Raw genomic sequence first — 72,089 nt, 5'->3', positions numbered from 1 at the left:
TGTCTCACTCTCTCTGCCAGGGTCGTTCAACGCCCGAAATGCCCAGACTTTCTTGTCTAGTGGGCCTCTCAACGCCCGGATTCGCCCAGCCTTGTCACGATCAGAATTCCCGCAACCTCTTCACGCACTATGGTACAGAATTCGGACATTGATTTTGGTGCTTCGGCATCGTCGTGGTGGGTGAAGACAGTACTCCCATCCTTGACGAGGATCGGAGCTGCACCACCAGTATTTCATCAGTTTTAAAATCCGAATTCGACCGTGTGGATTTCTGTGGGCTGTTTTATCCCTCCCTTACCCGATCCATCCATTGCCTACCCTCCGTCCTTATCATTTCACGTCTTTCCAGCCGTCCATCTCCTAGTCGTCCTACATCACATCCTGAGTTTTCATTTGTAGTTTTAATGAAAGGATGAGAAGATTATTGTCTTGCTCTCTCTCTCTCTCTAGAATTTTGAGAGTTAGTGAGGGCCAAGTGGAAGGTGAGCTGACAAGGCCTAGGTGGAAGAGGGAAACTCTTCTCTCTCTTATCCCTTTCCCAAGAAGTCATTCTCTCTCTCCCTCTACATTAGAGTTACCAAAGTATCCAAGAAATGTGAAGCATCTAGGGCTTTTGGAGGGGGCAAGAGAGTCCTACCAGCCAGGTAAGTCAATTATTTCTTTCTCTACCCTTCTCCTTCTTTCCTAATCTTGATTTCTTGTGGTATAAATCAAGATTAGTAATTCTTTCTCTCTCTAGATGACCTGCCTTGTGGGAATTGAGTGTTCTTGGCCCAAGAGCACCCCAATTCCGTATTCATTACTTGGCAGGTCCCACAAGTGTGGGGTGAAGCAATATCTTGTAAATCTTGACTAATCTTGCTTTCTTGGGATTGAAATCAAGATTAGGGGTTCTTTCCCTCTCTAGACCAACTTCCATGTGGGAGTTGGATGTTCTTGGACCAAGTATACACCTAATTCCATTCAAAAAAATTGGGAGATCTCACAAGTGTGGGGTGAAACATAATCTTGCAAATCTGGGTTGAAATTCATTTTTGACCAAGATTTGTTATAGTAGCAATTTTCTTCTGAATTTCTTCATGATTTAATTTAGATGAATTAAATAGGGAAAAAGTCTAGAAAAATACCTAAAAACCACTAAATTATATTATACACTAACCTAATTTTTTGTAACTCGTTAAAAATCATTTCAATGGAGAAATTCCACAAGATAAATTTGAATATAATTCCTAAAATTCTTGCATACCTTTTTTTAGCTTAAATACACGCAGATTTGGTCTCGTAATCTCTGTGGTAGTGTTCGCCCGTCCCGATATCGGTACCGGATGACGATATCAGGACGGATGCTGTATCAGATACCGGAGAGGCAATTTTCTGGTATCCGTTCATTCCGATATCCAGATATCTGATATCGGTGTCGGGTATCGGTTGCTACAGTGCCGATATCCGATACCGATATCTGTCTCGATGTTGAGATCTGTCTCCGTCTCAGGGGGAAGGATGACGATATCGGATATCGGGTGTGGATATTGGTTTTCGATATCCAACACCAATATATTTTTTAAAAATATATTTCATTCATTATTGAAGAGCGATTAGGCGAATCAACCTGCGGTAGAGAGTATTTTGAGCTTTTAATTTGTTTATTGGCGCTGTAATATCTACAAGTCGAACTTTTTTTTTCCATATGGGATAACAACAGGATTCTGAGATTAACAAGCTCTGACTACTTTATCCCATATGGAAGATAAAAGAAATTTCATCCTGTACTTATTAGACAAATTATTAATATCATAAATATATATTATACATAAACCGATTATAATATAAAGAAAATCTATCAATATAATATTAATTCATTAATATATATACCTTGTCTAATATATACAGCGCACGATTTAAAATATCTTCCGTATGGGATAACAGGATTCAAATTTTAATGTAAACTGCGAATCCTGTTATCCCATCTGGAAGAAAATAAAAATATTACACTGTATATATTGATCGAGGTTAATAACATATGAAAATGCAAGTCGTTAGATTTAAATAAACAAATGAATGATATAGATAAGTTAATTTTTGTCGGTCGATACTAGTACCTATATCCAGATATCGGTTCTGATATCCGGATATCGAAAACCGATATCCGGCATCCGGTATCCATCGCGTCCCTCTACCTATGGTATCCGGTACCGATATCCGTCTACCCCTCAGAGACGGATATCGTCCGATATCCGATTCTTACTCCCCTATCAGTGAGGAATATATATTTATTGCTTGATAAAGGGAACTCTTCACTCGACCTAGGTTATTAATACTTTGTATCATTAATCAATACCCTTAGTTACCAGATAATCATATAGTGATATAAATCTTGCATGAAGTATGAGTGGACCATGGTTATGGAGACTACATGCATGGTACAATAGCCTCCAAATGCATCGTCTAGAGAAAAAGATCCAGAAGAGAATAGGACTGCATCTTGTGCAGAAGACATGTAAGCACACACAACATGACATGATCAACATCAGGTGTGAAAGCATTGTGGGAAAGGAGCGACCAAATCAACGAGGTATAATGGCTTGCACAAAATATGATTTAGGGCCAAGTTCCAGTGTTAAGGCCGTACTACTATGTAGTCAGATGTGGTCATATTTCTGAATTCTACTGGAAATACGAAAAAATATTATCTCTTAGGGGCCAAACCCACTTTTTCCTATATATTGAAATGACATATGCTTCGAAGGTTAACAATGATTGAATTTGAGCAAAAGATAAAGGCTGGTCTGCTGCTAAACAACAAACTCAGCCCTTGAAATTTGGATGCATGAAAAATTGATATTAGAGCCAGGTTCATGAAAGTAGTCACTTATCATCACCAAAGTTTTCATACATTAACAGGGATGGAGTACTTGAAAGAAAGCTTGAGACAAACCTAGATAATTCTCTGCTTGAGAGAGGAAGGATGCTCAACAACAAGTATGAGGTATTAAGTTCCAAAGTAGATAAAGCAAAGACTACTGATGAGGAAGTCTTAGAACTACGAAACAGTATTCAAGAACTAGATGGGCATGATGGAACACACAAAGATGGATAATGCAGAGTTGTAGGAGGCCATATTGCATCGCGCAGAGGTTAAGAGAATGCACAATTATCCATGATTGTGATGGACCTTTGCATAGAGGTGAAGGAGCTTAAGATCCCTAGGGAGGGTGTGTTAAAGGCTTCTTGAGTGTTACCAATAGCAAGTGTTGGCACCAAATCCTCACAACAATGACACACGTAAGGAAGTTAGGTAAACAGCTTATTATATAACATTAGAAGGAACTTCCAAGGATCATGGGCCGTAGAGGACAAAATTATAGGAATAGTCAAGTACTACCTTTAAAGCAACCCTAAGCTTAGGTAGCACAAGCCATTAGAGGATAGGGAATGTACATTTTTAGAATATTGGTAAGAGTTTGTATTTGAACTGAAAGAGCACTTCATGCCATGCCACAGCTCTAGGATGGCAAAAAAGGAGCAGCACTGGCTCCAATAGACATGGAGCGTGAGGGAGTGTGAAAAGAAATTTGTGTTTCTCTTATTGGAAATCACAAGTATGTCATATTTGGCCAAGCTTTGCCAGCATTCTCAACCCCCAGGTGCAGGCCAAGATGGAGCAGCGTTGTTGTGAAGGTGTCATTGTGGGAAGGACTTCCAAACCTGAGAATATTTGGTGAGGTGGGTTGCAATACATCATATTCTTCTTGCCAGTCATATCCATACTACTTCTGCATTTGATGCCGAATCAAATTCATCACCACTAGAGAAGTACTTGTGTATCTCATTACAGACCTGTTCACTCATTTCATTTGAAACAACACAGAGCTTGGTGTTTGGATCCCAGGCCAATTTCATTACAGAAACAAAATTTTCTTTCAAGGACTCATATTTTGAAAACTTATCCTTCATTGCTATGCAAGCACACAATAGAGACTTCATCGAGCGTTGTCTAATCAACTTCCAATTAAAAGAAAAGTCCCACAAAAAAAGGTTATGTGGCCTTTCTGTAATGCCACCAAGTTATTTAACACCTCGAACTCATTATCCATTTCAAGTGTGTTACCGATTATTGACAGTTTGATAAATATGGCAAAGGGGAAAAATGATTTTTTGGAGAGTGAGGGTAACTAGGATGTGAAATCCTCTGGAAGGCCACATAACCTGTGGAAACATGTTACCAGAGCTGACTCTTTGCTTCTCGAGGAATAATTCTTATCTTTTGGATTTAGAAATCCTCTAGAAATTTTCAGGCCCTTTTTCTTTGTGATGGCACCAGCAAACATCTCCTGCATAGAGTTCCATCTAGTTGGAATGTCTTCCTTTGTCCTATTACACTTTGGTAGCTTTAGATATTTGTACATTTTTAGTCGATTTCAAGATTCTGTGGATACTTCTTGATCAAACTGATTACTTTTGTAATGCAACCGAGTAGCTGGCCCAAAGTACATGCTCTTAGACATTGAAGACCATCAAGCACCTCAATACCTTCTTCGTTGATCAGTGCAGGCAGAATACCCAAATGCTTCAATCCATCTTGCACAACAAAATTTAAAGCCTAATCAATATAGGGCATATGATATGTTGAATTAAATGTGTTACCCTTGTGCTTTAACTCATTCTTTGCACATTCTGCATTATTCGTTGCATTATCAGTTATGACAGGATATACTTGTAGAGTATTAATAAAAAAAATAAATTTCATAAATATAAAATAAATTAACGAGATCATTCATTACCTTATAAGCTATCTCAAATTCATGTAAGACTTTCACAAATATCTTGCCCATTGTCACCCCAGAATGCCGGCCAAACAGTTCCTCCAAGTTCAAGGCACACTCACCATATTGATCTAATAATTAATCAAGTGGAGAGTTATACCCAAGCTTATAACCTTATTTCCAGATGTACAAACATCAACGGTAAGAAAAAAATGTACTCAAACTCGCTTCACAGTTTTGGTTTACCATTCTTGAACATCTTGAAAGTGTTTGACACGGTGTTTACTCAAAGATCAATCCCATGTTGTCGGACATATATGATACACATCTCTTTATTGTTTCCCCACTGGCATGAGTGAATGTGCATGATATGAGAATGATGAAGAATCTAAGCTCATTTTTAACTTTGGGTCTGAATACTCTTCCCGGGACAATACCTTTTCTCTGTTAAAATGAATTCAATAATAAAAAATATTATTTCATAAAATGAAACCTCAATAATGTGTATTGACAAGATCCAATCAGAGCCTTATCCTATGGCTAGACTAACATAGGGAAATATCTATACTTATATCAGATAGGGATAGTAAACCATGATAACCTATAAGAATTTATTCCTAAAGTCACAACTTCCTTTCAAAAATTCATTTATGCATCATCTCTCTCATCTCCAATTAGTTGAGTGCTCCTCAACTTTGATTTCCAATTTTCCTCCACGGAGAGGGAGTTGGACAAACTCTGATATTTCATGCATTAATAATTTGACATTGATTTCATCTTTTTTGTAAATAACATGATATCATAATATTTCAGAATCAATGAAATTATCACTACATTTATCACATTCAGGTTAGTGCAATATAAGTCAGATTTTACGGCTTTAAATTTGTCATTATGGAAATCTGATCATTATACAATAATACTTTTATTTTTTACCCTAAATCACTTAACACAAATGTATTCAGTGAGAAAGGGGACAAACGACGGAGAGGAGAGGTAGCTAAGCTGGTTTTGAGCTTGACTTAAGGATTAAAAAATGATAGATGAGAGGAAATGGCAAAAAAATTTAGAAAACGGAAGGATGAATGCAATTGGTGAGAACGATCTGTATAAGCTCTCAAGTCCTCTTCCGAAAACTTAAAAACTTATACCAGATGAAAACATGGATTAGGGTTTGATAATGTTCAAATGAAGGTAATAAATTATATAATTCAAGGGTAAACCTAACTCGTAGCTCCAAGTGTTAACTTCTTCAAAGGGATGCTCCCAACGGTGATGCCTCCTTTCTGAGCCTGTATATTTTTCAAATAACATGGAATTGAACACAAGAACGAAGAAACCCACTTTTTTATGAAGTAAAAAATTTAGTTAATGTCTCCAATGTCTTTTTTCACAAGGTTTTCTCAATGGAAAATATACAATTAAGAGCTGAAAAATTCCCTAACTACTCGACATCTTCAAGTGGTTGTCACTAGTGAGATGCAAGGTTGGGAACAGGTGTCACTACTCCCAAAATTTCAGTCCAAATGAAGGTTGGGATAAAAAGTAATGAGAATTGAAAATGAGAATTTTTGGAAATTTTCTGATTTTTCTGTATTTTCCAGATTTTCCATATTTTCCTGAATTTTTTAGCTGTTTTATTCTCTCTGATCATTAGTAGGCCTGAGATTGTTCCATGTGTTACTATGTTCCAGATCTGTGTGCACTGTCGGATATCCTTCCATCAAGTTCAAGAGTGATGTGGCTGTTGGATGAAGTTGCGATGATCGTGATTGATCAAGATCATTGGATTTGATGGAACATTGGTGCATCACTCTAGATTAAGCCATGCATTCATTGCTTGAAACAAAGAAAAAGGAAATGAAACGAATCATCCATTAGATAGCAATCTGAGGGCATGTGAATGTCCACGTGACGAAATGCCATTTTCTCCTAAAAGATAAAATCAGAGCCACAATCGTGTGGACCAGCTTCACGCGATCAAGCAGTCCAAATTGCGACCGCAATCTAAGCTCGTAGATGCTCACCACCTGACCTGGGAAAAGAAAAAAATCCCACATGCAATGCAAGCAAGCCATTTTCGTCAATAGGAGTGAGGAGGATTTCCTTCTATCAAATTCTCTCTTGCACCACATGCATGCCCCTAGTGTGCCATGCTTACACTCTACTATGAGCGACATGTGTGCATTGCTGCCTTGTTAGCTCGCCACATTACCCGGTGGTTAAAGAGCCCCCATTTTGCTCTTTTTGGGCCTAAATTACCGTACAGATATTCTTAAAAATACAGAGATATTCCAAAAATTCTTAAAATTCAAATGCAAATATATCTTAGAATATAACAGCATTTTGCATGAAATTTTCTCCAAATGAATATTTAACAACATTTTTCATTCAAATATAATTAAGCTCCAAATAGGTTTAATTACTTAAAAATATGATTTTTGAATGGAGTGATATATTTATGGTGAAAATCACATATTTTAATAGGCAATATAATTGAATAATTTATGCCTTAAAATGCATAATGTATCAAGAAATAACTTTCAGAAATTGCATGTTATCAATAAAAGTCAGGTGATACATATAATCCACATGCTAGCTAGGGGAATGAACTTTGAATGAAGTGTAAATGATAATTCTGATCTTCCATGCATGTAGACAAGCACATTAGACAGAGGCTAGAGTCTAAATGCCTTGGTGATGGGTGTCATTCCCTCTGATTGAAGAGATTAAATAATGAGAAGTAAAGGAAAATGGAGGATCTCCCTTGATAGTTCATCATAAAACTGAAGTGAGAGAAATTAGGGAAGGAGGGGAACTTATCCACTTTATAGATTATAATTTTGCATAGGAGGATGGTTGCTATCAACTTCACTTCTCTGATACAGTCTAAAATCATTTTGTTTCAAAAATTAAATGCCATGGTCTTTTAATCTTGTCCAACTCAAGATTTAGAGAGTAAATTTCACACTAGGTTAGAATGGACAGTACCTTTGTAGTTTGGAGTCTGAAACCTACAGAAATTGCCTTTAGACTTGGCATCATGATGGATGAGCAAGGAAGAACAAAAAGGAGGAGCAATAACCTGCACCAAAAGTAGCAACTTGTGATTTGCAATGAGCGATGATGGCTAGGTTATGTTTTTTTATATTTTTACTCTCTTTCTTGAAGGTCGTGCACCCTCATATTGTGTATGACACCGACAGGTGGACAAGGGAAGAACATGATGCACAGTATACATCGCTTGAGCATGACAATGTGCATGTGCCATGCATTCATGCAATTTGTACATTTTGCGATGTTGTGTGGCTGTGTAGAATGTGGATAATATAATGATGTCTATCTCTTGGACACTGACATACTCTGTTCAGACAGGGTGTAGATTTTGTGCAGCAAGGTGTGAGCTCTTTGTAACCTTTCAAAGGGCCATGGTGGACGGTGATTAAGTTTTTTATTGAACTTTGGGAAAACCAAAAACATCAAATTTCCAAACTTGATTGCAAGCAAAATATTTAATCAAAAACTGATCTGAAAACCAAGAACATATTAAAACCAAAAATATTAAATTTGCACAGATTGTATATACAATTTCTAAGTTCCTCAAGTGACATCTTCAAGCAGTTCAAATGTTCAGCCTCTAGACAGATCCATGCAATCTTCAGTGTGCTGGATCTCCTCTTCTTTCCATAAACTCCGCCGTGGGAAATGTGATTTTCTCTCCATCAATTCCAATATAGAAGTAGCACTTAGGGAAGAGGAAGAGAAGAAACAGCGGAGGCACTCAAATTGACTCACATGGGCATCAAATGAGGTTCTAACCACTATTTATATTGTTGTGGGATTTTTTTATGAAAAATCCCTATCCTCGGGAATTACAAATAAATGTTCCCAAAACTTTTATTGGCCAAAAACCTTCAAGGCCCATAGATTAGTCTAGTTAATAACTTCAGTGGCCCAATTACCTTTATTGGCCGATCTTATTAATTAAATCTAGATGAATCAATTAATCAATATAGATTAATTAATCAAGGATCAATTTAACCCAATATTGCTCGAGTACCCAAACTGTAGAAGATACAACTTGTACATTAGAAGATACAAAGAAGTATGTTAACTCTCTCGTGGAACCTTTATTATCTTCAATTACCATATATGTATAATCCCTCATCTGCAGAAGACTATTGAATGACTTGGGGTCACTTGATTGTCAAACCCTCATAGGCCATTATGGTTAGTACTAATGTGTGGAAAAATCATTAGAGACCAACTCTGATATTTCTACAACCCTGGCCAGAGATTTAAGTGCAGCGTCTTCCTTGAGTTAATATCCTCTAATACCTAGGGTGGGTTATCCCATCTTGAAAAAAAATCACCTTCATGGACTTGTCGCTGCATCAAAGCTAGGACTATTTGGAATCCGTTGGTTAGAGACTCATAGGTCATACTCAAAATACAGTGGACCATCAATAAGGGCTCTTTGGTGTCTTAGATCGGAGGACCACATACAAAACACATAACATGAATTAGCCTAATAGATGATAGGTATAATACCATGCATGGATTCATATAGATAAATTCAGTAAACTATTTTTGTAAAGAGAACCCACAATATGTCCTTAGTGTCTTTATACTAGTGGTTACAAGACCAGCCATATCCATCTTACGAGTGAGATTAGACAGTGTTATTCTATCTCAATATTGTGATGTCCTTTGAATAGGACTGTTTAGAGCAAACATTAAAATAATAATTTTCCCTAAATTATGATCTCATCATAATTCACTTAATCATTGCATGTATTCATGGACTTCAATTATAAGCATCACGCATGCATTATAATAAATATAGTTTACATTAATGAATATTGAACGAGATGTGGAATGTGCCATTGGATTGTAGTCAACATATAATTCTAACACTTTCACATCACCATTTGATTCCCATTTTAGAGGGTTGAACATATGTGATTGAATGGCAGACATGGACCCTCTTAAGTTACAGTGGTCATCAACCATGTTAGTATTGCCCCATTAGCCACTACTTCCAGCTAGTGCTCTTGGATTCATCCATATGAGCCACTGCCTTCGTTGATTCACCCCTTGAGGGATAAAGAAAGAGCGAATAATGGGCAAGGATCAACTTTGGTTGTGCAATCTTCTTTTACAAGAGCAAGGATCAAGATTAGAATGTATCATTTTAAAGAAATACATCTTTGCATGCCTAGTGTTGGGTCGGCTTTGAGGTCGTCATATTCGTATCTCTTTTTTCCTTCAAGATGGGGCTTGACACCCATAGTCTTAGCATGTTCCATTGTCTCGGGGCCTAAACTGCACTTCTCCAAAATAGCAAAAATAGTAATCCCATATGAAAACATACTAAAAAAATAAAGACCCAAATAAATTCATTTTGAATTTAAAAGGAGACCTTCCCTGTGGGTGTCTAGGACCCTTATATTGTTGGCTTTTGGGCCTTGATTTAATTTTTGGAGAATCCTTTTACATGCAGTAAACTAAGAGTGCCTTATGTGGAACTTGTTCCACTTTTGAATTTTTCCGTGAGAGAGTGTCTTCAAGCCACTCACATGCTCAACATGTAGAAGTATCCACAAAATCAAGGGATTGTTCAATCTCCTCTTCTTCTCATCCTACTGTTTTTAAAGATCTAGTTTATCTTCTCACCATCAAGACCTTATATTCGAATCTTTGGAAGGTGAAAGAGAGAAGAAAGGGGTGTTGAAGACCACATAATATCCATCATGCATTAGAAATTATATGACCATGTGTTCCTTGGATGCATGTTTCTGGCCTGAGGCAGATGCCCAATTTTAGGAGCAGTCTAGGTGTAGCCACATTAGCACTTGCAGCTGCAGCGGCTGCTGCTTCATGTGATGTTTCAAACTCCTTTTTTCTATAAGTGTCTTCCTTTTTATACAATTGCCTTACCAAAGACCATTGAAATGCTTATATTATATTTATTATCTAGTTTTATCATTAATCATGAAATTTTCAAGAAATATAGAAAAACATGCAATGTGAATCAATTTATTTGGGTCTTTGGTAAGGCAAGAAGTAGATGAAGGTTATTGAGTGGCCAAGATAGAATTTTCTGGCCTTGGTATAAGAGGAGATTGATGCCAAAAAGAAGATGCACTAAGTGCGTGGTCAGTGTAGTTGAGATATTAGAGAAGATATTATCCGATGATATTTGTTATGCATTATTATTATTAATTGGAATGATATATTAGGGTTTCAAGGTTTAGTGTTTCTTTAGACATTCATAAGTTTTCATGGATGAAGGATTATATATATATGCTAATGGATGATGGTAAAGGCTTTATGAGATAGTTGATTAACTCATGTGTATCTTCCACGTGACGAAGGGTAGCTTGGCACCCCATGTGATAGAGACTAAACCTATTTATTATGATAAATCAATACTTCACTAATTAATCTATGTTTTGATATATTTATCACTTAATTTTCCCAATAAATATTATTGGACTATTGAATTTGTTAACTAGACTAATATGTGGACCTAGAGGGTCCCACACATGAGTTCAAGCCCACAGAATCAAACAAAATTATATTTAATTCATAGAAATCGTAGTGTGTTGGGGCATCAGGCCACCCTAGTATCACACTCAGCACTCCTTTTTTTTACTTCAAACTATTGTCATTTCTGTTGAAATTTAAATTAAAAAGTTCTATAACTCATATAATGATTAATAAATTTATTTTAATTCATATTTTTTTAGTTGTGCTTAATTAAATCCAAAAAATGAAAATATTAAAATAAGTGTATGTATGATCTATATGGAAATATAGGGGTCACATGATAACATGCACCAATTACATTATTTATTGTAATAAATGATATAAATTAAACATGAAAGGGTTATGTCAGAAGAATTGATGGGACATTATGTCTTGATAAAGGAAGTAACAAGTTTTTTAAAAGAAGGAAAAACTGATGTCGGACGTCGTCGGGGATGTAGTTCGGTCGACACCGAGTATGATGGTTCGGTGCCGACAAAAGGATGATGGTATCGAACGTCGACGGTGTCGTCGTCCGACGGATGCAACCCTAATGGGTTATGTAGCCATGACGTGATGAATGGGTGTCCTACATGTCGTATGTGCAGGCTCCGACTCGAGGGAGGCGTCGAGCTCCAAGCTAGGATTGGGTCGCCGGGTGACGGTGACGGTGGCCTCTCGAACCTCGTCAAAGCGGTGAGGCGGCTGCGGCTGAACGTATTCTATCCATAGGGCTCGCACTTAATGGACGTACTCATCTGTATTGATAAGATACTCACAGAGTCGTAGTTTTCTCTCAACTTTTCTCTCTCACCTACCTAGCCCGAGCACGGTGGAGTCCAGACGAGAGTATACTACAAAAGGTAAATAAACGAGCTTCAGAGAGGATCACGTACCTTGTCGGCGTGGCTTGTGATGCAGAACTTTGTCGACGTCAACGGCGATTCAGAACGGGTGGAGCGGAGAGACGCCGGAGAGCGATTAGCGGCTTGACGAGCAAATGATGAAGTTGTAGCTACTGGTAAAGTTCGAAGGAAGTTGAGGGTAGAAAGAATGGCCGAAAGAGCGGAAACAGTTCAGCTCAATCTCATGTCCTAGCACACCGTGTATACCGCAAGTGGCAGGGCGCGGTGCGACTTGGGACAAGTGGTGAACTTAAGCACACACTATGTCAGACAGGGCTCGAAGGCCTGGCAAGGTGTCAACTCCTTCGTCTCAGTCAGATTGCTCGATCGAACAATCGGTGATCACGGATCGATAAATTGTTAATCCGTCCATCTTGGCCAAGGCGGAAGTGCTGGGTGCAGGCCAAACGCGCACCCGGGAGACCTTTGGCGTGAGACAAAAGGCTTGCAAGGGGGGGTGCACGATCTTTATCGTAGGGGACAGAGAGAGCAGCTCCCTTCTCTGCTCTTTGACCGTCCTGTCCTGATGGAGACCAAGTTTACACGCTGGTTGATCCCAGCCGACTAAACGGGAATGCCACTGTGAATGGTCGCATGTTGACCTCCAGCTCTCTACTCGCGCAGGTCAGTAAATCAGAAGACAACCAGTCACCAGCCTCCTCCTCTATCTGTCGCAATTGAGAAATTTAGGCTCCCGCTAGGTAGGCGGAGTCACGGGGCGACTAGTCGTCAATTGGTCATTTCCCCTTACGCTTGCGTGAGGTTGGGAGGCCAAAGGATGCCTGGTGGTCAGTGTCCTCTTCACAAGCGGTTTAGGTATCAGTCGCTCAGGAGAACTGGTCCCATCTGTGTATTCTCCTATGTTGTCGATCAAACCACCGACGGCAGATTCACCACACGCGTGGTGTCGTTTGCCAACAATAGAGATTCCCAATTTTTGTTATGGAGCAGCAATGACGGGATGCAAAGGTTTGACGATGTGATGGGAACGGGGACGACGGCCTTAGGGCGAGGTCCCACGTTCTGCTTTCCTTCACAACCTTCTTCTTCCTCCACTCCTCCCCCTATGATCTTCTCTTGAACGAGGAGGGAGACCAAGATAGAAACTCTCAAATCGATTCTTCTTTTCTTCCTGGTCTGAGCACCTAGGGGAAGATGAATTGGGCCCCCTAAGTGGGTCAACAAGGGGGGAAGACTGATCCATTGGGGTCCATTAGGGGGCCTTTATAGAATGGGCCCCCCATTACACATAGATGGGAATTAAAATAAAATAAAATAGGAAAAGGGGGAAAAAGGGAGGCCCCTTTCCCACGACAACAAAACACGGACATAGGCCACATCGCAGTGCAACAAAAACAAGACGACTGCGAAGAAAACATGAGACACGACTTGGAAAAATGACGAAAATCAAAACAGGATAATCGAGCATCTCTTCACCCAGCTTTTGATGATGGTGGCCGGCGGCACAGATGACATCGTCGGTGATCCTTGATGGTGTGTGCCATCAAAAACATTCTTGGTCTCTCACGCTCTCTTTTCCTCTCCCTCTGTCACCCTCTTCCACAAAATTCTCTTCATATGTTCACATGAAACTTTGATGGCAACGAGGACATTGGTGGGGATGAATCACATTGAAGGAATTATCTAAAAAGAGGAATATATGACTGATGAAAATATATGTGGCCGGCAAGCCAATCACACATTTCATATCTCGCTCCATGTTCATTAGTAAAACATATTCCATATAGTGCACATGTGATGCTTATAATGAAGTCCATGATTGCATGGTCTAACTTAGTGAATTTTGATGAGATCATAATATGGAGATCAATAATTTCTAAGCAAGTATTATAAATATTTGATACTTGAGAAGGGCATCAAAGTATACAGAAAGAATAACACTATCTAGCCTCACTTATATGATGAGTATGGCCATTTCCATAGCCATTAGTGAGGAGAAACTTAGGATAGATAGTGGGTGCTCTTTAGTGGAAAGAGTTCACTAAATTGATCCATACAAATCATTAAATGGTATTATACTGAACTTTCAATCAGGTTGATTCATGTTACGATTGTGTAAGTGGTCCTCAGACTTGAGACACTAAAGACATCTTGTAGATGGATAGTTATACTTTGATTATGACCTATGTGTCCTTAATCATGGGATTCTTAATAGTCTTAATTGGGGTGCATCAAGTAGATCACTAAGATAATTGATTGGTCAAGATGAGATCGTACACCCTTGGTATAAGAGGTGACAGATCAAAGAAGATGTGATGAAGTCCTTGCCAAGGTAGTAAAATATCGCATAAGAGTTCTCCGATCATTTCCAAACGCAATAATACTAACTCGGATGACCATTTACGGTTTGACAATTGACCATACCCTAAGTCATCCTAGTAGCATCAAGTGGATGGGGGACTATATGTACATGGTAACCGATGACGAACAGGTTCCACGAGAAGATGAAGATTCAAGGTGTCGAGGGTCGTATGGACATGTCTAGAGGTTGCTCACCTAAGCATGTCTACTATTCTCACTCTGGGATCCAAGATATCACAGATGCAATATGTGCACATATTATTCATTTCAATATTTTGATGATGTCGTTACAATTCTATTATGAGTTTTTCATTGCACGGAATCCTCATCTTCATCTATTTCTAGATCTCTAGAACCCAAAATAAGCCCCAGTCAATTCTCAATAAGATCCTTCACCTCATGTCAATATATACATCCAACGGACCAAAAATAGTTTTTGAAATATATGTGGCATACAAGACAATCACACATTCCACATCTCGTTACATATTCATTGATACAATGTATATTCATTATAACACACGCAACATGAATACATGCAATGACTAATTGGATTATGATATCATAATGCGATGATAATCAGTCTTTAAACATGTGTTCTAAACATTCCTATTCAAAGGATACTCGAAAATAACTATAAAATATCTGGATAGAATATCATTTTCTTTTCCTACTCATATGAGGAGTATGGTCAATCTTGTAGCCATAAATGTGGAGACGTTTAGGGGATGTCCGCTTCTTCTCCTTTCTTCCCACACATCAACTCCACTCTAAATGTGATCGTGTCAGCGCAACGATGACGACAAAGGGTCCATGAAGCTTTTCAAGGCAAAGGAGGAGATTTGACGTGCCGAGGATTGTGTGGATATATCTAGAGGTTGTACACATGAGCGGATTTCCTCATCTCACTCCAGGATCCAAGAAATCAAGGACGCAATAAGTGTACATATTCTTCCTTTCATGATTATAGTAATGTCGTTACGATTTTGTTTAAGTCTTCTACTGCAAGGAATCATCATGTTCATCCAAATCAAGGCCTCGAGAACCCAACAATGAAAAGACAAGAAACATTAAGAACTTCCCATAAAAAATTACCTCATCATCAATTATCATCCATCCCATCACTTCGGGGACATTCTGAACCATTGCCCATACTTTGTATATTTCCCCGTCATCTTGTTGGGGGGGAAAAATAATTCATCATCATCTATCATGATGGGGAGCGTGATTATGGAAAGTCACAGTCAGACCACTGTTTGGACCGTTTGGTTAGAGCAGACCAAAAATAATAACATCAAAGTATTTCTAATGTAGACCCCACTTTCTGACTAATTGTAGTTTGTATCGCCAGACTGGACCAAAGACTGGATGTACAATTACTATTATATACACTTATATACCTCTCTCTCTCAATCTCCCTATCGCTTTCTCACTTTCTTTCTCTAACTCTTTTTCTCTCCCTCTCACTATCTATCGCTCTCGCTCTCTCTCTCTCTCTCTCTCTCTCGCTCTCTCTCTCTCTCTCTCTCTCTCTCTCTCTCTCTCTCTCTCTCTCTCTCTCTCTCTCTCTCTCTCTCTCTCTCTCTCTCTCTCTCTCTCTCTCTCTCTCTCTCTCTCTCTCTCTCTCTCTCTCTCTCCCGCTCTCTCTCTCTCTCTCTCTCTCTCTCTCGCTCTCTCTCTCTCTCTCTCCCTCTCTCTCCCCCGCTCTCTCCCTCTCTCTCTCTCTCTCTCTCTCTCTCTCTCTCTCTCTCTGACACACACTCTCTCTCTATCTCTCCCTTCTAACTATTTCCCCATTACTCTCTCCCTCTATCCATCTCTCTCTCTCTCTCTCTCTCTCTCTCTCTCTCTCTCACCGGCCCTCTCTAATTCTCTCTCCCTCTCTCTCTCTTCTCCCTATCTCAAATTATCTCTCTTCCTCTCACTCTATCCTCTCCTTAATTTTGTATATTTCCCGCTTACTCTGTTCCCCCTCTCTACCTTTCTATATTTCCCTCTCCCTCTCTCAAATTCTTTCTCTTCCTCTCACTCTATCCTCTCCTTAATTTGTATATTTCCCGCTTACTCTATTCCCCCTCTCTACCTTTCTATATTTCCCTCTCCCTCTCCTCCCCTCCCCTATCCACCCTCTCTTTCACTCACACTCTCACTCCCTCTCTCAAAGGTTCTCGCTCTTTCCATCTCACTCTCTCCAACGCTGACCGTTCTCTTTCCCTCTTACTCCCCCCCTCTAATTCTCTCTTTCCTCTTCACTCTCCCTCCTCTCTAATTGTATATATTTCCTCCTTACTCTCCCCATGTCTAAACATCTCTTTCATTTTCACTCTTGGAAGCTTAGATTTATCTTTCAATACTAAATTTGAGCTCTTAAAATCAAAACCATGACAATGACTTTTTAACTTTAACTTTGACATTGACCAGTCAAACTGACCAGACCAATCCTTAGCGGACGAAGACCAAGTCTAACTTCAGATTTTAGTTCAGGTTTTTTGCTGCGATGGGATCAAACTTCAGCTCTAAGTTTGCGGTTTTGTTAAAATTTTAAGGTTGGTCATGTGGGGTACAGTATAGACGAGACATTGTCCACTTTGGCCCATCTTGAATTTATAAACATCACACGGAAATTTACTTCTTTCTTTCTTTATCACTCTCTCTCTCTTTTTCTCTGTCTTTACCTCCCTCTTTCTCTCCTTTTGTCTTCATCTTTCTCTCTCTCTCTCTTTATTTATCTCTCTATCCCTCTCTGTCTTTATCTCTCTCTCTATATCTATCTATTTATCTCTCTCAGTGTCTTTATCTCTCTCTATACCTATCTCTTTATCTCTCTCTCTGTCTCTCTCTTTGTTTATCTCTCTCTATATCTATCTCTTTATCTCTCTCTCCGTGTCGCTATCTCTCTCTGTGTGTTTATCTCTCTTTATATCTATCTCTTTATCTCTCTCTCTTAATCTTTCTCGCTATTGCTCTCTCTATCTTTCTCTTCCTCTTTCTCTCTCTTTATCTCTATCCTCTCTCTGTCTTTATCTCTCTCAATATATTTATCTCTATCTCTATATCTCTCTCTCTTTCTCTTTCTTTATCTCTCTATCGCTATTTAGCTCTATCCCTCCCTGTCTTTATCTCTCTCTCTTTATCTCTTTATCTTTCTTTATCTCTATTTATCTCTCTCTATCTCTATCTCTCTATCTCTCTATCTCTCTATCTCTCTTTATCTCTCTCTATCTCCTACTCTGTCTTTATCTCTCTATCTTTATTTTTCTCTCTCTATCTCTCTATCTCTTACTCTATGTCTTTATCTCTCTTTATTTTTCTATCTCTCTCTATCTCTTACTCTACGTCTTTATCTCTCTCTCTCTTTATTTTTCTCTCTATCTCTTTATCTCTATTTATCTCTCTCTATCTCTATCTCTCTATCTCTATATCTCTCTTTATCTCTCTCTATCTCCTACTCTGTCTTTATCTCTCTATCTTTATTTTTCTCTCTTTATCTCTCTCTATCTCCTACTCTGTCTTTATCTCTCTATCTTTATTTTTCTCTCTCTATCTCTCTATCTCCTACTCTATGTCTTTATCTCTCTTTATTTTTCTATCTCTCTCTATCTCTTACTCTACGTCTTTATCTCTCTCTCTCTTTATTTTTCTCTCTATCTCTTACTCTACGTCTCTATCTCTCTCTTTATTTTTCTCTCTCTCTCTCTCTATCTCTTACTCTACGTCTTTATCTCTCTCTCTCTTTATTTTTCTCTCTATCTCTTACTCTACGTCTTTATCTCTCTCTCTCTTTATTTTTCTCTCTATCTCTTACTCTACGTCTCTATCTCTCTCTTTATTTTTCTCTCTATCTCTCTCTATCTCTTACTCTACGTCTTTATCTCTCTCTCTCTTTATTTTTCTCTCTATCTCTTACTCTACGTCTTTATCTCTCTCTCTCTTTATTTTTCTCTCTATCTCTCTCTAGCTCTCTTTATCTCTCTAGCTTTTACTTTTATCCTGGACGCGCTTTGGACGCGCTGAAGAAGATCGAGGAGGCTTCGTTTGTCGCTGTCTCGATTTCTCCCCCAATCCCGTCGCTATATATTTCAACCTGAGCTCTCCCTAGATCTCTGCGCTGTGCCCAATCTTGAATCTTCTCTTCTTCTTCCTCTCCTTGTAAGTCGCTTCCCGTTCTTGAGCGGCGCGATGAGCGCTTACAACCAGCCGCCGCCCCCAGTCGGAGTACCTCCGCCTCAAGGTACTGATCTCTTCCTATGGCTGAAAAATCGCTTCGATCCGTTCCATTTCAACATCAGCATCGTCTTTTTCTTCATCTTGGAATTCTACTGATCTGTTTTAGTTTGATTTCTCGCCGATCTGTTCTGTTATGACATTATCGTCCTCTTAAAAAAATTTTGCCGATCTGTTTTCGGTTTGATCTGTTCCGGATCGACGTCTTGGTGATCCTTTGTGTAGAAGAATACTGCGATCTGTTTCATCTTGTTAAAATTCTGCTGATCTAGTCCGGTCTGACACTATCGTCGTCCTTTTTTTTCTCTTATTCTTGTTGTTCCGCTGATCTGTTTCGGTTCGACATCATTATCACCTGCTTCTTAAAAAATTTGCTGATCTGTTTCTGTTCAATGTCATCATCATCGTCCTCTTTTTCTTAAAGTTCTGATAATCTTTTTCAGTCGTCATCATCAGTATCGTTTTCATCTGCGTCTTAAAACTTTTGCTGATCTGTTTCTGTTCACTGCCATGATCATCATGTTCCTCTTTTTCTTTAAGTTCTGCTGATCTTTTCAGTTAATCATCATCATATCCATTTCTTCCAAGGACTCCGCTGATCTGTCCAGTTCATCTTCATCATCCTCTGCTTCTTAAAGTTCCACTTATCTGTTTCAGTTCAATATCATTTTCATCATCTTCTTCTTCATAAAATTACTCTGATCTGTTTCCGTTCAACCTCATCATCATCTCCTCCTCAAAGTTCCGCTTTTTGTTTCAGGTATTCATCATCATTATCTTCTTCTGCTGCTGAAAATTTCAGTTACAAGTTTTCTTCAAAATTATAAAATTATCTGAATACCACTAATCGCTTCAGCTCAACATCATCGTATCATTAGAATTCCACACATCCCTTCAATTGAACATCACCATCATTGTCGTTATCATCATCATCATCATCTTAATTGTTCTTATTCTTGACAGGGTATCCGCCAGAGGGCTACCCCAAGGATGCGTATCCGCCGCCAGGGTACCCTCCTCAAGGGGCGTATCCAGCCCAAGGATATCCTCCCCAGGGATATCCTCCTCCAGGCTATCCTCCTCAGGGCTATCCTCCGCCACAGTACCAACAAGAACAGAAGAAGAGTGACAACTCATCCCTCCTCACAGGACTGTAAGAACCTCCGTCTCTTTTTCTTCGTGTTCTTGTAATTCTTCTTGTTCTTGTTCTTGTTCATCATTATCATCATCATCTTCTTCTTCTTCTTCTTCTTCTTCTTCTTCTTCTTCTTCTTCTTCTTCTTCTTCTTCTTCTTCTTCTTCTTGGAATTCTTCTTGTTCTTGTTCATCATCATCACCTTCTTCTTCTTCTTCTTCTTCTTCTTCTTCTTCTTGGAATTCTTCTTGTTCTTGTTCATCATCATCATCTTCTTCTTCTTCTTCTTCTTCTTCTTCTTCTTCTAGCAATTCTTCTTGTTCTTGTTCATCATCATCATCATCATCTTCTTCTTCTTCTTCTTCTTCTTCTTCTTCGTCTTCTTCTAGCAATTCTTCTTGTTCTTGTTCATCATCATCTTCTTCTTCTAGCAATTCTTCTTGTTCTTGTTCATCATCATCATCATCATCATCATCATCTACTTCTTCTTCTTCTTCTTGGAATTCTTCTTGTTCTTGTTCATCATCATCATCATCTTCTTCTTGTTCTTGTTCATCATCATCATTATCATAATCTTCTTCTTCTTCTTCTTGGAATTCTTCTTGGAATTCTTCTTGTTCTTGTTCATCATCATCATCTTCTTCTTCTAGCAATTCTTCTTGTTCTTGTTCATCATCATCATCATCATCATCACGTTCATATCCTTGTTCACGTTCATGTCCTTTTTCTTCTTTTCATTTTCTTTCTCGTTCTTCTTCATGTTCATGTCATTTTCCTTCTTTTGATTTTCTTTCTTGTTCTTGTTCATATTTGTGTCCTAGCTCATGTTCATGTCTGTGTTCGTGTTCGTGTTCATGTCCTTGTTATTCCTGCTCGTCTCCTTCATATTCGTGTTCGTGTTCGTGTTCGTGTTCGTCTTCTTCTTCTTCATTCAAGTGGCTGAAGCAACTTGATCGGACTGCAGCTTAGCTGGGCTCTGCTGCTGCTGCATGTTGGACGCGTGCTTCTAGAATTCGACGTCGTCTCCGGCCACTAGACAAAAAGAGAGAATGAACAGACACATCCGGTTCCTCGTGCTACACTTTTTCTCTCATTGATTTCATCGCCGACCGCGGGTTCGCCTCCTTTGCTTCTTCCAATTCCTCTTGAGTTTTCACTTCATCCATTACTTGCCTGGATCACAACTCTTCATTGTCATTGTAGATCAGGAGTTCATCTCTCTGTATCTGTCAATGATTATGTATCTCTCTCTCCATCTATCTATGTATCTCTCTAAATATGTATCTATGTCTCATTTTCTGTCTCTCAATCTTTCTTTTCCCCATATACCTCTAAGCCTGCTTCTCTCTATCTCTCTCTCCTTCCCTCTCTAATTATAAATCTTTACTCTGTATATCTCTCTCAAGTCACTCTCTGTCCCACTGTCTCTTTATCTCTCTCTCTCCCCATGTTCTCTCTCAAGTCACTCTCTGTCCCACTGTCTCTTTATCTCTCTCTCCCTCCATGTTCTCTCTCAAGTCAATCTCTGTCGCTCTGTCCCTCTGTCTCCCTCTCAGATGACTCCCTGTCCACGTGTCTATCTATCTCTCTCTCAATGTCTCTCTCAAGTCACTCTCTGTCCCTCTGTCTCTCTCTCAAGTCACTCTTTGTTTCTCTATATCTCTCTCCATGTCTCGCTCTCAGGTCAATCTCTGCCCCTCTCTCTATCTCTCTCTCAAGTCCACTCTCTGTCCTCCCTCTATCTCTCTCTCAAGTCACTCTCTGTCCCTCTGTCTCTATCGCAAGTTACTCTCTGCCTCTGTCTTTCTATCTCTCTCTCCACGCCTCTCTCTCAAGTCACTCTCTGCCCCTCTGTCTCTCTCTATATCTCTCTCAAGTCACTCTCTGTCCCTCTGTCTCTCTATATCTCTCTCTATGTCTCTCTCAAGTCACTCTCTGTCCCTCTGTCTCTCTATATCTCTCTTTATGTCTCTCTCAAGTCACTCTCTGTCCCTCTGTCTCTCTCTCTATGTCACACACCCTCTCTCTCTATGCCTCTCTCTTTATGTCCTCTTCTATCTTAATGGTTTCTAACTGTACTTTAATAATGTATGTAGGTTTTTAGAACTGTATAAATAAAAGGCTAGATGAGGTAGAAAGACACATGGTGTTGCTGTTCAACCATATAATAGTCAAATTAAGGATATTTATTTTCTCCAGAGTCTCATTCTCACAATAGTTGTATCAGTAGTCTTGAAATCTAAGCACTTAGCCTTATTAATAGACTCGTCAATTTAGTCCACAAGATAAAGTCATCAATATAAACCATTTAATAATCTGTATGAACTAAGTAATCAATATAATCCCTCTGAATAACCATGAAAATGCTTCTTTGCTTCTGCACTCCCAATCTTCTCCCTCAGCCACTTGGTTTGCACAATAGACTTGCCTTTCAATAGAGTTCTTAAAACATTTCTATCTTTGAGCCTTCCTTCAAAGCTTGTTCTCTGATAAAAAGGTTGGCAGAAAGCACACAATCAAAAAACCACATCTCTTTCTCAATATAAATGTCCTGTGTTCTTTGAGTCTCCAACAATTTAGTCAAATCCAGTTTAAGAATCTCTTGATTACCATTCTCACTCAACTAACAATATCACTCTCTTATATTCTTAATGAATCCAAATTCAACTTCAAATTCAGTTGCAATATTCTTCTCTATTACACCAAGTCTGAGAAGCCCTTTCACTCTCAATTACCCCCAATTTCCTCCTGACTTCAATTTATTCTATACAATTAAATATATTCTCAACCTTAATATGAAATTCCTTTCTTTAATCAAGTTTACTAAGCTAAAATCAAGTCCCATTATATCAGAATCCAAATACATGTCTCTTGAATGATATATTGAGGAACCTCTATCTCAATTCATTTACTTATTTCTCAAATTTAGATTTTGTTCATCCCAGTTAGAATATTTCAATATATTATTTCTAATTCACCCTTAGTTCACAATATTAAGGACCATTCTGTTGTTTCCCCATACTTATAATTCACCATAATTTTTTTATTTTCATGTTTTTTTTAATCAGAAAATACTTTGATTCTGAATTTGGTGAATTCATCTGCAATTATATGTAATGTTTAATAGATACTATCAATTTAGTATTATTTGCCTCAAATGTAATTCTAGACTCGACTGAATACATTTATAAAAAAATGAACCTTTTAACTTGCTGCATGTCAGGTCTTGTAGATGTTCCCAAACATTTGACATTTAATGTGTGAAGAGGAAATGTAGATAATAGTTTTTCAAACAGAAATCAAATCAGAAAATTCAAGGAATGTACTATCCCCTTATTTTTATCATTTTAATTGCTCTTTTCCATTTTATTTTGGGTGAACTTTGGAGGATGATTATAAGACCTAGGCGTTCAACAAAGTCAATGTCCATTCAATCATAAATTCATGGAGAATTCACGTTGAAGCAAATCTAAATATAAATTAGGCATGATCTACACCGTCTCTGTGTCAAATAAAACTTATCTGGATCATAAGGGTAATATCATTTCTAGTAGAATATATTATTTGATGTCACTGAACCAATCTATCAATACACATGATGGATTTTTTAAGGTTTATTGGAAAAAGCAACTTTTATGAAGATGGAGAGAGAGAGTCAAAGGAGATTGAGAGGAACTATTAATGAAACGGTAATGTGAATTATTATCTGGCCAGAGTGTGAGGCATCCTTTAAGATGACAACAATCAATGACCATAAACCATCTGACTAGAGTCCTTGTTTATTAAAGATCATTGGAAGAAAGCCATAGATTATCTTCTAAGTTAACTTGTTTTGAACATTTTTTCTAGTCAAATAAAATGAAAAATATTTTTATGGACGTGACTTTTTATTTTTATGCATATTGACCAAAAATGAAATAAAGTATATTATCTCGTTATGTTGAGTTACTTCTTTTCTATAAAAATATTAAACTGCATAAACCAGTGACTTCCTGAATTGAATTTCATAACATTCCAAAATATCATGTGTAGTCAGGATTTTTTTTCTCATCGAGATAAAACTTAAAAATAAAATTCTCAATGTAGATAAATCTAAGAAGTGAGGACTTACCTTATCCTTTGGCCCACCAAAGAAATTATGATTCATGAAATTTTCACTACTGATACAGCACACTGAGGTCTTGTCCCAGAAATCTTCACATCCAAAGTCATAGGCTGGCTTGTTATCTCTGTTGTCAAATGTCAACAATCTTCATAAACACTAAGATACAAGATTCTAATTTATTTCATTTTATTCCAGAATATTCTCTTTTTTCAGAAGATGATGACCAGAGATGTTAAGGACATCTAAGCATGGTGAATTATGAGTTGGCATTAGTCAGTCTTTTCCAACCAAATTTCAGCCAGTCACTACCTTAAGCAAAAACTTGAACATTGAACATCCATATAAACACTAACCTCAGCATCCTAAGTCAATGCCCTAACTTTGACTCTCTCTCTCTATCTCTTTATCTATCTATCTATATATATTGTCAGACCGTACCTGAATTTCTTATTTCTTGTCTTGATTTCTGTTAAAACCCTGAAACTTCCAATATTATAGAAATGCTCTTATGAGATCCATCTTTTTGGATCCATCGTATTGGGTCCCAGAGACCCAATAACTTTGTAACCCAATATAAATACTGGGGTTCTACTACTGAAAAAAGAAGAAGAAGAAGTTTCTTTGGAGTTTTGCCTCAGACGGCTAGGGTTTAGGCAGGTGGATCAAGGGGAGTTTTTGAAGCTAACATGGTATCAGATCTCTGCTGAGAGTGATAGCTGATGGAAATATATGTGGCCGGCAAGCCAATCACACATTCCACATCTCGTTCCATATTCATTATAGTGCACGTGTGATGCATATAATGAAGTCCATAAATACATGATCGGACTTAGTGAATTATGATGAGATCGTAATACAGAGATCACTAGTCTTTAAGAATGTGTTCTAAACATTCCTATTCAAAGGATACACGAGAAGGACATCGAAGCATCCAGATAGAATAGCACTATCTAGCCTCATTCATATGATGAGTATGGCCGGTCCCGTAGCCATTAGTGTGGCGACACTAAGGATAGATAGTGGGTGCTCTTTAGTGGAAAGAGTTCACTGAATTGATCCGTACAAATCCCTGAATGGTATTATACCGAACTGTCAATCAGGTTGATTCACGCCACGGTTGTGTAAGTGGTCCTTAGACTTGAGACACCAAAGACGTCTTGTGGACGGACGGTTGTACTTTGGCTATGGCCAACGAGTCTCTAATCATGGGATTCTAAACGGTCTTAGTTCGGGTGCATCAAGAAATACACGAAGGCGATCGAGTGGTCAAGATGGGATCGTCCACCCTCGGTATAAGAGGCGACAGCTCAAGGAAGACGATGCAATAAAGTCCTTGGCCAAGGCAGTGAAATATCGGAGAAGAGTTCTCCGATGATTTCCGAATGCATCAGTACTAACTCGGATGATCGATTAGGGTTTGACAGTTGACCATACCCTAAGTCATCCAAGGAGCGTCAAGTGGATGAGGGATTATACATACACGGTAACCGATGACGAACAGGTTCCATGAGTGAGTCGATACACACTCCTTTGTATCTTCTAGGACACGAGGTGTAGCTTGGCACCCCACGTGTCGGAGTCTCGACCTATCGATTGGGTTAAATCGATCCGACATTAATTAATCTATATGATGATATAGTTAATTAATTTTGAAGGCCAATAAAGGTTATTGGACCGCTGGAGTCGTTAACTAGACTGATACATGGGCCTAGAGGGTCACACGCAAATGGTCCTTTGGACGTTGGAAGATATACTTAAGTTTTGGGGGTTTTTATGAAAAATATGCGCTTAGTATAAATAGGGGAAGGCCCTGAATGAAATTCACCCAGGCCAGAATTGTTTAGGGGCCTTCCCCTTCTTCTCCACTCTCCCCACAACCCCTCTCCATGCCTGATGTGATCGAGACGACGTAACGATGCCGACGGAGATCAAACGGGGCTCATCTACGAGAAGGAGGAGATTCGACATGCCGAGGATCGCGCGGATACGTCTAGAGGCTGCACACTTGAGCAGCTCGACTCGTCTCGCTCCGGGATCAAATAAATCACAATTCGGATTCGTGTAAAGGTACGTCGTTTTAATGGTTTTGTTGATGCCGTTCGATTCGCAATTATGTTTTTCGTTGCGCATCGTTGTGTTGCTCATCCATCTCAAGGCCATCGGAACCCAACAATAGCCCCCTACTGTCTCCAGCCAGCTTGTTGTCTCCAACCAGCTCAGCATCTTCGATCACTCTCCCATTCCGCACAGGCTCTACAAGTTTTTGATGGGCCTGAATATGGAATATGAAGCAGTGAGAAGCCAACTTTTGAATAGAGAGAAGGCACCTGACCTAGAAGAAGCAATCAAACATATGCGTGGCGAAGAAGACAGACTGGGAGTAGTGTCAGAACCATTTGCGAGGGAGAATGGTACAAACCTAATGACCAAAATGTGCAACAGAAGCTGTCAAAGCATTCACCATCCCAAGGAGATCACCAATCTCAAAAATGGCAACCAAGAGATGGACTTTTCTGCAAATACTGTAAGGAGGGGAACCACAACATCGATCAATGTTGGAAGCTGCATGGAAAGCTGTCTCGTCAAGTCCAAGCAAACACAACTACTTCCCAAGATGTTGTAAAATATGACTTTGAAGCGGAGGGCTCTGATAAGCAAAGACAATGTGTGAAGAACCCAGGGGATGAGATAGGAAGTCTCAGGGAGGAAATTGAAAGGCTCAAGAATATGCTTGGTTCTGCATCAGTTGTTAAATCAGGTGAACATTTTATATCATCTGTCTTCTTGTCATCATCACATTTGAAAATGGACTAGGTAATTGACACTGGCGCAACGGACCATTGACTCCTCACCGGTCAATCTTCTTTCATTATTCACTATGTGATTCCATGCGAAGAGTGATTACTGCAAGGGGAGAAATACTCCCCGTTGTTGGAATCGGCTCTGTTTTTATCAGATCAATGGGATTTCTAAAAGATCTTCTACATGTGCCAAAACTTAAGGCACAGCTTATATCTCCTCAGAGATTGACTAAAGATAGCAAATGCCCATTAATACTGGATTCTGATGGTTGTTTTATATTTGACAAGATCCTCAACCGAAGGATTGGATCAGTTAAGCTGAGGAATGGGCTTCTCCAAATTGAAGATGATCATGGTGGTGCCATGTTGGTGGGAAGCCCTGAACCAGAGCTCGAAGAAAACAAAGAACCTGAGAAGTTGAAGCTGATCAAGTTGCTACACTTTCGTTTAGGACATCCTTTGAAATTTTGGGGAAAATGTTCCGATCTTTTGTTAAACATTCTGATGCTACTAAGATGTTCTGTGATGCATGCCAATATGGAAAGCATAGAAGGGCATCTTTTCTTGGGATCAGTGAGCGAAGCAGCTCCCCCTTTATGCTTGTCCATAGTGACATATGGGGGCCATGCATGACTCCCTCTATCACTAGAAAAAGGTGGTTCTTAATTTTGGTAGATGACTGCACAAGGACCACATGGGTTCATTTGTTCAAAAACAAGTCAGAAGGGCCCAGGTTAATTTAGGACTTTGTCCTCATGATCAAGAATCAATATGGAGTCTCAATCAAGAAATACCGCTCAGACAACTCCAAGGACTATTTCAACAATTTATTGGTCAGATTCTTCTTGGACCATGGCATTATACAAGAATCGTCATGTGTAAACACCCCCCAGCAAAATGGAGTTGCAGAGAGAAAAATTGGACTTGTAGTGTCTACAGCCAGGACTTAATTATTTCATGGACATGTTCCTACTCATTTCTGGGCTGCTCTGCTAACCTCAGTATATCTTATCAATCGGCATCCTTCTAATAGATTGGGATTCCAAAGTCCAGTAGAGCTAATGACTAAATATTTTCCAGAATTGAATGTGCACTCAAGCCTCCCTCTCAAGGTATTTGGGTGTACAGCATATGTGCATATTCAAAGTCCAGGAAGTAAATTTTATCCTAGATCTCTCAAGTGTATCTTCCTTGGTTATTCTCCAACCCAGAAAGGGTTCAAATGTTATCACCCTGGACTGGGGAAAATCTTTATCTCTGCTAATGTTACCTTCCAAGAAGAAGAGATGTATTATGCTTCATTCCAGGATAACAATGTACTAGTGCTGAGAGAACTTGATGTCAAGCCAGAAATCACACTATTGAGGGATGCCTCTAAAGAAGACAGAGTACAAGAGATACATGATTCTATTGATGTAAGCCCAGAACCTAATGGCCCCCATGCAAATCCTAACAAATCCAGCAAGGAGCAGATGCAAAATATTGCACCAAATGGATCCTCTACAGAGCCACCAAGCATAAACGATGATGGACAAGGGGAAAACTATATACAAGATGATGTTTTGGGCTGGCCAATAGCCTTGAGAAAGGCCAAGAGATCATGCACCCAGAGCAGCAGGTATCCAATATCCTATGTTGCTAGTCATGAGAAACTCACTCCTTATCGAGCATTTATCTCCCATCTGGATGAGGATGTTATACTGAGATCTATGGAAGAGGCTATGAAAGACTTGAATTAGAGAGAAGCAATGGACCTGGAAATGGAAGCACTAGAGCTAAATAATACCTGGGAAGTGGTTCCAGTACCACAAAACAGGAAAATTGTTGGGTGTAAATGGGTGTATAGCATCAAGTACCGTTCAGATGGGTCACTAGAATGCTATAAAGCCAGGCTAATGGCTAAGGGCTACACCCAATCATATGGAATTGATTATGGTGAGACATTTTCCCCTGTAGCAAAATTGAACACAGCGCGTATATTGGTAGCAGTGGCAGCAAAATCAGAATGGCAGTTACAGCAGTTTGATGTGAAGAATGCATTTCTTCATGGTGATCTAGAGGAAGAGATCTTCATGGAGCTACCTCCTGGGTATTCCCCTCAGACAATGGAGAAGAGGGTATGCCGATTGAAGAAAGCACTATATGGTCTGAAACTGTCTCCGCTCGCATGGTTTGGCAAATTCTCTCTGGCTATGAAAGACTTGGGATATAAGCAAAGTAATTGGGATCATACTCTATTTCTTAGGCATACCATTTCAAGGGGGGTGGTAGCACTGCTAGTGTATGTTGATGATATTATCATCACCAGCGATGACAAGGTAGAGTTCCAAAATTTGAGTGCTCAGTTATCAAAATTCTTCGACATCAAGTCTCTTGGCCTTCTGAGATATTTTCAAGGGGGGTGGTAGCACTGCTAGTGTATGTTGACGATATTATCATCACCAGCGATGACGAGGTAGAGATCCAAAATTTGAGTGCTCAGTTATCAAAATTGTTCGGCATCAAGTCTCTTGGCCTTCTGAGATATTTTCTGGGCATTGAAATTGCTTACTCTGAGGAAGGAGTGTTCATCTCTCAGAGAAAATATACACTTGATCTGTTAAAAGAGACAAATATGCTGGACTGTAAACCAACCACTATTCCTATTGACCCGAATATAAAACTTGGAAGTTGTGAAGATGATAGTCCTGTGAACACAGATCGATATCGAAGGTTGATTGGAAAACTGATATATCTAAGCCATACGAGGCCAGATATCTCTTTTGTTGTGGGGACCTTAAGCCAGTTCATGCAAAACCCAAAAGAAGCACATCAGGCCGCTGCTCACCGGGTACTAGCCTACTTAAAAGGTACAGTGGGACAAGGCGTGCTACTCAAGAAAGAAGGTGACATTTATCTACAAGTGTACGCTGATGCAGACTATGGAGGTTCTGTCATGGACTGGAAATCAACATCAGGATATTGCTCATGCATTGGGGGAAGCTTGGTAACCTGGAGAAGCATGAAGCAAGATGTGGTTGCCAGGTCCAGCGCTGAAGCAGAATTCCGAGCAGTTGCCAAAGGGATTTGTGAAGCTTTGTGGATTAGGGGAATCCTTACGGATTTAAAGTTATCCTGAGACAAACCTGTCATACTACATTGTGACAGCAAGGTGGCTATTGACATTGCCCATAATCCTGTTCAACATGATCGTACCAAACATGTTGAGATAGATAAGCACTTTATCTGGGAGAAGATCGACAAGGGTATTGTGAAGATGAAGTTTGTGCCATCAACCAATCAAGTGGATGATATCTTTACAAAAGGGTTGGCCGGGAGCACATTTCACAGGCTAGTTGGCAAGCTGGGACTGCAGAATATTTACCTCCCAGCTTGAGGGGGGGTGTCAAACCATACATGAATTTCTTATTTCTTGTCTTGATTTCTCTGAAAACCCTGAAACTTCCAATATTGTAGAAATGCCCTTATGAGATCCATCTTATTGGATCCAGCGTATTGGGTCCCAGAGACCCAATAACATTCTAACCCAATATAAATACTGGGGATCTACGACTAACAAAAAAATGAAGTTTCTTTGGAGTTTTGTCTCAAGCGGCTAGGGTTTAGGCAGGTGGATCAAGGGGAGTTTCTGAAGCTAACATATATATATATATATATATATATATATATATCATTTATCATTTATCTCTACCCCTTTCTCTTTCCCTCTTCTTATCTGCATATATCTTAGTGTTTGCCCCTCACTCTCTGCTTCTATCTTGTCTCATCTCTCTGTGCATCTATCCTTCTCTTGCCACAGAAACAGAAATTAATATTATCAGCAATCATAATGAAACAAAATTGACATATTTTACATAACAGTTCGTCTCCCAGTATCCTGGTAATTTACTAATACCAGAATTTATTATGACTAATAATGATAAGGGTAAATATAATGAGGTAGGTCCCTAATCAGGACCCTCTAATGCAGCGTGGACCGTCTGATCAATGCGTTCTTGAGGCTACGAAATCGACGGTTATCCCGCCATCCTCCGGTTGCAGGACTTTGATGTAATACTTGGAGCCACGGGATAGATTTATCTTCTTCGTCCTCTCCTCGGGAAGTTCTTCGATAGAACATGCGGAGAATCCCCGTCGCACAAACCTACAACAACATTTAATGAATTATTGAATTTCATAAAATCGGCAAATTATCGAGCATACAATGATATGAAGATGAACTAAACTAATTATCTCCCACTATTCCTTTCAATTCAGAAACCAAAATTCTAAAAATTCAAACAAATATTTAATTGATAAAATGGCAGCTACCCATCCGAGCTGCGAGCCACAGCCAGGGACGGGTCGCAGGAGGATCACTGATCTCGGGTGATCTTCTTCTTATCATTCAATTAAAATTGCCCAACTTTTGTGATGTAGTTTAGTGAAGAAGCGTGATATGAAATTTTCGTTAAGAAATCAGAATTAAAACTAAATATGATTCACTAAAAACTCTAAAAAAACTTACCAATCAGCTGTGCGAGTGGTCAACAGAAAGAGCTTCTCCAGCCCCAATGACAGGGCCCACTTTTCAATATAATCTGTATAAAAAAAATCGGAGGATCTCAATTTGATGATCTCATGAGAAATTACTTCTGATGACGCAAATTATCTAAACAAAGAGGAGGAAAAAAGAGACAAATGGTTACCAAGTAATCTATCTCCTTGTCCATGTCCACGGCATTCAGGCGACACAGCAATGGCGGCGACCTCGCCACACTTGTCCTTCATGAAAGGAAAGAGAGCCGCGCATGCAATAATTGAACCATCTCTCTCCACAACAACAAAGTTTTTGATTGCCTCCAGTAACTGAAAAATGACATTTACAAAAGCGTCTTCATCGTCTTTGTAATTTACAGAGTATACAAATAGCATTCAGGAGAGAAACAGGTAGAGAGAAGAGAGAGAGCAAGCAGGGGAGAGATGAAGAGAAAGCAGAACACGCAAGAGAGAAGGATACAATGAGAGAAGAGAGAGTGAGAGAGAGACGGACAGAAAGAGAGAGAGAGCACGCAAGAGAGAGAGAGAGGGATAGAATGAGAGAGAAGAGAGAGAGCAAGCCAGAGAGATATGGACAGAAAGAGAGAATAGAGAGAGAGAGAGAGATAGCAGACCAGAGAGAGATGTACAGAAGGAGAAAGAGAGAGCAATAGCGAGATGGACAGACATAGAGAAGATAGAGAGCAAGTGAGAGAGAGATGGACAGAGAGAGAGCAGACCAGAGAGAGATGTACAGAAGGAGAAAGAGAGATGGACAGAAAGAGAGAGCAATAGCGAGATGGACAGACATAGAGAAGAAAGAGATAGAGAGCAAGTGAGAGAGAGATGGAAAGAGAGAGAGAGCAGACCAGAGAGAGATATGCAGAAGGAGAAAGAGAGATGGACAGAAAGAGAAACCAATAACGAAATGGACAGACATAGAAAAGATAGAGATAGAGAGCAAGTGAGAGAGAGATGGACTGAGAGAGGTGGACAGATCGACAGAGTAACAAGAGAGAGAGGGAGAGAGCAAACAAGAGAGATGGACACACAGAGAGAAAGAAAGAGAGATTGAGAGGGAGGGAAACCTGTTGATTGGTCCTCTTAACCAATGCGCCACTTTCTTCCAGAGGTTGGATAATCTCTCTTATGCCAAGCACATCAGTTTTTTTTGCCATCCGAGTTCCTTCATAAACGTCGCTAAGGTAAAATTCACAAAAAACAGTCAAAACCCAAAAGGTAGTCTCAATAGCCTAAAAAAATGACGAAAACAAATAAAATAAAATCACTTTTTTCCATTTCCTGAAATTTTATAACCCCAAGGACAATCCTTTGTTAGAATAGAACCAGAAGTGAAGTGGACCATTCAAGAATCAAAGTCGATTTGCTTTATAAAAAGAATATATCGATGAACTTTTATTAAATGGTTTAATGGGAACAGCTCCAAAAAAATAATAGACACCTTGCTACCATGGTGCCTACTCCATCCCTCGTGAACAGCTCCAACAACAGGGCGCCTCCAATGGTTCCATCCACAAGATGGACTCTTTTCACACCGCCCTGCAAAAAAGTTAAAAATTTTCATTAAAAATGGAACTCTTGTTTCAGCTTTGTGCCAAAACAGGGTCAAAATACGTAACACAAAAAATCCGAATGTTAGAACAAAAAATGAGTAGTTTACTTGTGCAGAAAAACCCAAATAATAGAAAAATATATAGGCCACTTACGCAAAAATCCAAAAAATAGAAAAATGTATAGGTTACTCGTGCAAAAGTCTGAATTTTAGAATTGTGCAGTTTACTTGAGCAGAAAATTCGAATATTTGACAAATATGCAGTTAAATAAGCAAAAAATTTGAATCCATATATTACTTGCGCAGAAATCCAAAAAAATTCAGAAACGACCACTTTACTTACGCAAAAATCCGAATTGTAAAAAAATGTGTAAAACAATTAATAAATTCAACACGAATGAATTCGTCATCGCAGCTTGGTGCATCAAAATACATAGCAGGGCGAAAAATACAAATATTAGAAAAACGTGCAGTTGCGAATATTACAAATAGTATTAAAAATTTTCGATTTTCTTTTCAATTCAGTATAAACGAAACTTGGGTTCTTAAAAATTGGAACTTGCATGTCTCAGGTATTTGCATCAAAATAGGTTCAAACTACATAACACAAAAAATCCGAATATTAGAAAAATGTGTAATTTACATGTGCACAAATCTGAAAATTAGAAAAAATGTGTTGAATTTTTTAAAAACCAGAATAAAAGGAACTGATGTGTCTCAGCTTGTCGCATGAAAATAGGTTCAAAATACATAAAAATACAAATAACCTGAATACTAGAAAAAAAAAAATTTACTCAATTAGAAGTGAAACTTATGTGCCTCAGCTTGTCGCGTCAAAATAGGCCCACAATACATTACAACGCATAATCTAAATAATACAAAAAATTATAGTTTACTTACTCCGCATACGTATGCTGCTGCTGCTAACTCTGAAAGATAGCCATTTGATCTGCTCATCCTCTCTATTCCACCAATGGCAAAACCCTGCTCCCCGGGCCATCCATTCCCATTCTCAAACCCTACACCATTGTTGAACGCTGCCACCCTAAAATCTTTCTCCTGCCAGATAGAAGTCTTGGATTCGTTGGCACCCACGTGTCCCAAATCCTCTGCTCCCACAGCCTTCACATAATTGGCGGCCACGTCGCTCTGTTTGACCCGCTTTCTAATCAAGAGGTCGGCATCTTGGAGGGTCAGAAACCGGATCAGCCGCTGATTTTCATCGAGAATTGGGCCGTCAACGATGCAGATCAGTTTATCAGCTTCAATGGCTAGCGCACACGCTGTTGCCACTTCATAAGTACTACAAAAGAATTGGAGTTAGTTCAAACCGTACCGTAGGGAAAATGTCTCCTAAAATGGAGTGCCTTTTTTTTAATTCATTATAATGCTGGACTTGAGAGAGTATACAAAATAAAAACAAGCCAAACAGATCGATTTAACTTACTTGCAATTTAAGACTTCGCCTGAGCTCGAATACCCGAGATTATTCATAATGACAATGCTGTCCCTGTCGAGTCTTTCCCGGATTCGAGAGACATCTATCTTTTTAACTTCGCCAGTCGCTCCATAATCTACACCATCAACCACTCCTCTCCTCTGTAGACGAGGAGAGAATGAAGAACACATAAACCGATGAAATGTGGTGTAAGAAATTCTTTAGATGATCACCAAAAGGTCCAAAGGTCATTTTTATGAATTTAAGGCTATAGGGTAGGAAAATAGAAAGAATACAGGAGATTAGCAAATGAGTATAATTTTTGTAAAAAGACAGCGTCTTATAAGTTTGGCAGCCTTTATGGCCAAAAAAGCAACTCGAGAGAATGAAGTATTTGTCCCTGCCCAACGCCGATGAGGAGCAGAAGAAAGCATTTCAATATTTTTTCTATGTCGTCATCTCCTTATGTTCCTATGTTTTAGGGAGATGTTATACTTTGTAGATACTCAATAACACCAACGTCAGGAACATGCATATTTGGGAGATAGAGTTCAATGGGCTGAGCCCATAATCAAAAGGCAATGTGTAATACAGTCCAAAAATCTTCACCGCATTACATGTTTGGAAGCAAATATCAGAAAGTTCCTCACAAAACGGGGAATCACAATACAGTATGGCTATCAAGATAAGAGAGGGTAGAACCGCAGCAAATGTAAATGGACAGAAGTGGAATTTGCATAAATGAGGTGAAGCCTTTCAAATACACATCAGCATCTTCTGACCACACAAAAGCCCCACTGAATGTATCGGAAGAAGTCCCACAGAATGTACATCAACTGACTACTAGTACGAGGTAGAAGGACCACATTTAATCTGAACACACATTTCCAAATAGATATTTTTATCTATTTAAAAATGTGTGTTCAGATTAAATATCCGTGTAATCTGAACACGTATCCATGTAACCCTTGATTACAAAGCTTTTTCAAAATGCTCAACAAATAGAATGCTAATTCCAGAGAATTCCCTAAAAAATTAGACATCTGGAACCGTCTATAAGAAACCAACATGATGAAAAGCAACAACCACGCGCAAAGAACAGAACAAGTCATGGACGTTTTCAAGGAAATCAAATCATTTGACCGTAATTTCTTCATGCTCCTCAAGAAATATACAAATATTTCCAGAAGATACCCAACAAGATAAGGACATCGGGAAACACCAATAACAAAACATCAATACGAAAAAGAATACCCATACAAAAAAGACAATTAAAGGATGGAGATTTTGGGATAGAACATAAGACCATACGATAAAACAATAAAAATAAAAGAAAAAAATAATCACCATTTGACCTTGGCGGAAAGAAAGTTCCCACTGGAAACGCAAACGCCGAGTTCATGCCACCGGCTGTTATCACCATGCCGTCGAAGATTCAGCATGGGGGGACCTGGAGAAAGCTTGGCTTCAAGTGTAAGCCTAATCCTACCAGACGCTTCCATGGCAGCCTCCAGAGAATGACAATCTGTCACTCTGTAACGACCAACGTATCTCGGTTTGATTCCTAAATAAGAACATCAAGCAAAAGTTATGATAATCAACGAATAGTCTTTGTTAATCTACAGATGAACAATATTTTTTAAACGAAATGCATCAACGTAGTTTTCAAGAACTTGTAAACATGCAGAGAGGTGAGATGGTGTGATGAAAATCCACATGCATGATCTGGGATTCAAATCAATCGCATCACCTCTCTCTTCCAAGAGCTTATCAATTAGCATCTGAGTGCTGGGAACAAGAACAAACTTGATGCCCAAACCATGGAGGAGGGAGATATCCTGCGAACAAACAAAATTCACAAAAAACCGATCCAAAACTCGCGTCCAGACAAGATTATAGAACTGAAAATGATTCCACTCAAAGAAGAAGATAATTACACACGATGCAGACCTGAAGGATGCTGTTCAGATGCGCGCTGGCGATGATCTCGCCGGAGATCACGACGACGACGGTGCTTCCGCGGTGGCCCCTGATGTAAGGCCAAGATTGCCGAAACCAGTGGACAAATTCCTCGTTTTCCCTCGCAGGATAAGCGTTGCTATCGTTCTGCCCGGCGCGGCAGCGGAAAAGATTACATCTTCCGCGAGAAGTCGAAATTCGTCGATCGAACCGGAGATTGATCGAAGCAGGAGAATTGCGAGATCCTCGCGCCGGAGGAATCTGCGAAGCAAGATCAGGCGGCGCCGCCGCCGTCGCCGCCGCCATCGGCGAGACGAGCCCTAAACCTCGAAGAAGGGGAGGTGGAAAGCAGTCGAATGAAGAGAGTGTGGGACGAAGCTACCCGAAGACGCATCTTTCTGCTAGTGATCTAGAGAGAGAGAGAGTATGTGCGTAATAGAGAGAGAGAGAGAGAGAGAATGTGCCGGATAGAGAAAGAGAGACCAAGAGAGAGAGAGAGAGTATGTGTCGGATAGAGAAAGAGAGAGCAAGAGAGAGAGAGAGAGAGAGAGAGAGAGTATGTTTCCGATAGAGAAAGAGAGAGAAAGAGAGAGAGAGAGAGAGAGAGAAAGAGAGAGATTGTGTACGATAGAGAGAGAGAGAGAGAGATTGTGTACGAAAGAGGAAGAGAATAAGAGAGAGTATGAGAGCGAGAGGGAGAGAGAGAGAGTAAGAGTGAGAAAGCGAGGGAGAGACAGAGTAAGAGTGAGAAAGAGAGGGAGAGAATAAGAGAGAGAAAGACAGAGAAAGAGAGGGAGAGAGACTATGAGAGAGAAAAACAGAGAAAGAGAGGGAGAGAGAAAGAGAGACTGATAGAGTAAGAGAGGGGAGAGAGAGTAAGAGAGAGTAAGAGAGGGGAGAGAGAGTAAGAGAGAGAAAGAGAGGGAGAGAGAGAGTAAGAGAGGAAAGAAAGGGGGAGGGAGAGAAAGAGAGAGAAAGAGAGAGGAAGGGAGAGGAAGAGAAAGAAAGAGAGGGAGAGAGTAAGAGAGAGAAAGAAAGGGGGAGAGAGAGTAAGAGAGAGTAAGAGAGAGTAAGGGAGAGTAAGAGAAAGAAAGAGAGGGAGAGAGTAAGAGAGAGAAAGAGAGGGAGAGAGAGAGTAAGAGAGGAAAGAAAGGGGGAGAGAGAGTAAGAGAGAGGAAGAGAGAGTAAGGGAGAGTAAGAGAAAGAAAGAGAGGGAGAGAGTAAGAGAGAGAAAGAGAGGGAGAGAGAGAGGAAGAGAGGAAAGAAAGGGAGAGAGAGTAAGAGAGAGTAAGAGAGAGTAAGGAGAGTAAGAGAAAGAAAGAGAGGGAGAGAGTAAGAGAGAGAAAGAGAGGGAGAGAGAGAGTAAGAGAGAGAAAGAAAGGGGGAGAGAGAGTAAGAGAGAGTAAGAGAGAGTAAGGAGAGTAAGAGAAAGAAAGAGAGGGAGAGAGAAAGAGAGAGAAAGAGAGGGAGAGAGAGAGTAAGAGAGGAAAGAAAGGGGGAGAGAGAGTAAGAGAGAGTAAGAGAGAGTAAGGGAGAGTAAGAGAAAGAAAGAGAGGGAGAGAGTAAGAGAGAGAAAGAGAGGGAGAGAGAGAGTAAGAGAGAGAAAGAAAGGGGGAGAGAGAGTAAGAGAGAGTAAGAGAGAGTAAGGGAGAGTAAGAGAAAGAAAGAGAGGGAGAGAGTAAGAGAGAGAAAGAGAGGGAGAGAGAGAGTAAGAGAGAGAAAGAAAGGGGAGAGAGAGTAAGAGAGAGTAAGGGAGAGTAAGAGAAAGAAAGAGAGGGAGAGAGTAAGAGAGAGAGAAAGAGAGGGAGAGAGGGAGAGAGGGAGAGAGGGAGAGAGAGAGAGAGAGTAAGAGAGAGTAAGGGAGAGTAAGAGAAAGAAAGAGAGGGAGAGAGAGAGAGAGAGAGAGAGAGGGAGAGAGGGAGAGAGAGAGAGAGAGAGAGAGAGAGAGAGAGAGAGAGAGAGAATAAGAGAGAGAAAGAGAGGGAGAGAGAGTAAGAGAGAGAAAGAGAGAGAGAATAAGAGAGAGAAAGAGAGGGAGAGAGAGAGAGAAAGAGAGAGAAAGAGAGGGAGAGAGAGTGAGTAAGAGAGAGAATGAGAGGGAGAGAGAGTATGAGAGAGTAAGATAGAGAAAGAGAGAGAAAGAGAGGGAGAGAGAGAGAGAGGGAGAGAGAGAGTGAGAGGGAGAGAGAGAGAGAGAGAGAGAGAGAGAGAGAGAGAGAGAGAGAGAGAGAGAGAGAGTAAGAGAGAGAAAGAGAGGGAGAGAGAGAAAGAGAGAGAAAGAGAGAGAAAGAGAGAGAAAGAGAGGGAGAGAGAGAGTGAGTAAGAGAGAGAATGAGAGGGAGAGAGAGTATGAGAGAGTAAGATAGAGAAAGAGAGAGAAAGAGAGGGAGAGAGAGAGTGAGTAAGAGAGAGAATGAGAGGGAGAGAGAGTGAGTAAGAGAGAGAATGAGAGGGAGAGAGAGTATGAGAGAGTAAGATAGAGAAAGAGAGAGAGAGAGAGAGAGAGAGAGGTGGGGACGGACAATTGATGAGAGAAGATTCGTGGCAGAGACGCCGGCAGTTGTCGGGTACAAATCCGCCAGCAAAACCCGTCAACCGCAATCGCTTTTAAACCTTCCATACTTTTTATTTGCGTACAAATTCCTGTATCCACGTCATAGCTCACACCTAATAAATATACTGGACATTTATCGGCTTCTGCCAAATATTTCAACAAAGACAACCCCCCTTTTTTACTCCTATTTTATAAACGATAAAGATTATATGTTAATACTAGGCAAATTTCTTCCCAACTGGGCAGATTCGGACCATCCCAAAACCCATGGGTATCGTGCAGCGACGTGGACGGGACGGTTTTTTTCGTTACAGGGTGGAGAAAACCACCCCCGTCTGCAAGTGTTGGACCGCGTGGGGGACTAATGTATTAAATTTTCATTTAATGATTTCTCAAATTTTAAAGATTTTACAAATCAGTATATTCATCTTTTTCCATTACCAATGGCATACTGAATCGGGGTGCACGCTTGCTTCCCAGTAGGATGGTTACCGGATGGGATGGTTTTGGATGGGACAGCTCTGGAACGGGACAAAAACCGCCCCGAACCATCCAGACCATCCATCATCTAAAACCGCCCCGGCAACAAGACTATAATTTTATACGAGAGCGTCCACAGATGACAAAACATTCGGCCGAAAAAATGTTTTGACGGGTATAGTTCCGGATCATCCGGGACGTGGATGATGGACGGGACGGGACAAACTTCGTCCCATCCTACGTCCCAAGTTGCGAGTTTCGTCTAAATCGTCCCGTCCAGCATTCGTCCTGTCCCTTTTTTTCATCCACGTCTCGTCCAAGAAATTCTCGTCCTGTCCAACGTCCCAGGACGAAATAGGGTGTGCACCAGCATTAGACCACTCAGAAATTGACACATGGCGCAGCACGTGCATCGGGCAGCTGGACCTGTCAGGCGCATGCTATACTCCCACAGGACGAAATAACCATCCCGTCCACCGTCCAAGGCCATAGGCAGGACGGTTATTTCGTCCCGTCTATCGTCCGAAGCCCTGGACGGGACAATTTTTTCGTCCATGAACAATATTACCATCTTGACCATGTTCCCGGCACTTTATTGACGGGTTTTGAACCCATTTACCTCTTAAAGTATCATTCACATGAGTCATTCATCTATTGTACTAACTTTTTTACTAGATAACCAATCAAAACCATCCTATTCTCCAACCTGGGACCGGGGGTGAATGAAACAAATGCTAGAGGGCTGTGTGAAAGCCGGATCGAAGATACAAACTGCACCGCACAATGATCACACCACTTGGACGCCCGTGATCTTATATCCCTGGATAGAAAAACTTACGTTGTTTTTGTCTGTATATCCCAGGATTCACCTCGTGCTTCGAACAGCCGTTTTCGAGCACGCGCAGGGTTATGCTATGATGAATGGGCGGGGAGGAAGAAGACGCCAGGATGATCATAGGGGAAAGGAGATGCCAGGATGAACTTATACAAAAGGAGAGGAGAGGCCCTAATGGAATGGACGACTCTCAGGGAAGGGTCACCAGCGAGGCTACAACTCAATTTACTTCAATTTACTTCTAGTCTGATCTCCACAGTGGAAGCTACAACTCTTGAAAGGGAAAACACCCTAAAACATTGATGTCAAAACTGCACTAAGAGGGTAAAACTACAAAAATAACTCCGGGTATGACAGTTATCCTATCACTGCGCTTTCATTAATGTTTTAGTACTTCCCAACAGTTAATGACTCCACATCGAACAAGGATGATACAAACTAATGCAAGTATTAAGAAGAACACTGCAGAAAGAGAAAATTGAAATCATTATAATGCTCTAAAGCTGATTTGAGAGGAAACACAAGAGTTTTTCACCATTCGTTCTTCAATTGATCACACCTGAGAAACTTTTACACAGCACAAGTTACACCCACAAGGACTCTCTTGGTACACATCGATAAATTGTTTGGGGTCGGTTTCAGGGGTTGAACTTTTCTTTACTGACAACACAACACAAATTTTTCAGAAATGGTGCAGACAAATGGACTATCTTTTAAGCCGCATCTGAACCTTCTTCCTCGATCCCCTTGCTACATCCCATATCTACGAAGTGCTCCCTGCATACCCATTTTGAGAGAGAGATGGATGGATGGATCGATAGATATATATATATAGAGAGAGAGAGGGAGACCTACCTCAATCTCGTGCAGAGGCGGACCAGAGAATCAGAGCCTGTCCTTGAAGCCACGTCCTCAATCTGAATAAAGTTGGATACGTCTGCAAATTCAGCAAGCCGGAATTCACACAAATCTTTCAGAGAGAAGGCATCAGTCAAAACGGCTGAGTGGCCTCCCCCAGCAGCAAGTCTCCGTACACCCCCAACACACCTGCCCAACAAAATAATAGAAAATAGTCATAATAAGGATTCATAGATTGTAAGATAAATATTTATGTTTATGGGTAATAAGATTGTCAGCATAGCACAAATATAATGAAAGAACTACTCTTACACTAAGATGAACACGTTCAAAAAAAAAAAGATGAACACGTCATCACAAAAACAGTGGATAGTAATAACGGTTTTAATGGCATAGACACTGACACAAAAAACAACTACAGGGAATAAAGGGAAAAAATGAGTAAAAATGAAGGCAAACGTAGTATTAATTGAGGTATATGATAAGAAGATGGTCACTTCATCTCGCCAGAACAGCACCGAGACAACCAATGTAAAGAATAAAAAAATATTTAATTATAAAGCCAAAAGCAACTCATAAACCAGAAAAAATTGCTGAGGGTTAACAGCGACAAAGCAGCAACACTAACACAATTTGATATTAAGAAGACAATGTCGATATTTATGTGGACTGTCACCTAAAGGATTTGCATGCCACTAAGATACCATATTCCGCAAGTATAGGAAACTAGAAAATTGAGAAGCGCCATGGAAGATACTAAAATACAGATAGGCATCAGAATAAGAAGAGCAAAATTAGTAAACCACAGAGAATACATGCAACAAACTTACCAAAACGACAAACATGTTGTATAAGTTAAATAAGAATAAAAATGACAAAAGACACAACAACTACAAGCCGAAGAGAATACATGCAACAAGAACTTACCAAAACGACAAACCTGTTACATAAGTTAAATAAGAAAAAAACATTACCAATCTATTGGGGAGGGGTTCCAAGCATAAGTCGACTTGAGACTCGCCGCTTGGCCGTATGAATTATAGCCCCAGCCAAAGAGCTTTCCCTCCCTGGTTGACACTAGCGTGTGGGAGTGCCCACACACAACCTTCTCTACAGCACCCGGGATGACCAAGGAAGGGATGTTGTGGAAGAAGGCAGCGGTGACAGCAGCCGCGTTAGGCTCGTTCAGCTGGCACGAGAAGAACCCATTCTGTGGCCCGAGGCCTAGCTGCCCGGCCTGCCCTCCACCCCATGCATAAAGTGCCCCCGTAGAGGTGACGGCACACGTGTGAACGCCACCGCATGCGATGTCTTTGATCACGATGCCTTCAAGGGACACCACTCTTCGAGGCAGGAGCTCCTTCTCACCTGACTGGAGGGAGCAGTGCCCAAGTTGACCCATGCTTCCAAGACCCCATGAATATCTGTCAAGATAGTAAGACTGAAGAAATTGAAGCAAGATATGCCTAATTATGAAACTAAATGTCAATGTCGATGAGATGGAGTCCAATGGAGTAAGAAACAAGCATTGACTCAACTGGGGGAGACATCAAATAAATGATGTATCCATGAATTGCATCTTTCATTTTGATACCCAAATGTATAAATCCAATAAATACACTGCAAAAGTTTGTGCCTGAGAGAGAGAGAGAAAGAGATAGGAGCAACAGCGGTCTGGCCTTCTAAGAAGATTATGGCGACTGATGAATCCATAAAGATGACCATCAAAGCATGAGGGCGAAATTCAGCGAGGGATAAATAGAAAGTGAGGGAGAGAGATAGGAACAACAGCAGTCGAGCCTTTGTAGATGAAAACAAGCAACTGATATGCATTCATAAAGATGATTGTCAATGCATGAAGGCTAAAATCTGAGAGCGAGATTGATAGAGAAAGATGGACAAATAATATGCATCTATAAGGCAAATGATATGCATCTATAAAGACGTCCAGCAATGCATGAAGGCAGAATCAGAGAAGAGAGAGAGAGAGAGAGAGAGAGAGAGGGAGATGGAGACAAAGATTCATTGATTTGACGGCGGACTCTATGAAAGGAAACAAGAAAGCTCATCATCAATGGGAGTAACCAAAAGGACTGATCTTGGAACATTGGGATAAAACCCTACATGTCAGAATTATCGGTCTACTAATAAGAGTTCTTACTCCAGGCATAGTTTTCTTCCTCGTAATTTACTTACACCTCACCAATATCAGAAATGGCTGCCGTGTGAAACTCGCCACACGAAACTTTGACGATTTTCACGAGCTCAGGGGGTTCATCAAGAAACCTAGCATACACATTTAAAATCTGAGGCTTCTGTAGTCCTTCACCAGTAGAACCTCTACCGAGCTGACCATATTCATTATACCCTGAGGTGCAAGCAAATAACACAACTCCGGTGAGTAGGAAGTTCAAATACAGGCAAGAATCAGGTTTCGCCAAGGATAACTTCGTCAACCATGAGGGATGACTAGTTGTTATCATATTCGTCATCTGAAAGAGTAAGAATATAGGTAATGACAAGAGGACGATGATAAGTTGTCATCATCATCCTTCAACAATTTTCAGACAAGAGCGAAGACAATGACGTGCTCGTGGTCGTCAATGTCATCTGAATGAAAACGAATGACAAGGATGATGATGAGTAGTCATTGTCCTTCATGATGGCATTCATTTGGTTTGTCCATCTGCGTTAAGTCAAAATAAAAATGAAAAAAGAGAGTGAGAAAAATCATGAGGAAGTGACACAAGAGAAATAAATGGAGGATCAAAGAAATGGGACGTTCTATCTCTATCTGTAAGGTTAACTAAGAAACCTTAAAAGAGAACAACGGTATGCTCAATAAAAGAGAAAAAATGAGGGCTATGATAGGCCCATTTCACCAGGAAAAAGAAGGAAGACAGTAAAATTTAATCAACAGCCCAATAAGAGGAACCTGAGAGAAAGAGAGAGTGGGCAAAGTAGGCCCAATAAGAGGGAACAAACATGGACTCTTATAGGCCCAACAGGGAGAGGTAAGCTCATTTCAGAGAAGAAAAAAATATGAAGACTAAAAAGTAGAGAGATGACCAGGGACATTAGTTCAGGAGAGGTTACCCCACGCTTGAAGCATTCCATCTTCGGATAATGCCACCACATGAGAGTTACCACAAGAAACTTGGCAGATATTCTGCAAAAATGTCATTTGTCAAATAATGGAAAACCAAATAAACTTCTTTATTTTCTCAAATGCGGCAGGTAAATGTATAAAGTGGCATGTATTATTCTCTAAAAGCACACATACCGTTTTAGGAGAAAATGCTCCCCAGAACAAGCGTGGGAAATTGGATCCCTGACATTGAAATGAACAAAAGAGAATTTTATGATAAGTTAAATTAATTTTTTGTTATTTTAAAATAAGATAAGTTAAACTAAAATATTGAAAAATACCAACTGACCTGATTTTGGCCCCAGATCCAGAGCCTACTTCTACACAGGCTACCATCATTTTCGCGCGGCTCAGCAATTGCCGCCGTGCAATGTGCACCACAAGACACATATTTGGCAAATTCAGACTCCAAAGATTTAACCTTTCTGGGATTCTTCCTGTTTATCTCTGTCCCATCACCGAGTTGTCCAAAATCATTTGCGCCTAATCCAAAAAAAAAAAAGCTTAGCAGCTCATTCTTGGCAGTGACATTCGATTAGCTGATTATCATCCGAAAAACCTTATCATCAGCAGTGTTATCCATCAACCAGAAAAATGAAAACGATACCAATAATCATATCCATATCATACAGTTCCAGTTTAACGATATAGACAACAGGTTTATAATGACGATCAACATAATGTTATCATTTGATTAAAATGATAGAAGAACAGCAGGACATACCCCAAGTAAACAGAGTACCGTCTGATGATACAGCAGCAGTATGCTCGCGGCCGCAAGCAACATCAAGCCACCGGAATTTATCTCCTCTTGGGCACCTGAAGATCTCCCTTGAGAGACGTTTGGGAATTCTCAGATGGCTTTCATGGCAATTTCTAGCGGTTTGTCCCCGCTGATTATAGCCCCAAATGTAGATTGCGCTCAACGTTGGGAAGGCCTCTGTGTCTTGAACATCTCCAAGAATAAGGTGAAGAACCATTCTAACTAGGACTCAACCCTGGAGAGATTAAGATTCAGATCAAGAATCTAGAAGAAATATAATCTCTCGTCGACTCTCAATTTCGCAAGAGATTGTGCTTCCTTCAAGAAAGAGGAAAGCGAGAAAACCCATGTACGGATTCAGAAGATAGCTCTACATGATTGGATACTTTCGAATATTAAGAACATAAAGCTGCAGAAACTACAAGATTGAGGGAATTTCGGGGATCAAGGGTTTTGTTCAGCTGAAAAGCGAATGCAGAATGGTGAAGAAAAGGCGGAGGAGAAATACCCATCTCGAAAAATTGAATATGGGTATGATATTCAAAGAAACTCACCTTCTGTGACTCTAGATTGACGAAGATTGCAGGAAATTGGGGCCAATGAAGCGCGATCGTCAACCCAGTTAGACAGGTTTAATTGGTTTGTCGAAATCGTACGGCGGAGCTCAGGCTGATGTCCGGGGGATTGAACCGATTTGTTGAAGATCAAGAAAATCTTTGACTCGTAAGAAGAATCTCCCAATGAAGTGTCCAATACCGTAGAAAGAAGGAAAAAAGAGACCAACACGGAGAAAGAGAGTTATTAGAAATTTGGGAATTTTTTAGTAGACTTTGGGTTGACTTGCTCTAGAATTCAACTAATTAGTTTATGTTTATGAATTGTTTATAAAAAATAAACTGTGAATGATTGCCACAAGACAACCACAGTAAGGAATAATTATGAAATTCATTTCCATAATGCATTGAGAGAGAGAGAGAGAGTTATCAAAGTCATTAATGTCATGGTGAATATTTCATATATCATGGCAACTTTTCATCAATGTTATGGTTTGTTTGATGTCTCATCTCTTCACATTCCAGTGATTTAAATGATGAATCGAGTAGCAATATTCAGTGATGAACAACTCCTGAAACATCCTTATACATTCCTATCTCTAGTGTGCTTGATGAAAACGTATAAATTGAAAGTGTTATTAACCAAAATAACAAAGTCAAGGAGGGCCATTAACTATAATTCAAGCTCTAGAATAACCATAAAATTTATCCGTTATCAACATGATTTGTCTTCAATATTACTCATCTATTCTTGAGCAACTATGGATGATAAACCTACTTTGAAAATGATTAGAATATTACATTAATGCTAATTGTAATAAGATATTAGATCAGTTCTAACATCAATATGAAAATGGTACCTTTGGATTATATGATACAGTATTTTTATTTTAAAACCTGTGTTTTTATACTTCAGACGTTATGAACATCATTTGCTCTGATGTTATTTCTGTCATTTGAAAATTTTGAAAGAGAACTGTGTAGGCTGAATGGAGAGTGTTGCAGCAAGAGGAAATAAAGAAGAGGAAGACAAGTTAGAAGTTACATTTTGAAGTTCTAGAACAATGGGAAATGAAGATAAAATCATACTGACGATGGAGGAGAAAGAAAGAGAGATTAATCTATCTGACACACAATACATGGGGAAGGCAATTAAAACCCACCAACCCTTTTCTTTTCACAGATGCATAATCCAAAAGAATAAGAAAGATAGATAAAGAGATTTGGAGAGAAGCGTGCTTCTTCCATTCCAGTTACAGGGTGGATGGTATAGAGAGAGAAACTGTTCTTCTTTTGTCTTCTCCCTGACCTAAAGCAAGTACCCACGAGAGTCCTTTGACTGTCCTCAATTTCTAGAGAGAGAAAAGGGTTCAGACATGATAAAGATGACGGAGAGTTGGTGAAGGTGACATCAATGGACCAAGACTGGTTTTTCATGTTTTATTTTATTAATTGCTCCCTTCTTCCCTTCTACTGTTACATAAGTGAAGACGTCGAGGAGTTAGAATTTTTTGGAGGTATAATAATCATCATTTTTTGAATTGTTTTCGATGTATACTAAGAAGGAACGATGGGATTTCAGTGATGTTGCGTAGGAACTTGAGGTGGGTTGTTTGAATGTTTGAATGATTATTCCGTTTTGTGCTTCGTTGATTTATAACAAAAAACTCAAGGAGTGAGAAGAACGCCGGTTATGTGTTTTTGTACATTTTGTTATTTGACACTCCGATTATTGAAGAAGCAGAGAGAGAGAGAGAGAGAGAGAAGAGAGAGAGAGAGAGAGAGAGAGCATAATGCTAGGATGTCTGCGACGTGTGTTTTATAATCAGCATGGTCGACCATGGCAGAAACCATGTATTTTAGACTACATCAAAAGGTCTACAGCACACTTGTCATCAAACAGTAGCCAGCTGAGAAGAATACTCCGGAGAGCAGAGAGCAGAGAGAGAGAGACCATAAAAAAAGCCACAGAAACTTCGACAGTACGACTCTTCGAAACAACACTTCCATGTAAATCTCTCTCTCTCTCTCTCTCTCTCTCTCTCTCTCTCTCTCTCTCTCTCTCTCTCTCTCTCTCTCTCTCTCTCTCTCTCTCTCTCTCTCTCTCTCTCTCTCTCTCTCTCTCTATATATATATATATATATATATATATATATATATATATACATCTCCCTCTCTCCCTCTCTCTTTCTCTCTCCCTCTCTCTCCCTCTCTCACTTGAGAGGGATTTGTGCGATACATAGGGGTTCTATTCATAGGCATAGGGATTTGGCTGACTGTACTTTGGGACGATTCGTTGTCCTGGAAATAGGGCATTTGTAAAGAGACATCTTGGATGCTCGATGTGATGACTCAGCGTCATCATCATTACCTGCTTTGACATGCCCCTTCAAGCTCATCAGAGGTACGAGGTTCAGCTTGGCACAAATGCGGAGGAATGGTTGATTGGGCAGGCTCTTTGTAAGGATGTCCACCTGCCGATTGTTCCTAGAGGAGAACATGACTAGGAGTTGGTTGGCTGCAACACGTTCGCGAAAAAATTAGAAATCAATGTCCACGTGTTTCATGCCGACATGGAAGACTGGGTTCCAAGCGAGGTAGGTTGCTACTAGATTATCACACCAATGTGTCGGTTTGAGGATTATTGGAATTCACAATTCTTGCATGAGGTATTGTATCGAGATAAATCATGATGTTATGTTCGCCATTGACTTATATTCCCTTTAGTGCTTGAGACGCGAGAAAGTTGACTCTTTCTTATAATTCTAGGAAATTAGATTGGTGCCGAGGTAGATTAGGTATCTACCAGTGGAGCGCCTATCGTCAGGGTCTCCGGCCCAATCTGTGTCACTGAAAATGCACAAGAGAGGGTTAGAGTGTTTATAGTAGATAAGTCTGAAATTAATGGTGCCTTTGAGATAGTGCAGCAGGTGTTTTACCGCCTTCCAATGCCCCGACTATGGATGATACATGTATTGACATGATCTGTTGACGGCATAGCATATCTCAGGGTGAGTGAGGGTGAGGTACTGAAGAGATCTGACAATTTGGCGATAGAGAATGGGATCACAGGGGTAGATGGATGACTCACATGAAGAGAGTGGTTCAGGGGTGACAATTGGTTTGCAATTGAGCATGTGGGCACATCGAAGGATGGTGGAGTGATAGTGAGATTGAGAAAGAACTAATCCTTGAGGATGAGGAAGACGTTGAATACCAAAGAAGTGGTGTGCCGGTAAAAGATCATGAATGGCAAAGGCTTTAAGGAGGGCAGTGAGTAGCGTGGTTACCCCCTGGCAATCCAAGCCGATGACCAAGAAATCATCAACGTAGATGAGAAGATAGAGCCGAGAAATGGGAGTTACTTTAAAAAAAGGCGATGAGTCAGTCCAAGAGCCGATAAACCAAAGATGTAGAAGATAAGTAGATAGCTTGAGAAACCATGCCCTAGGAGCTCGTTTTAAGCCATAAAGAGATTTTCGAAGAAGATAGATGTGAAAGGGAAATATAGGATGAGAAAAACCTGGGGGTTATGATAAGCCTAAAAATGCACGTAAATATGTCGTTGATTTGGCGTTAGACTTATACAATAAAATTTATAATTTCCCTTAATCAATAAATGTAAAATATAGAGTAAGCAAGGGGTCGAACCACAAGGAGGCAAAAAATAAGAATTTTTATCCAATTTCAATGAATTAATTCAAAGATGAATTAATTTTGCAATTAATAAATCTTAATTATGCTTAATAATGTTTTTAATTAATCAAAATTAAGTAAGACTTAATTTTGATTTTAGATATTTCGGTAAGAAACCCCAAGATAGAAATATTTCAATTTTAAGATCAGATTAATTCGGATTATTACTTTCCCAATTATTATAAAATTTTAAGACAATTTTTATGAATTAAAAATTGGGAATTAAATAATCAAGAAAGGGATTTTTAAATTGGACTTCAAGATGGATGAATTTTCGAATCAAATTTTATTTTTAGGGTTTTTATATATTAAATTAAATTCCTAAACAATAAAAATCGAAATCTAGAAAGAGAAACTAGACAAATTAACCTAGAGAGAGAAAGTGAAGAATTTGGGGAAAAGATGAAATCCGACCCTAAATTAAAAATCTAATGAAGCAGAAATTTTCTAAATTTATGTATAATTAAGGATAAAAAATCAGATCTTGAATCAGAATCAAAATGCAGTGCTAATTTCATTCAAAACCAACTTCTAGGGCATGTACATTTCGCCCATGCCTTGGCGTTTTAGAATCGTTCAAGAAGAAGATTGAAATACAAATCAGAACTTACAACTTTGAGTGCAGAATCAAGAACTGTCGACTTCCAAAGCATCTCTTGTGTCCTTCCTGGCCAAATCCTTGGAGAGAGCTTCAAAAAGTAATTTTCGCCTATTTCCATACCTCCATTTAAAGATCCAACCGTCTGGATTGTAGAGGGAGAAAAGACAAACATGCCCTCAAAATTTCAGCTCGATCAAACGGTTAGATCTCAAGATATCGTCATTTTACTGGCGCTTAATTTCAACCGTTTGATTAATTTATCTCTCCTCCAAGAAGCTTGGAAATGGCGCTTTCTGATTGGTTGCTGCATTATTTTCTCGTTTTCCACCTTCTCGGATCATATTCTGACACGTGATTGTCTGCGTCATCTGCGCGCAATCACTATTTAATAATTCTCCTTCTTGAGTGGTTGAGAGGATGCCACGTCACCCTGTCTAAAAAAATAAAAGATTTATATATATATATTTTTCGTCGAGCCGCAATGTTTGACTGCGTCATTCTTTTAAAAATAATAAAAAATGGAGGTAAGCTTACCGTCGTTTATAATTTTAAAAAAATGAGGCATTGATTTCCGCATGCATTTAATGCACGCAGCGAATCGACGCCGCATAAATGAATAATAAAAAAATTTTGCACGTGCATGTAGGTTGCCGCGTGCATTAAATACGCGCGGCTAACCGACCCACGTGCAAAAGTTTATGCACGTTGGTTGCCACGTGCATTTAATGCACGCGGCTAACCGACTTTTATTATTATTATTAATATTCCTTCCGCCGACTTTCTGTTTTATTTATTCCTATTATTATTTTTTCTATATATATATGAAAACACATCCACGTATTTGCCCAAATTTTGGGCAAATGACGTGGATGCCCCTTTAGTATATATATAAATACATTATAAAATGCCAAATAAATTAAATATGTATTATTTAAATATATAAAAATTATTTCTTGGCTATATAATGGTAAAAAATTATATAAAAATATGGAAAAATTCCAAAAAAATTATGAAAACCCTTACCAACCTTTAGCCAAGTATTTAAAGCTCTGTAATGAGGTTAAATTCAATAAAAAATGATAAAAAATCAGAAATAGTAGTAAAATCAAAGTGTAAGTGATTTATCTTCATTTTTATATGATAACATGCAAATATAGTCATTAAAACACATAAATATAATGTAAAATTCATTAATTAATCATGTTAATTTGCAAGTTATCAGGTTGGCGCATGTAGACTGTTTCCAGGAGACCACCAAGGAGAAATGTGTTGGAGACATCAAGTTGATGAATGCACCAACCGTGGGAAACTGAGGTAGCTAGGAGAAGAAGAATGGAGGTGATCTTGCCTGCCGGCCTGAAGGTGTCAGAGAAGTCGACACCAAGAGTCTACCGATAGTCTTGAGCGACAAGGCGTGCTTTATAGCGTTGAGTGGAGCCTTCAGGATTCAACTTGAGAAGATAGATCCATTTGCAACCCAACATGCGAGTGGAAGATTGAAGAGGGACTAGGAACCAAGTGTCGTTGCGGAGAAGAGCCTGATATTTGCCAAGCATGGCTTGTCGCCAGGGGAGATGTTATAGTGTAGGAGGTGGGTTCAGCAGGAACTGTAGACGCGTTGAAGCAGTGGAGAGAACTAGGGGGGAGGTTGATGGCATGGCTTCGAGCGTAGATGTCGTGTAGGGATTTTAGAGGTTGAGCCGATGCGAAAGTGTTGGGGGAGGTGGAGACCGAGGAAGGAGTTGAAAGGGTTGGGGATATTGGAGTATGGGCAGAGGAGGGGTGGAAAGAGTCGTTGACAAGGTTGATAGGTTAGTATCGTTGGGGTAAGTCAGGTAGGGTAGTGGATGCATAGGAGGCAGCGAGTGACTAGGAGATACTAAAAGAGGCATGGTTAGATGTCGCGAGGATCTGAGAATACCTATTGGATTGCCAGATTGTCACAGGGGTGCCAACGATGAAGATAGATGTTTGAACAGATAAGGATGTTCATCAAATGTGACGTTGCAAGAGATAAAGACTTTATCCAAAGTTTGTGAAAGGCAGTGATATCCGCGATGATGTGGGTTGTATCCTAGGAAAATACAGTGATCTGATCTAGCCGATACTTATTAGCTTCACAAGCATGTAAGTTGGGAAAATAAAGACGGCCGAAAGTCTTAAGAAAGTGAAGATCTGGTGTACCATTAAAAAGCCGCTCAAAGGGAGACTTGTGATCAAAAAGAGGTGAGGGCATGCGCTTGATCAAGTAGGTTGTGATGGTCAATGCTTCGTCCTAGTACTGATGTGGAAGAGATGAGTGGTTGAGGAGAGTAAGGGTGGTCTCAATGATGTGATGGTATTTCCGCTCAATCGTCCCATTTTGTTGAGGCATAGTTAGATGGGAAATGCGATGATGAATGCCGCAGTTTAGAAGGTGAGTAAGAAGAGTTTGGAATTCGCCTCCCCAGTCGGATTGAAATGCGAGAATTTGGGACAAGAATTTTCATTCAACCAAAGATTAAAAGCAAATAAAGGAGGGAAACATGTCACTTTTGGACTTTAAAGGGAAAAACCAAGTAAATCAGTTATAGTCTTCTATGAAAATGACATAATATGAAAATTTTAAATGAGAACGGAGTAGAGCAAGACCCCATAAGTCAGACTGAATAAGTTGAAGTGTTTTTTTGTGATTGAGCATGTGTTGAGGAGAAGGGAAATTTACGAGTTTTGGAGAGAGCAAATGCCGTGCCAATATAGAGTTTAGGAAGATGAGTGGAAGGTAAACCAAACCATTGAATGGTTTGTTGCAAAATTTGAAATGACAGGTCGCCGAGCTGATGATGCCAAGTGTCATGGGAGCTTCATTCGCCAAGGTATGTAGCTGGTCGGTTGTTCATGACGAGTTGAAACATACCCGCCTCAATGTTTCCCTTAAGGGGCACTTGTCCATGAGAGTTGTCCTTAGCGAGGCAGTGAGTAAGATGAAACTCAAAAATACATGATTATCGACTGTGAATTGCCAAATAAATAAGATATTTTGGGTAATAGTTGGAACATAAAAAATGATCTACACCACCACATTTGGTGTCGATCGGACGACGTCCTGCATCACTTATTGGATAAGTAGGACTAGATAGTGTTATTCTATCTAGATAATTAGATGTCCATCTCGAGTATTTATTCAATAAGAATGCTTAAAGACTAGTGATCATTGTATCATGATCCATCATAATTCACTAAGACATTGCACTTATTCATTGACTTCATTTTAAACATCACACGTGAATTATAATGAATAAATATTTCATTTCATTCAATGAACTTAAATAAAACATGGTATTGTGATTGACTATACGGCCACAAAATATCCATCATTTCCGTCTCAAGTAGCGTTTGAATATGATTGCTAGAACGCATTTTTAAAGTCTAGTGATCTCTGTATTATGATTTCATCATAGTTCACTTAGTCATTGCATGAGCTCATAGACTTTAATTATGAGCATCATATGTGCATTATAATGAATATAATGTATCAATGAATAATGACCAAGGATGTGGAATGTAAGATTATTTTGCATGGTACATATAATTCCAACAGAACCATTTTCATGATTCTTAAAAATACACAAGAATTAAAATTTTAATTCCATAAATATTTTTAAACATCCATGAATCATCTGATTATTATGAAACATTTCATGACCAAGGATTTTTTCAATTATCATTGGAAACATTCTCTTGCCCTTATTCTTATTAATGAATTAAGGTGTCTCCTTCAACTTGATCGTTGAAAAAAATATGCCATCTTTAAATTAGAAATTCACCCATGTATCCATTAACTATCTCAAACTTTCTTTACTATGTTTGAAATTGGTAAAAGTATACATGTTGTACTTTATTCTTGGCTTTTAAAACTTAAACTTATGCTATTACTTTCTCTTAACTGGATCAATATTTAATGGAACTTTTCAAATGTGAGATCTTAAATAGACTAATTATTCAGCAGTAATATATGTAAATCCATAATATGAATAGTTTCATAAAAATTTAAAAAACAATACTCGACCCTTTGGTATGAGGCAGATCCTATGTAAAAATAGAAGATTAAACATGTGTTCATCAAGTTTTAAAAAATCAAAAGTGCATGAAGTAGAAGCGTTAATTAAAAAAATCAATAAAAATGTGATAAAATTCAAAAAATATATATCAAACAAACATGTGTTCCAAATAGTATCAGTCAAGGGTCTATAAATTTTAGCAAAATACTTTTTTAACTTATTACAATATGATTTATGTTCTAAAAAAGGAATATGTTTACTTACACAAGAAATTTTAGGTAATAAATAACTTCAAATTTAATGTATCCAATTTTTCACCATTCTCACCCACAAAGTTCCTGCTTAATATTCATGTTATCATATTTTATTTTAAAAAAAATTGTTAAAATATTTTTTTGAATGAATATAAGCATAGCATGTACATTATAATGAATATATATTGTATCAATAAATATGGAAGGAGGCGTGGAATGTGTTATTGGCCCACAACATACATATATTTATGACATATGGAATCGGTCCTACTCATCCTATGAGTGAGACTATATAGAAATTTTCTATCAGGATACTTTGATGTCCTTCACGAGTATCAGACGAGAGTCTGATGGAATGGAAACATTTTTAATGTGCATTCCAACACAATAAACAAAGTATATATCAATTGACAAAATACCCAGAACCTAACCCAATAAGTGTATTTTTTAATTTTCATTTTTTAATTTATTATATATGTAGTAATCAATTAAAAATTATCAGTTAAATTAATAAATTAAAAAACCCCACAAGAAAAGAAATGAACAAAATCAAACAGGGGGGAGTAATACAAAAAGAACTCTCTTCTTTCTTAGTTACCAATAAGAGGATATCATATGAAAAATGTCACCAATTTTTTTGTTTCCTTGGGTTATTAGCCATCCGCTGGAGGTTTTGGGTTTAATCCTGATATTTTTGCAACATATCTAATAAATATAAAGGTAGTAATTAGTGTACTCTTTTGTTTAATGTACTTTGACTTCAAGCAGTTTAGCTTTAACCATGTTAATCGTCTCACATTATTGGTTGAATATTTAGAACACATGCATATAGAGTTATCATAACTATTTAATTCAAATCATGTATTCACAGACTCCATTATAAAAATCATAATAGAATTATAATGGATACATCTTATTAATGAACATGAAACGAGTTATGGAATATGTGATTGGCTTGCCAGCCACATATATTTCCATAAACAAATTGGGTTAATCCAAGAATAATATCTTTATACTAAGATAATGTGAACATATATAACATTATATTAAAAAAATATTAATGCATTTTAAAGAAATTAAATCAATTTTAGGTTTTATATATTTAAACTTAATGATTGTCATTTATCTTAAATAATTAGAAATTAAGCATCATCAACATATGAATATTATATCATCAATATGATATCAATGCAAATCATTGATAATCATTGATAATCCAAGAATAATACCTATGACGTTCTAGAATGAAATATGCGGTCAAAATTTATCTAGTTTTTTAATAATTTTCCCCTTTTCCTCATTTAAAAGACTTTTTGGGACAATTATAATGGAATGTTAATTATTCATTTTTAAAGGACATTATAGATGCACATTGAAAGATCTGGATATAATAGCACTGCAGATTGGCACTCATATGATGAGTATGGCTGATCCCATATCCGCTAGTGGAAAAACAAATAACAACTTGAGGGTGCACTTTTGAGGAAAGAGTTCACAAAATTGATCATATGAACCCCAGAAGTGTTCCTAGGCTTGAGACACCAAATGCATCACATAGATGGACGGTTGTGTTTTAACTATGTCCTAAAAAATGAAATTATGAATCCCCTTAGCCTAGATACAACAATAATTTCATGAAGATGAATGAGCGAACAATATAGTATTATCCACCCTTATGAGAAAAGGAGATAACTCAAGGATTTTTCAGTACCTCAATACTATCAAGGATGACTAATTAAGGTTTGACAAATAACCATACCCTAAGTCATTCTAGGAGAGTTAAGAGGACGCAGAATTGTAACAAACTATAGTAAGGTTTGATGAGAGTTGATACATTATTTTGCACTCTCTAGAGCAAGAGTTGTAGCTTCACACCCCGTAGGCTGGACATTCAGTTTATCGTTTGGGTTAAACCAATATTTTATTAACTATTATATATGTTTTATATAGTTAATTAATAAGGTTAGCCAATAATTTTTTGGGCCATTGGAGTTATTAGCTATAATGATACATGGGCCTATAGGGTCAGACGCAAATGGTGTTTGGGACTTTGAAGGATATGCTTAGAGTATAGGAGCTTCATGAAAACTTATTCTTAAGTATAAATAAGATAAATCCCTAAATTAAATTCACCCAGAAATGAGCTCTTCAGGTATTTATCCTTATTTTTCCTTCTCTCCTTTGGTGCCCTCCCCTCCTGATGAGGTCGCAACAACGACACAGCGATGGTGGATCAGTATTGGGCTCATAAAAATGAAGGATGGGATTTGATGTGTTGAAGATCACGTGGATAAATTAAGAGGCTGGACACATAAAAGGTTCAACACAACTTGCTTGAGGAGTCAATAAATCAAGGATTAGATCTGTCCAAAGGTATTAGATCTTCGAGTTTTCAATTGTTTTAAAAATTTTTCAATACTCTTTTTTGTATTCCTCAATGTGAATTGTATTTGGATCTTGTCTATCATGTCCTAAGATTCGATCCTATATATCATGCATTTACATTTTATTTATCATTATTATATTCAGACGAGTGATTGAAGGCGTATTTGTCATCATTTAGTTTATAGATGCATACATTATTGATTCAAAACATGTTGGTTATAATTTGTGATTTATTTCACAATACATACTCATTCAAAATTATGCATGAAATTTAGGCCGAATTATTATGTAATTTTATAGGAATTTTAAAATATTAATTTCATAAATAAGTGGTTTGTTTAAATCAAAATGTATATTAAAGGTTTTTGTTGATTTATTTTGGGAATTCTTTGACTTATCATATCGTCATAGGAGGATGGTGGGTTATGGTAGCGTGGTGAACAGACTGACAAGATGGGATGCATAATTTTGCTAATGAGCTCTAGAATTAGAATCACCTTGAGTGACCCAGTCCAAGATGTGTCAACAAGATTCTAAGTGCGAGTGGATTATGTGGCCCACAACGAGTGGACCTCAGTGGCTATTCCTCAAGATCACAAAATATGTGATGTACAATTCTGAATTAAATGGTCTGATCAATTCCTGCGCAAATTAATGTGCCTCCATCTTGATCACTGGTGTGCTAGACTTGAGTGCATTCAGACCTACAAGATAACCTAAATTATTTTTGTTCTAATTCTATTTTTACAGATGTCATGTGGAAAAGTCCATTGGATATAAGAATGCTGTGATGGAAACATAGGGAGGATTTGGCTATCCAACCCTTAACTGTCCTTCCCCAAAAAAAGATATTTAAATTTTAAATACCTTTTCCTCAATATCAATTCACATAGATTTAAAGTTTGTACCGTTCTGATTGAAGTTCAAGTTTTAAATAATAATAATTTAGGATTATTTTGGGTCGAAGGAAAATATTTTATTTAGGCTTTCCAATAAACAAGTTTAAGAAAATCAGATATTAGGATAAAGAAGGAGATATTCAAGAGTTTTTTTAATTTATATATTACCTTATTGTACCTAAATTATTAATAAATGTTATTTAAATAGTTGTAAGAAAATACATTAATCAAGATCATGATGTTGGTCTATGTGTATAAAGTGTGTGCAAAAAGCAAAGTAAGATTTGTAGGGACCAGTTGGTGTTCTTGTGGTGTGTCTGATTTTATGGGGGGTAACATACGAGTAATCCATTGCTGTACAGCAACGAAGTTGAACAGGCAACTGGCAGGTCAACACACAACTGGTGGCATTCCAACATTTGATAATGGAATTTATGGGTGTCTAATATAAAGAGGATGAAATCTCTCAACCCCAAGGTAAGGATTAGCACAAACTTATTTGGTCATTGTTGTCCTAAATAGAGCAATGCGCAATGTCCAGAATCCATCGGGGTCTTCAAATCTCTCTCTCCACTGAACTCAAACAAGAATGAACAAATTGGAGTTTAGTTCATACAGTTTTACTCATACTACGCCCTATATTGTGACAAGAGTCAAAATTCATATCTTCCAATGGAGATTAAATAGTTTGCAAGTCTATTCTCTCATGTGATTACTTAATCCACCATAAAAATACCTTATCCCTTGGATCAAATTAAAGGTCAAAAAGATGTGAGACCCTTACAACCTAACTAATAGGAAGTCATCCCCTCGTTTCTTCATGTTCTGCATAGTTATAACGCAAACCATGTGAACCTCGTATTCCAATCCATAAAATTAGGCATGCGACTAAAGTGCATAAGCAATATTACCAATATTTATCAAGCCATCAAATGGTTTCCGATGAAGCAGAAAAGATGTGTGACATCATGCAATTCCAATTATGGAAATTTATGTCAGGAATCAGTATTTGTGTCTATTTGTCTTGTTGATCCAACAATAACCTGTCTTCATAGACATAGAGATGCTGAGTACTAACTCTATCTTTTATCTGCCAGCTGAACTTCTTTCTTATCTAGATGATGACCATACTATTTTCAACTCCCTCTCCCTTGAAAGAAATATATAAATATCGTGAGAGAGAGAGAGGCAGAGAGAGAGAGGCAGAGAGAGAGAGAGAGAGGATTGGAGATGCATACAAGTATACTGAGAGAGAGAGAGAGACAGAGGAAGAGAGAGAGATAGAGAGGATTGGAGATACATATAAGTATATTGAGAGAGAGAGAGAGGATTGGAAATGCATACAAGTATACTGAGAGAGAGAGAGAGGAAGAGAGAGAGAGAGGATTGGAAATGCATACAAGTATACTGAGAGAGAGAGAGAGAGGGAAGAGAAAGATGGAGAGAGAGGGGGGAGAGACAGATGCAGAGAGAGAGTGTGTGGGAGGAGGCTCCCACTCCTCTCTCTCTCTCTCTCTCTCTCTCTCTCTCTCTCTCTCTCTCTCTCTCTCTCTCTAATTGAGCTGGGTTTTTAAGGGAAAACCAGAAGCAACGGTTTGTTCCAGAAGATCACAGAGAGAGAGAGAGAGAGGATAAGAAGTGTTGAGATGCTTATCTGGTATGAGGAGATTCACTCTAAATATTCTTTCCAAAGAGATAAAACAGCATACCTCTCTCTCTCTATCTCTCTTCGCATCTTCCACGTCTTCGCATCTACAGTACTGCCTGGTAATGGCAATTTTTGCTCATTTCACATCACAAGGCCACAATTTCACCGGAAGAAAACTTGGCGGATAAGAGGCAAGCGAAAATAACAGAGCTCCTCCCCCTGAAATAAGAAACACTCTAAGCAAACGTATCAATTTCATTTTACAACTCCAAGGAATCCAAAACGGAGTAGGAGCCAACTTACAGATGGTGGATGCCGTGGGAGATGAGCTAATACTCATACTCGCGAGATACGGACCTGTCGATCCTCTCCCTGTCTCGAGGCGCCGCCCCATCCCCCCCTCTCCGGTAGTCATCGTCGCCGTCGTAGCCGCGACGATCCTTGCGCGGCTCTGGCTGCTCGTAGGGCGGCGGCGGCGCCTCGTAGTAGCCGCTGCGGCCGCCATACCACTCTTGGCCCTGGTCCGGTACTGCCTCCTCGTCACCAGACCTGGCCCACTCTCTCTCTCTTCCTCGGCTGTGTCCGCTGCGGTCGTAGTCTCTCTCTCTATCTTTGTCCCTCTCCCTCTCTCTGTTTCTGTCCTTGTCCTTGTCCCGACCTCTGCCGGTATGCTCGCGGGCTCCTCGGTCTCGGTCGCGGCCGCCTTTGTCTCTGTCTCTGTCTTTCTCCCTGTCTCTATCTCTCTCTCTGTCTCTATCTCTGGGCTTGTCTCGGCTCTCTCTGACCTCTCGCTCCCGAGGCCGCTCACGGGACACCTCTCTCTCCCTCCCTCTCTCTTTAGACTTTTCGCGCTCCCTGCATCAAGAGAGAGAGATGGAGAGAAGTATTATTGGATGATGTATGGATCGATGGAATGATCAGAGAGAGAAAGAAATGCAGAAATCAACTTAAAGAGATGGACAAGTAGACGGAATAAAATGCTTCCGATTTCCAGGATAACAAGATCGGAGGGACACCCAAAGGAGTAAATTCATTTTTAATAACGATGGTGATAGTGAGAAAGATAACGATACAAATCAGAGATAAAAGAAGATATAAAGATGAGTGAAGAAATAGAGATAGAGACGAAAATGTAAATGGGAATAAATTAGCTCCAGTTACAAGAGTAGCGATAAAGGGAAGGGCCACTCCAATTCTAACTGAATTCATTGGCATAAAGATGAAGGTAGAGATTGGAATAAACGACAATTTTAAACATAGAAGATAAGAGAAAAGAGATGAGATAAGCAAAACAAGCGACAAGAGATGGCGAAAAACGAAAATGGTTGAGTTAAGAGCTATAAATTGCGATAAAGACAGTACCGATCAACATGACGGTCATCCCGGGCCACCCTCGCCTCCTCCACTCGTTGACCTGGCACCGCCTGAGGGGCATCTCTGAAGAAAAGAATGAAAAATATTGTAAAATGAGTGACACTCGAAGAAATAAAAAGAAGATAATAGAAGAGATAACGAAATAAAGTAGAAATAAGGAAAAACACGCACCGGCCAGAACTCTTAAGGTTTACTTCTTCACCTCCGACCCTTGTTGACCCGAGGCCACCACCCAATCTCCGAGGCCTCCAGTTGGCCACTGTCCGCCCGCGCTCAACATCCACAAGCACCCTTCTGTTATCAATTTTCCTCCCATCCGCCTGCTTATATGCATCTGCACATGCGATTTTTATTGAGTTGACCAGCAAATAGTGCTTGAAGACGGCGAAAAATATCCTCATTATCATCCAAAAACTGTGATCATCATCGCCCACAGCATGATAATTTCATCATCGTCTATTACCATCAGAATGAAAGAGGGAGAGTAACGAGAGGTGATGATGAGAAAAAAACATCGTCGTCATCATACCCATGGACGAGAGACGATGACAATGGCGTCATTGTCCTCTCATACTGGCCAGAACAAAATATGGGGATAATGAGGACTCATCAACATCGCCCAAGAACCCAAAAAGTGTGAGAGTATGGAGGAATATGGGAGTAGAGAGAGAAAGAACCCACTCTTCATGTCCCGGGTGTGTACATACTCGATAAAGGCATAGCCTCTGGGCTTATTAGACTCTCTGTCAGTCACCAAGCGAACCTGCAAACAGCCAAAAAGGAAAAAGAGGAAGAAAAAAATAAGCCGTCAGAGGAACGAGAGAGGGGATCTGGCAGCCATCTCGGAAAAAGTTCACTAAAGAACCCTAGAGCAGCACGGCAGAGAGGAAACCTATCTCAAAAGCCGTGCTCACCTTGAGAAGGTGTAAAGCTTCGCCCACGCAGGATGGGATCACCACCATTGATGATCGATCACTCGGCAGAAAAGCGGTATGTATATGATGATGATTATCATGGACCAATCCCCTTACCAGGGAACCAACTCTTTTCTATAATATTGAATTAATTAAAAGCCCAGATCGGAGGTACCTTCCCTCTCCGACCTCTTACCACACGAATGCATGTTTATTTTGAGACCAGAGCAGGTGAAAAGTCGAAAATACCAGCAAATCTTCCGAATCTAGATAAACACCATCAGTACAAATGTGAAGGAAATGGATAAGGAGAGAAGGGTAGGATAGTTTCAAGGGGCCGTGAATATACCGGAATTTACCCTCCGTGAGCATAGCCTTTCCAACAATATCAGATTACAGAAGGAACCAAATTGGCTTACCGTAGACTACCTGGGCAGATGATAAGGGGCTTTGTCTCCACAAACTTTCCCTAGCTCACTATGAAGGGTAATCATTGAAAGAAGGGCAAATGGCAAGATCGTGAATTGTTTTACCCGTAACAGAAATACCTGATTCGTTTACGGGCAGACGAACTAGAGTTGTCGGATATTTTATTGCTCGTAATTGATCCCTTAAAAAATTAGAATAAAAAATGCTGCCAATGAAAGCATAAACTACCAAACACTTACGGCACTCAGCTTCATTTGTAGTTTATTCCTTGCAAAAGAGAAAAGAAACGAAAATGCGACAAATTTTGTCATATTAAAGAATACGGCAAAACAGATGGACAACAAATACTTTTGTAGCTCATGAAAAAGCAGGCCCAAAACGGATGAACAGAGTATGACAAGGCTTCTAGTTGCTTTGTCGGTAGTTATGGGAGACATTGACACCACAAAAATCTTACCAAATGCAAGAACAACAATTTCCTCCTGATCAACACATAACAGAACACCTACCCGTTTAATCGGTCCATATGACTCAAATTCTCTTTTGATCCGGTGCTCGGTTGTCTCATAGTTCTGCACGCGTGACCATAAACATTGTGATTCTCTGTGCAACTCCAAACATTATAAACGAGTTATAAAAACTTACCAGCCTGGCAACAAATAGAGTCTTGTAAGGATCTCCAGTCATGTTAGGGTCTTGAGAAGGGTCATCTATATAGAATTAAGCATCCACTGTTCAGTAAAATTATATTTATTCGCTCGTTTAATTTCTGGATAATGCTATAATTTACATTTTTCAAGTTCTTCGGCCGCCTTTGCTGCACCTTGCTCCAGACGAAGGGTATGGATTCTAGCCCGCCGTTGAACCTTGTCATCATTAAAGAAATCATGACTAATAGTCAGATATAACAAAAAAGACAATTTATAGGAATGAAAATAAAAAGAACATTGTTCCTGCAATATACTCCCCAAGGTGATATCGACGTATCAGAAAGAGCACTGTTTGAAGTTGCTCAATATATTAAAGTCCCATAATTTTCATAATTCACAATATGGATGATCAAAAAAAAATTTGGAAGAAATGTAGATAATAAAACTCTAATCGAAATAACTTCTTGGATATTTCAGCCGTTCATCCGTAAGGGGTGCTACTGACACATCACTAAAACACTAGGTGAAGTAAACAAGTTATTGCCAGAAATACAAGACCACCCACGAAATCAATGATTGATTCATGCCAACGTAATATCATTAAAACTTTAGGAGCGTGATGATAGAAGAATATAAATAGACAACATCATCTCACACAGAAGTACTCGCCCATATTTCTGACAAGAACTTCCTGGTAGATATATACAATCGTGTAAGGAATGCCAGGTTTTGATTGTACACAACAGCGTATATACAACAGCGTCTTTAGATCTCAGGATAAATACAACCAGTTTTTGACTGTTCCTTAGGGCAGGCATCACATAAGGATGCCCTTCCAGTTTCTTCTCACATATATAATTCCAATCACTCACCCCGACCTAATTCTCACTAGTCTAGATTCATCGCGGAGAAATCCAATTGACAACAAATTCCACGCTTGTCTTATAAAATCATAATCAATGTCCAAAAAAATATGCTTTCCTAGAGAAAACAGACAAACCGAGCTAATGCAAGGGTCAAATGTCTTACCGCTGTCTCGGCTTTTTGGACGGGTGGAGCATATTCAGGTTCGCCAGGCTCGGCAAACTGAGATACAAATTGTGCAATACCTGCATAAAAATAAATTTTAAGTTATAGTATTAAAGTCAACTTGCTCGAGCGGAAGTCTGCAAAGTATCTACCGTTGTATGACGGGCACTTCCTTTTCTCGAGGGGAGGCTTGAACTCTAAAGGGGGACGAGGTTCAAATAGCTTCAGAAGGTTAGTCGTAAGACCAGTCGGGTGACTCTGCCCAATCTAAAGTGAAGAAGAAATTCAAGTAATGTCAATCAATGTCGCATAGTGAAGGAATACTGGCATAAACTAACCTAAATAAGTTGCAAAAACCGAACTACAATACCAAAATCAACCATTCAACATCTGATGCGGATGAAAAAATGAATGATTCAGAATCAGAGTTTATGAGGCAAGAATATCAAGAACATCGAATGTTTTCGTAGTTTTGAGCAGATGATGGGACATCCCTGATAGCAAAAAATGTTTTTGGACCAAAATAGCTAGCAGCGCAGTAATCAGAGAGGGCAAAGGAAGGTAGTAATGGATCGCAATACGAACATAAATTAACTTAACAAACGGTCAAAAACCAAACTACGGTATCAAAATTCAGAGATCAAACATCTCATGAGGATAAAAAATATCAACGATTCAGTCTCGGAGTAAAGACGTAAAGATGATCAACAGTTAGGAGCACAAATCGAGGCAACAGATGATTTTTACAACCCTTGCAAAAGATTAAGATGATAAATATTATTTCAAAAAAATGAGGCGCTAAATAATTTTTAGGCGGACAACAGCTCGCTACGAAGTAATCGGAGTGCGGAAGAAGATAAATTAGACCACAGAAGCAAGCCACGCAGTGATCAGAGAGGGCGGAAAAAGGGTAGTAATGAGTTGCAATACGAAAACCAAGCCACGGTACCAAAATTCAAAGATCCAACATCTCATGAGGATCAGAAATGTCAACAACCCAGAATCAGAGTAAAAGACATAATAATATCAACTGTTGAAAGCACAGATCGAGGCAAAAGATGACATTTACAACCCTCGCAAAAGGATTAAGGTGCTAAATATTACTCCAAAACTAAATTATGGCTAATAGCTCGTTAAGCAGAAATCGGAGAGCGGATGAAGTTAGGTAAGCCTTACAAGCTTGAGCTGCAAGACATTGGCCCTGTTCTGCGCTTTTGTTCGGGCCTGAACATTGGTGTCTCTGTTCCTCATGAAGGCATCGTTGAAATCCCCCATCCTGGGAAATCTGCGAATTCACACAGCGCAAAACACTCGCCTTGATCTTATACTCTTCTCTTACCGCGAAGAACAAGAAGATTGAACGAGCGTAAACCCTAAATCGGAAGAGAGAAAGATTATCTGAACGACCTTCTACTCTCGGAGAAGACGGGGGGGTATTTATACAAACAAATTTAAGAAAAGCCCTCAAAGTCTTCCGTATTTCGACAAAGTCGTTTTTTATTCGAAGCAGGGATAGGGATGGTCGGGCGGTTCGGTGCGGAAATTCGCTCAAGTGGGCGAATTTCCGACCGCCTCAAGCTGTGAGAGAGATGAAACAGAGAAACAAAAGAGAGATGAGAGAAGCAGAGAACAGTGACACTAGAGGAAATTAGAGGAAGGGATGGAACCATGGCAGTGGCATTGAGCTGACACTAGCGCTGGCTCGTACAGTGCAGGGACGCGGACGGGACGTTTTTTTCGTCCCGGGATGAAAAAATCGTCCTGTCCGCAAGGTTGGACGAAAACGGGGACGGAAATTTGTCCCATGACGAACGGACGGGATGGTTTCCCTATCATCGCACGAAAAAACCGTCCCGTCCGGAGGTCTTGGACGATAGACGGTAAGGTTTGGACGAAAATCCGCCGGATTAGCTTCCGACGGTTGAGATCTTGCCACGTGGCATGGCTTAACCAATTCCTTGACATTTTGCATCAAAGTCCTTGCGTTTTTCACGCGCGCATAATGAGGCCGCCCAAAAGTAGTTGTACTTATGTCCCTCTCTTTTGTCACAATAATAAGTATGAGATTGACATTAATTTTTTGTCACAATAATAATATTTTATCATCATCAGATATCTAACCGAAATTCATTTTGGATAAATTATTTATAAGTATAAAATTAACATTAATTTTTTGACGTAATAATAAATAGTTTATCGTTATTAGATATCTAGTCGACATTCATTTTGAATAAATGAATTATAATTGAATACATTAATTAACATTAAAATAATTTATAACTATGCAGATAACAATTATTTTTATTCACATATTAATATATATATATATATATCTTTTCCTAGGTGTGAAATGTTTTTTACGAAGTCTTTTTCTAATTAGGTAGTCCTTAGACAATATGTTCTGTAGATATATTACTGGAGCAGTGGCTGATAGCCTCATAATTTAACCAACCGACATAAATAAAAATTTTAAGATATAGTAGAAGTATATTGAAATATTCAATGCGACAACTAGTACCAATTCATAAACCAATGTCTAAATGGTTTGGCAGTTTGAAGCCAAAAAAAAAAATTAACCTAATAAACTCTTGGATATTTGTCGCCATCTCCATTTGTTTGCTTGGTATCATTGTTGACATCGTCTTCCGCTCGCCACCAACACTTGAGCACAATAGTAACTCGCTTGTTGTGAACCTTGAATCGCTTCTAGTTGATGACGGGACAACTGATAGAGAAGAATCTTTTTGAAGGTGCACTCGTTTCTAAGACCGATAGGAATTCCTTTGCAACAATTACTAACCCTAGATATGAGTGTTCACCTTCCACTAGAGCAATGGTTCTATCCCTTAAGAGGATGTGAGCTAATGTACACATCTAGCTCGTGTCCTGAATCAATGGTTAGTGTATGCTCGTTGTTTGGTAATAACTCATCCAGTGCTTCATTAAATAAAGTTTTAGATGTCCATGGGGGTTGAAAACATCAATAAGAAACTGTACTACCTATGCTCTCATCATTGGTGACTTCAAGCATATGTAATAAAGTCTGTACATATGATATTACTTCATCTCGTTGGTCGAGGTCAACTAACTGTAGCTTCATGGAGGGATCAACGAGTACAACAATGGTGAAGGCCTGGTTACCTTTGTCATCTTGGTCATCTTGGTCATCTTGTCGTCCTAGTCATCTTGAGTGAGGATTGATGCATATTTAGTCATCTTGATCTTCATCGTCTCACAAGCATTGTAGACGAATGTCTATTGTCGTGTTGATCTAACATCATTGCATCTCTGATGATGTGCATGACACTATCCAAATGTCATGTTATTGCTTTGATGATAAAAATGGCTTCATTTTCTGCTGGCGCCTTTGATTGGCATGCAAGGGTGGTAGCCATCTAAAGGGGGTTGTAATATACCTGCAAAATCCTGAATCACTTCCCATTCCTCATCAACTAGCACTGGTTTCTTGAACACATTCAATGCAATGATATCTAGAACATCTCTCTTCTCTACACTAGCTTGATGGATATTATGTGGTTTTCAAGCCAAATCAACCACCATGCTTTATTTAAGGTCATCAAATAAAATATTAGTTGATTATTATTCTAGTGTGATATTTATAATGAAGTCTATGAATATGTGCAATGACCAAGTGAATTGTGATGATATCAAAATACACTAGTCTTTAAACATGTTTCCAAATTTTCTTATTTGATGGATATTTGAGATGGACATCAAATTATCTGTATAGAATAGCACTATCTGATCTTACTTATATGATAAGTATGGTTGATTTGTGGCTGTTAGTGTGACGACACTAAGGAGAGAGCGGGTGCTCTTTGGAGAAAAAATTAACTGAATTGTGCTTTCTCTTCACCATTATTGGTCTAAATATTACTCACTGTATCATTTTCTCGTGTAATTGAAGAACAAACCCAAACAAATTTTGAACGAGCAAATCATTGTGTTAATAATAAGTTGGAACAAAATCCAAGTGTTCCCTTTACGCATAGTTTGGGCGTGTCTATTAATAGATCCAATATGCCGAGCGGATAGAGGGAAGAAAGATGAAGGTACCCTCAAAATTTCAGTTCAATTTTTTTTCATAATCATTAAATATCACCATCTGAATTTGGAGAAATCCGGAGCATTCATTTTTCTCTTTCCTCATCTCATATCATTAGTATGGCATAGAATCATCAGATTTTCAATAGATTATGTGCGGTAATGCATTGTTACGTGCCTCATCTTTTCCAAGCAAGAGCAAATTATTGGCATGAAAGTTTATGGTTGAATTGGCACATTTAATAAGAAAAGGCCACGTGTGACTAGGAGAAAAGAGAAAATAGAGAAAATGAATGGTGCATTTAATGCACATTCTAAAAGTTATTTTCCTTTTGTCACGTGTCATGGATCCTTAAAAACATGTCAACACATTAGCTTGTAAAGAGGCATCAACTTAATTGGCTGAAATTTCCTGTTATGTAAAAAGAGATAGAATTTTGTGTCATAATAAGTGGTTTCCACCAATGATTGGCCAACACCAGTCACTCGTCACAGCCAATGATTGGTCAACACTAATCATTGCCCGCAATCTAAACAGATCAGAATTTCTCACCAAGTAGGCCAGATTTAATCAAGTAAATGATATTTTAAACCATTAGAATATTTCTAATTCCAAATATATGTGTGAATCATACCCTTGAGAAAGTAGGCTTCACTCCTTAATACCGCCAACTCTTCCCATTCTAGGAGAGGTCACTCCATGTCTTTTTGAAAATGCTTGTGTCTAAATTCTCACATAGATTATTCATGATAAATATGTGTTTGATATCTTTAACACTTCATGAGCTTGTCTTCATTTTGTTTCAAGGTGACTGGACAACCTAAGGACAGAATAAAAAAAATAATTTTTATCAGTTATAAAAATAAAGTTGAAACTATTTAAATATTATCAATGATTTTTTTATACTTTCCACACCCCCTAGATTTTTGTGCTATGCTAGAAATTGGCGACACAAATAAGAGGAGAGAAAAAATTAGATGGCTTAGATTACTTCAAATTCAAACGATGTTATCTAACAATTCAAAATGATTTTTGGGCTGAAATTTTGAGGGTAGTTCCATCTTTACCATCTTCACCATCTTGGATATATAAATAGAACTCCCCTGTCCTTATAAAAATGCACATTTGGATTTTGTTCCTAAGTAGGATTAGTAAAATGATTTCCTCCTTCAAAATCTCACGTGGGTTTGCATTTGCATTCCAATACTGAATGATTGAAGGGAGGGCATTCAGATCATGACTTGTGCTAATTAAGCACCAATTGGCTTGTCTGTCGTGTGATAACGAGGTTAGAGTGATCTTCATCTTTTTTTACTCAAGTCTGCATACTTTTCATAGGTTGTCATCACTGCTAACCTAGGTTTCCACCATCCCATGCATTCTCTACTAAACTCTGTCACCCTTGGCATGTATCTGTCTCATCTCTATCATGAGTTGTCTTTGTCAAGTCCATCCCCCTTTGATTCACTGTCATAAAGGTCCCTAGTCATGCTAACATCACTATCTTTAGTGTTCACGGTAAGTATAACAAAACTCTTTAGTATGGACACTATGTTAAGGATAACAAAACTCTTTAGTGTTTCCTGAATGATCATGTTCATTGTACGTGCATAATTTGCTTGAATGATATGGAAAGTATCATTTGGCATTGAACACTATCTTTCTATTGCGCAGTTTTCTCACTAATATGACCATCATTTTGTTATTTGGTTCATTATTAATTGTCATTGCGCCTACCTGTAGTGGAAAACACATTAAACATTTTTCCCTATAATTAGTCATTTCATTACAAAGGAATACACTTATAATTGTCTGCCTTTGCTTCCAGAAAAAATTCCTCAAGCATGTTGAAAAGTATTTATGCTGTAAACCCCCAATTATGATTCCCATAAATCTCGCAAATGGAAAAGGGTACACGTGTGATGGGTCCAATGAACATTGATCTAGTGAATGATGATGCCCAATAATCCACAACTATTCTACATCATCCAAATGTTTGTTCTCATTTTTGCATGATCAACATTGGTTAACATACACATGATGTCCACCTTTATCATGCCAAACAACTTCATCGTCCATGGTTTGATACCCGTGTACTAGAAGAGGGCACATTGATTTACGACGCATATCACCGCACATCCTCCAAAGCATCAGTATCAACCTAACGCCATAACAAGTACATTCAAACAAACTGACTAATGATGCTCTCCATCTCCTCTGGTGGTGAACACTTCAAGGGTCAAACTCTGCCAAAGATACCTGATGTCCCATCATCTATGAACTCCTCTGTTCAGTGCATCGTATTATCTAGGATGGACAAATCTGAAGTGATGCTAGAAGACACTTGTACTATTGCCTGATGGTAACTTCAGTTGAGTGACCTTTGGTGGATTCTTGGAATGACAAAAGTCACATACATGTGTGAAATCCCCAACACGTGTAAAGCATTTTAGTATCTAGGACCCATTTGACTCATCAACATAGCTTTGAGGTATTACGTGTCTGCTCGCTACCGTCAAGAAGATAGCTTTTAGGGCAAAGATTAAGTTCTATACACAATTAGGAAGTGGAAAATGCATTGAAAAGTTACATATTCCATTTATTAGTATAATACAAAGTATAGTTTAACAAATAAAACTCATGAAAAAACAAAAAGTAATCATATTTTGAAGTGGGGAATTATTGGAAAATAAAGATTGCTTCAATATAAAAATAGGTCAATCATAGGGACATGTAGATGGTTTTGGCGTCACGGAACAAATCAATGAAAGCCCAGCATAGGGACATAAGTTCAACAAATGTCATGGAAAAAAAATTCAAGAACACTGCACTTTTTTATGTGGAGGTAACCAATGTCACTTAAGAACAATAATTCACTAACAAGAGCTACCAGAAACATAAATGCTCCTAGGATAATATCACATGGACCAAAGAGCCCTCATTTAAATACATGGGCATCTTATATCCTGAAATGTAATGGGAAGGCTATGACAAAGACTTTGATGTAAGTACTATTGTAATGGAAGAAAATATGAATTTATTTTAAGAGATAACCATGCCTAAGACCAAACCTTATAATTCATTAAACATGAAAGGAAAAAAGAAACCCCAACCCCATGCTTTTACTCTAAAAAATAACAGCAAAAAGCTAGATAAAGGGGCCCCTTTTCCATTTTATGGAAAATATGAAAAAGTGAATCGTAAAATTAAAGCGAATAAAATTAAAATTTCCATAACAAGTTAACGATTGATAACAAAAAATCATTGACAATCTAACACAGGCAATATGTTAACCCCAATGCCCTAGAAAATAAGAAAGAATGTATAAATTTAGGAAATAGTCAAAATTCATTGAAATTATTTAGAAGAGATCATCAAAATTTATACACAAGCATTGCAACTAACTATCGGCCAGAAAATATAGACATTCTAATAGTTAATATATATATTTTTTGGTATTTTATTGGAAGGTGAAGAGAAATATAACAGAACGCAAAAAAGTCGCACCTTCATGATCGTTGCAGTATCCCACCTGTGTCTTGTCATTTTACTTCCCTCACACCTTTGTCATTCATCTGTATCACCTTAGGGTCTGTCGCATGTAAGACCTAACTTAGTCCCGGTCATTATATATGGGTATTGACACAATACAAATATAAAATCCATATTAGGCCAATAAAATGCTCACCCGCCCATTACATATATATATATATTCTGTTATACTAATATGCATTTGATAATACATTCTAATTGGACAATAATATTTATCATTATCTGATATCTGTTGCCAATATTGGATATCGAAACATGAAATTTAGTTAAATCATAGAATGACGACGGTTAATGGAACCATTATGGGTAACGTACAAAAAATAGTTCATTATTTATTACATATATCTGATACTGAATAATCTGATATAAATTACAGAATCTTAGGTAACCAAAAAAATTGGAAGAAGAAACCTAACAATATCGGTACCAGATATCCAATTTTGTATCTATATTCTGAACGGTAGCATGAATTAGACAACATTATTAATCAAACTTGAATCCAATTTTTTCCCACAATTCAGTCATCCTATCATCATCATCTATCCTCCTACATCATTTAAGTCATCTGTACATTGGTCTGGACGCCGACGGGTGACGGATTAGACGTAGTCCATGACGGTCGGTCATCGTCCAACAATCCTACAGACAAATAAGATTGTCTATATTGACCCAAAAACTGACCACTGAAGTCCGGTCGAACCAAACCAAACCAAACCAAGTCAAACCAAGGCAAACCAAACCAAACCAAACCAAGGCAAACCGAGCCAAACCAAGCCACACCAATTCAAACAAAGGCAAACCAAGGCAAACCTTACAGAACTGAACCAAACCGAACAAAACCAAACCAAACCAAACCAAACCAAGCCAAACCAAGTCAAACCAAGGCAAACCAAACCAAACCAAGTCAAACCAAGGCAAACCAAACCAAACCAAACTAAGCCAAACCAAATCAAACCAAGGCAAACCTTACAGAACCAAACCAAGCCAAACCGAGCCAAACCGAGCCAAACCGAACCAAACCGAACCAAACCAAGCCAAACCAAGCCAAACCAAACCAAACCAAACCGAACCAAACCGACCCGACCG

At 38.9% G+C, this 72,089-nt stretch overlaps 3 protein-coding genes and 1 long non-coding RNA gene across 6 annotated transcripts; 1 reads left to right on the top strand and 3 right to left on the bottom strand.

Annotated features, from left to right (window-relative positions):
- The first annotated feature begins 18,541 nt into the window (after nucleotides 1-18,541).
- Nucleotides 18,542-27,300, top strand: LOC144706338 (uncharacterized). Of its 2 annotated transcripts, none has more exons than XR_013582234.1 (4): nucleotides 18,542-18,752; nucleotides 19,709-19,898; nucleotides 20,845-26,743; nucleotides 27,075-27,300. It is a non-coding gene; the product is annotated as an uncharacterized LOC144706338 (long non-coding RNA). The 2 variants fall into 2 exon arrangements; XR_013582235.1 differs by having other exon boundaries at nucleotides 18,545-18,752; nucleotides 20,845-26,052; nucleotides 26,179-27,300.
- Nucleotides 27,301-30,590: 3,290 nt separating this feature from the next.
- Nucleotides 30,591-36,696, bottom strand: LOC144706337 (putative amino-acid acetyltransferase NAGS2, chloroplastic). The gene is made up of 10 exons (XM_078579243.1): nucleotides 36,266-36,696; nucleotides 36,066-36,153; nucleotides 35,671-35,879; nucleotides 34,325-34,476; nucleotides 33,778-34,180; nucleotides 32,767-32,864; nucleotides 32,393-32,504; nucleotides 31,475-31,634; nucleotides 31,294-31,366; nucleotides 30,591-30,930 (listed from the first exon to the last, which is right to left on the bottom strand). Exons 1-10 carry the CDS (start codon nucleotides 36,578-36,580, stop codon nucleotides 30,771-30,773), a joined length of 1,770 nt encoding a protein of 589 aa, XP_078435369.1. The 5' UTR covers nucleotides 36,581-36,696; the 3' UTR covers nucleotides 30,591-30,770.
- A 3,918-nt stretch (nucleotides 36,697-40,614) lies between these two features.
- On the bottom strand, nucleotides 40,615-45,684 carry LOC144706577 (Regulator of chromosome condensation (RCC1) family protein). The gene is made up of 9 exons (XM_078579571.1): nucleotides 45,467-45,684; nucleotides 44,874-45,147; nucleotides 44,439-44,632; nucleotides 44,285-44,332; nucleotides 44,098-44,170; nucleotides 43,198-43,369; nucleotides 41,976-42,425; nucleotides 40,999-41,190; nucleotides 40,615-40,920 (listed from the first exon to the last, which is right to left on the bottom strand). The coding sequence occupies exons 2-9, from the start codon at nucleotides 45,127-45,129 to the stop codon at nucleotides 40,857-40,859; spliced, it is 1,449 nt and encodes a 482-aa protein (XP_078435697.1). The 5' UTR covers nucleotides 45,130-45,147; nucleotides 45,467-45,684; the 3' UTR covers nucleotides 40,615-40,856.
- Nucleotides 45,685-58,970: 13,286 nt separating this feature from the next.
- Nucleotides 58,971-64,807, bottom strand: U1-70K (U1 small nuclear ribonucleoprotein-70K). Of its 2 annotated transcripts, none has more exons than XM_078579228.1 (11): nucleotides 64,562-64,807; nucleotides 63,538-63,652; nucleotides 63,386-63,465; nucleotides 62,497-62,572; nucleotides 62,352-62,416; nucleotides 62,216-62,278; nucleotides 61,045-61,126; nucleotides 60,535-60,697; nucleotides 60,352-60,426; nucleotides 59,293-59,844; nucleotides 58,971-59,225 (listed from the first exon to the last, which is right to left on the bottom strand). In XM_078579228.1, exons 1-10 carry the CDS (start codon nucleotides 64,658-64,660, stop codon nucleotides 59,319-59,321), a joined length of 1,344 nt encoding a protein of 447 aa, XP_078435354.1. In that variant the 5' UTR covers nucleotides 64,661-64,807; the 3' UTR covers nucleotides 58,971-59,225; nucleotides 59,293-59,318. The 2 variants fall into 2 exon arrangements, with proteins under 2 accessions (XP_078435354.1, XP_078435353.1); XM_078579227.1 differs by having other exon boundaries at nucleotides 58,971-59,208.
- Between the last annotated feature and the right edge of the window lie 7,282 nt (nucleotides 64,808-72,089).

The sequence above is a fragment of the Wolffia australiana genome, chromosome 8 (assembly GCF_029677425.1).
Source record: "Wolffia australiana isolate 7733 chromosome 8, ASM2967742v1".
Taxonomy (NCBI): Eukaryota; Viridiplantae; Streptophyta; class Magnoliopsida; order Alismatales; family Araceae; genus Wolffia; species Wolffia australiana.
The sequence above is the reverse complement of the archived record's forward strand: the minus strand, read 5'-3'. Positions and strand labels throughout refer to the sequence as shown.

Excerpts from the sequence above, each read along its gene's own strand:
- LOC144706337 (XM_078579243.1), bottom strand. The coding sequence starts at position 36,580 with ATGGCGGCGGCGACGGCGGCGGCGCCGCCTGATCTTGCTTCGCAGATT. Across the intron at positions 34,477-35,670 it reads GGAACTTTCTTTCCGCCAAG|AGGAGAGGAGTGGTTGATGG; the intron begins GTCAAATGGTGA and ends CCTCGTCTACAG. Across the intron at positions 32,505-32,766 it reads GTAGGCACCATGGTAGCAAG|CGACGTTTATGAAGGAACTC; the intron begins GTGTCTATTATT and ends ATTTTACCTTAG.
- LOC144706577 (XM_078579571.1), bottom strand. The coding sequence starts at position 45,129 with ATGGTTCTTCACCTTATTCTTGGAGATGTTCAAGACACAGAGGCCTTC. Across the intron at positions 44,171-44,284 it reads GAGCATTTTCTCCTAAAACG|AATATCTGCCAAGTTTCTTG; the intron begins GTATGTGTGCTT and ends ACATTTTTGCAG. Across the intron at positions 41,191-41,975 it reads AACCCCTCCCCAATAGATTG|GTGTGTTGGGGGTGTACGGA; the intron begins GTAATGTTTTTT and ends TTTGTTGGGCAG.
- U1-70K (XM_078579228.1), bottom strand. The coding sequence starts at position 64,660 with ATGGGGGATTTCAACGATGCCTTCATGAGGAACAGAGACACCAATGTT. Across the intron at positions 63,653-64,561 it reads ATGTCTTGCAGCTCAAGCTT|ATTGGGCAGAGTCACCCGAC; the intron begins GTAAGGCTTACC and ends TCTTCACTTTAG. Across the intron at positions 59,845-60,351 it reads GATGACCGTCATGTTGATCG|GGAGCGCGAAAAGTCTAAAG; the intron begins GTACTGTCTTTA and ends CTCTTGATGCAG.